This window comes from Convolutriloba macropyga, chromosome 15, assembly GCF_964194025.1.
Source record: "Convolutriloba macropyga chromosome 15, txConMacr16.3, whole genome shotgun sequence".
Lineage (NCBI taxonomy): Eukaryota > Metazoa > Xenacoelomorpha > Acoela > Convolutidae > Convolutriloba > Convolutriloba macropyga.
The window spans coordinates 31,940,237-32,012,325 of NC_134482.1; the positions used below are offsets into that span (position 1 = coordinate 31,940,237).

Consider the following 72,089-nt stretch of genomic DNA (forward strand, 5'->3'; position numbering starts at 1 on the left):
CAAGGTCTCAACAAAATTGTAACCAAGAATTACCACGTGCCCTAACAAAGTCTATTGCGGCTGAGCTTAACAACTCAGAAATCAAATTGAATAGCGCTTCAAGGCCATTTCAAGCCTTAAAGCTAGAATAGCGTGACAAGCGAAATTTAATGCTACATTCTATCGAAGCCAAACGAATTTGTTCATTTTGTTCAACATTTATATTTAGCAACTATTATTAGTACACAATCGTCATTCATGAAGTCAAACTATAACTCAAACTCGAACTACCTCAACCACCATCAAAACAATACTACGACTCAACAATATTGCATCAGATTCTTTGCGATTGGATTGCGAATCAACCTGTTATTTGTACAGAATATTCGACAAAACTTCTACATGGTTAACAAATTTCCCATGACATCAAATTTACACTGAAAAAGTGACGTTATGGAAAAGTGTTCACATTCTGTCGACATCATTATCTGCAACCAATCAACAGTTGAATTTGACATGTAAATCCACGTGACCAGCAGCATAAAAGGAGCTTGAAAAACTACCAAAAATCAGTTGAAACTTGTGAAATTTGTCTTATCAAACTGACATACAGTGCGTATTGAAGCACACTTTCTTGAGCGGTAAATTACTTGTTATCGTGTCTTGTTTCTGTAGATCATATTAGTGATTGTACAGTTTTAACTTTACTTTGACTTGTGAGAAGAGAATTAACTTTGATATTCTCAAAACTTTCTTTCTGAGGAACGAAGTTCCTAAGTAAGAGAAACTTTGTGCAAAGCATAAAGTCAGTTTCTCTTACTGGCTTTAACGAAGCCTACTCTAGTTCAACATTGGTGTTACTGAAACCAATAGAGAGACTTGCTAACATTAAAGTTAGAAAAATTATTATTCTTGTTCACCTATAGTTACAGTAATTGAGCCCCTTTCTGTAATCTTTGTAGCAGAAAGCTGAAACTTTGTAGAAGTATAGCCAATTTACAAGGCTACAATTTGTTGGAAATAGAATTCCTAAATTCGGATTATAACTTGAGTTATTAACAAAAACTCAACAAAATTTGATTGTTTCAATTTGAATTATTTTGCTATTCTGAGAGAAACAAGTTTGTTATACAGCATAGCTGAGCGATTAGTTATCAGGACTAATTGAGCAACAAGTAATGCAACGGTAATCTACAGTATAGCGGATAATACAGTTCACAAAAGTTAACTGCAAAAACACGATATCCGGACAGATTTGAAACCGCTGAAACGAACTGGGCGGTGTAAAGTTTTCCTTGACTTTGATAGGAGAGCAGCCGTTACATTTGGTCCGCCGACCCGGACAGTGGAAGGCAAACTGCTGTCCAATCTGATGAAGAGAGTGGCGAAGGCACCCCCCAAAGAGAATCAAACAAATCAACAGCGCAACGCCTGTGAGGCAGAGCGAAAGTTGCGAGTGCAATTCACAAACCACGTTGAAGAATTAACCTCGCTTAAAAGGAACAAGCAAAGCAAAAGGCAATCAGGCAATCCTAACACAATCAGCAGAGAGGAGCTTCAATCAACAGCACAAAGGTACGACAAGAAGTTCCAAGATTTAGTGGAAGAAGTCAACACTAAAAGAAGTCTTGGCTACAAAATAATTGAAGATTCAGATCGACCCAACAAATTAAAGGTCCTCTATCAACAGACTGTCCACCTCCTAGAGGAAGAAATACCCAAGCAACTGCAGCGTCGAAACAAGCTTGTGCCCTACCAAGCAAATTTCGTTGAAGAACATCTGAAAGAAGCAAGGAAGTGCAAAGCAAGTTTGGACTATCATTGGCTTGCATATATAAGCAAAGGCACGCAACCAGCAATGAATGCAGAGCAAAGCAACGCGATCCAAGCAGTAAACAACAGCGAGAGCAACAACTACCAAACGGACAACCCAGTTGCTCAAACAGTGCAAAATGGGGCAACAGCAAGTGGCCAAGAAACGGAGAATGTTTCGGAAACATCTTCAGCAAAGCAAAGGCGAAAGGAAAGGATGAAAAAATTCGATATCGAGTTCGAAACCAAGATGCGACTCGAACAAGCACGGTTCGCGCGAAGGAAGCTAGAGCTGGAAATGCAAATGAAGGAACTGGAAACCAAGCATCAACTGCTGGAGAAAGAGCGTGAGCTAGAGCGCAAAGTGAAGAGAACAGCATTAGAGAACGATGATGCTCGTTCCCAATCAACTGGTGCTCGAGACAAATCGCCTTTCAACTGGACCCCCAAGAAAAGAGATTTCTCTGACTGGGCCAGCAGAATCGACAACCTTCTAACACCAGATCGATCAACAACTCGCTTCGAAGTAACCCCTGAAGTGAACAGGCAAAGTCACTTCTCACGATATCGCAGTTCACGAGACCGATCCTCAAGTGTTGAAGACCGAGACTTTTCCCCCAGAGCTGGTCTATTACGATACAACACTGGCTATTCAGGTAGTAGTAGCCTACCAAAGCTGAAGTTGAACAACTTCGACGGGAACCCTCTCGAATGGCCGGAGTGGTCTAGTATGTTCATTGCTACAGTGGATCAACGACCAATACCAGACTCAGAGAAGATGAGCCATCTGAAGACTCTGCTGACAGGCAAGGCAAGGTCAGCAATCTCTGGAATGGGCTATTCTGGACAGTTCTATGGTGCTGCATGGAGCATTCTGGAGAGGAAATTTGGAAGGCCTCATGTGATCATTGATGCACAACTGGAGAGTCTTCGCAAAGCAAGTCAGGTGAAACCACACGACTCAACAGGTCTGATCAGTTTCTCAGTTATTGTTTCGAACTTTGTGAATGTGCTCAAAGAGTACAAGCAGATTGGTGATCTGCAATCAAGCTCGACCTTGTATATGGCAGTAGATAAACTACCCCAAGTTCTCAAAGAGAAGTGGTGGTTCTATGTTGATGATAAAGATGAAGATTGGCCTGATCTGATTATGTTTCAAAAATGGCTATCAAGGATAGCATTCGTGCACGAAGGGTTTTCAGCTTTCAAGGGAGAGCGAAGAGAAGAAGACCGAAGAAGCACAAATAGAGACAAACGGTTCTCGAAAACATCGAACTTTAGTGCAAGTTCGAACGTGAAAGAAACGAAGCAAACGCAAAGTAATCACTGTCCACTAGCTGATGGCACTCATAAAATATGGAACTGTCCACTATTCAGAAACATGAGTGTGAATGATCGGTACGCAGCAGTGAGGAAGCAACGCTTATGTTATGGATGTCTAGGCAAAGGACATGCAATCAAAGGTTGTAAAGTCAATGCGTGCGGCATCAATGGATGCATCAAGAAGCACAACCGATTGCTACACTCAGAAAACCAAATGGACGAGGGCAATCACGCAGTCAACGTAAGCGCAGCAACAATCAACCAGAGTAACGAAGTTACTAGCTTTCTTCAGATAGTTCCTGTCTCAATACAGAGCGGTGGCAACAGGCTGAACACATATGCTTTCCTCGATAGTGGATCAACGGTTTCATTCATCGATCAAAGTGTGCAAGAGAAGTTACGGGCCCAAGGCACCGATGTGACGCTCAACATAGCTGGCATACACGGAACAAAGGATCTGAAGACAGAAAAGGTTCCTCTAAAAATAAAGGGAGTACATTCAAAGGTGCATTCAATCGAACCGTTTGCACACTCGTCAATCTCCCTGGGAAACACAAGCTACAACTACAACAAGCTGAAGCAAAGCTTCAACCACTTGAGTGTTTTACCCAACAAAAGCTTCAACTTGATGGAAGTTGGCATCATCCTTGGTCAAGATGCTTATGAGCTACAACGACCATTGGACTACAAGATAGGAACACGAAGTGAACCTTTCGCCGTTCTAACAGAGCTAGGATGGGTAGTCAGTGGACCCATGACGGGCAAAAGAAGACAAAATGTTTGTCATTTCGCCTTCACTGAAGATGTGAAAGTGGCAGAGAATATTCAAACCTGGTGGGACATAGAAACCTATGCTTCCAAAATCAACGTCGTCAGTCAGTCAAAGAAGGAACTGCAGGCACAAAAGATGCTAGAGAGTACGACAAAGTTCACAGGCGAGCGTTACGAAGTGGGAATGCTGTGGAGTGAACCAGAGCCAAACCTACCGAACAACTACAGCTCAGCCTTGGGTCAGCTTTACTCACTGGAGCGAAGATTCCAAAGGGACCCAAACCTGAAGAGTTTGTATCAACAGTCAATAGATACAGATGTAGAAAAAGGATTCGTAAAGATTTTGGACGAGTCCGAAGTGAAAGGCACATTCGGGAAAGAATGGTATTTGCCACACCATCCAGTGCTAAACCCGAACAAGCCTGGCAAAGTATGACGTGTTTGCAATGCCGCATCAAAGTACAAAGATATATGCCTAAATGATAAGCTACTAGCAGGACCGGATCTGCTACACGGCTTGATTGGAACAATATTCAGATTCCGTGAAGGACCAATAGCCCTAACAGCCGACATCGAATCGATGTTTCTACAAGTGCAAGTTCCCGAACAGGATAGAAGTTGCTTGAGGTTTTTATGGCGTCCAAGAACTAACGAACCTGTTCAGATATACGAATATCAGCGTCACGCATTTGGAGCTAAGAGTTCTCCAACTTGTGCAAACTATGCTCTCAAGCGAGTGGGACTGGACAACGAAAAGGAGTATCCGATTGCAGCAAAGGCAATACAAAACAACTTCTACATGGACGATTTCATCAAATCGGTAGAAACCCCTGAAGAAGCAATTCAAGTCTTCAATCAGCTACAACCTCTTCTCTCACAACATGGATTTGAACTGAAGAAGTGGATAAGCAACAATGATGCAGTTACCAAAGCAATCCCAGCAGACTTGAAGTCAATCAGCAACACAAAGCAAGTCGAAGTGGAACCCAGTACGGAGGGATCTTCAGTGTTAGGACTACAATGGACCATTACTGACGACGGTCTTCAAGTATGCAGAGGTACAAACAAGGAAGTTGAAGCACCTATAACCCAGAGGAAGATTCTGTCACTGGTATCTTCAGTATTCGACCCGATCGGATTGTTTGCTCCGTTCAGTGTTCATATGAGACGACTTCTGAAAGGCATCTGGACTAAGAATGGACAACATTGGGACAACGAAGTGGAGCCTAGTGAAGAAGAAGAGTTCCTGAGATGGAAAGAACAACTTCCAATAGTGGCTGAAACAAGCATCGATAGAAGATACTTCAACAGAGAGAGGGATAAAACTGAGCTTCATGTGTTTGCTGACGCATCTGAAGACACGATGTGTGCAGTGGCCTATCTACGTTCACAACCAAAAGAATACTCAGCTGACTTAGCATTTGTCATTGGAAAATGCAGAGTGGCACCGATGAGGCATCTTTCAATACCACGATTGGAGTTGCAAGCGGCAGTCATGGCAGTGAGGTTGAAAGAACAGATAGTCAAGGAACATGAAATGAGGATAAATAGTTGCAGTTTTTGGTCAGACTCAACTACGGTATTGCAGTGGATACACAGTTCCCATCGCAAACAACAAGTGTTTGTGGCCAATCGAGTAGCTGAGATACTAGATACAACTGATGTTTCACAGTGGAAACATGTGAGCGGTATCAACAACCCAGCGGACATTGGCACCAGAGCAATCAACATTGAAGAACTCAAGAGAAGTGAGTGGCTCACTGGGCCGGCCTGGTTGAAGCGACCAGAAAGCGAATGGCCACAGCAGGTGAACCTCATATATGCCTCAGATGAAGAGAATATACCCTCGTCAGTCTTCATGATACAGGCTGAAGAGAAGAAAGCTGTTATCCAGTGGGAACGATTCAGTAACTTCAACAGACTAGTAAATACAGTGGTATACGTACAGCGAGCAATGAATAAACATAAACCAGCAACACTCCTAGTCAGCATTGAAGAAAGAGAAAAAGCAAAAGCAACAATCTTCAAGTTACTACAGCGAGAACAGTTTGGTGAAGAGATGAAATCTCTCAAAGCTGAAAAGGAAATTCCAAAAGTCAGCAAAATTCTACAATTCTCCCCCCTCCTGGATGAAGAAGGACTTATTCGAGCCAAAGGCAGAATAGGCAAAAGTCAGTTGGACTTCAATGCAAAGCATCCAATTTTGCTACATTGGAAACATCATGCGGTTGAATTATTCTTGCGAAACGAGCACAAGGACAATCAACACGAGGGCACTGAGCACGTAAGAAACATTGTTCAGCAGAAGATGTGGATCTTAGGCATACGAAACGCCTTAAGATCAATCAAGAACAAGTGCGTTACCTGCAGAAAGGGCAGAGCGCAAACGATAGCACCAGTAATGGCAGATCTACCCGAAGAGCGGTTAGATGCTTCAACAGCTTTTACAAATGTTGGAGTTGACTACTTTGGCCCTTTTATTGTGAAGATTGGGCGAAGAAATGAAAAGCGATGGTGTTGTCTCTTTACTTGTCTAACTATGAGAGCGGTGCATATAGAAGTGGTACCTAAGTTGGACACAGATAGTTGTCTCAATGCAATAATGAGATTTATTGCTCGAAGAGGCAAACCGAATACGATCATCAGCGACAACGGGACAAATTTTGTTGGAGCCGAAAGAGAGTTTGCAGAGTACGTTGCGGCATGGAACAAAGAAGGGATCGAAGGACATCTAATTCAACGAGGAATCAGATGGAAGTTCAACCCACCCGCAGCACCTCACTTTGGAGGAGTATGGGAGCGGTTGGTGAGAAGTTGCAAGAAAGCAATGTTTGCAGTGTTGGGGAACAGATCAGTCACCGAGGACGTTCTTTCAACAACGATGTGCATCGTTGAGCAGACTTTGAATGCGAGACCTTTGACTCCAGTTAGTTCAGATGTTAATGACTTAGAAGCATTGACCCCCAATCACTTCTTGCTTGGCAACAGGAACGTTTGCTTACCCTACCTACCATGCGCAGAGGAATTTGTTGATCATCGAAAGCTCTTTCGACAAACTCAAGCCTATGCAAATCTCATATGGGACAGATTTCGGAAAGAATATCTGCCAACTCTGAATAACCGGCAAAGATGGCGATCTACGTCGAACGAAATCCTTAAAGAAGGCGATCTCGTTTGGTTGATCGAAGACAGTGACAAGCGTGGATATTACAACCTAGGTCGAGTTGCGGAGACCATCGATGGGTCTGACGGTGTGATTCGATCAGCTATAGTTCGAACGAACGACGGAGTGTACAAGAGACCAGTAGTGAAGCTCGCACCATGACATAAATACAACTTATTTGACGAAAGCAGCAGAGCTCTTATGTGACCTATTGAGACATTCTGATTGCTAATCGGAAGGCTCCACTTCCTTCAATATAAAGTAAGCATTCGCGCAAAGTCGGAAAGACAAAAGTAATGTAACAAAAGAGATTGAACGATTAAAACCGCGATGTTGCACAGGATTGTAGAATTACTTTTATTGAGCATACGAAAATTGGATTCATTTCCCCTGATGGTCTTCACCCCAAAACAAAAGATATCAGAGAGTTGGCATCTGAATTTCAGTAAGCAATAAAACATATATTGTAAACAAGGAGGCTTGTTCAAGGTCAAAAGAAATTTCAAGGTCTCAACAAAATTGTAACCAAGAATTACCACGTGCCCTAACAAAGTCTATTGCGGCTGAGCTTAACAACTCAGAAATCAAATTGAATAGCGCTTCAAGGCCATTTCAAGCCTTAAAGCTAGAATAGCGTGACAAGCGAAATTTAATGCTACATTCTATCGAAGCCAAACGAATTTGTTCATTTTGTTCAACATTTATATTTAGCAACTATTATTAGTACACAATCGTCATTCATGAAGTCAAACTATAACTCAAACTGGAACTACCTCAACCACCATCAAAACAATACTACGACTCAACAATATTGCATCAGATTCTTTGCGATTGGATTGCGAATCAACCTGTTATTTGTACAGAATATTCGACAAAACTTCTACATGGTTAACAAATTTCCCATGACATCAAATTTACACTGAAAAAGTGACGTTATGGAAAAGTGTTCACATTCTGTCGACATCATTATCTGCAACCAATCAACAGTTGAATTTGACATGTAAATCCACGTGACCAGCAGCATAAAAGGAGCTTGAAAAACTACCAAAAATCAGTTGAAACTTGTGAAATTTGTCTTATCAAACTGACATACAGTGCGTATTGAAGCACACTTTCTTGAGCGGTAAATTAGTTGTTATCGTGTCTTGTTTCTGTAGATCATATTAGTGATTGTACAGTTTTAACTTTACTTTGACTTGTGAGAAGAGAATTAACTTTGATATTCTCAAAACTTTCTTTCTGAGGAACGAAGTTCCTAAGTAAGAGAAACTTTGTGCAAAGCATAAAGTCAGTTTCTCTTACTGGCTTTAACGAAGCCTACTCTAGTTCAACATTGGTGTTACTGAAACCAATAGAGAGACTTGCTAACATTAAAGTTAGAAAAATTATTATTCTTGTTCACCTATAGTTACAGTAATTGAGCCCCTTTCTGTAATCTTTGTAGCAGAAAGCTGAAACTTTGTAGAAGTATAGCCAATTTACAAGGCTACAATTTGTTGGAAATAGAATTCCTAAATTCGGATTATAACTTGAGTTATTAACAAAAACTCAACAAAATTTGATTGTTTCAATTTGAATTATTTTGCTATTCTGAGAGAAACAAGTTTGTTATACAGCATAGCTGAGCGATTAGTTATCAGGACTAATTGAGCAACAAGTAATGCAACGGTAATCTACAGTATAGCGGATAATACAGTTCACAAAAGTTAACTGCAAAAACACGATATCCGGACAGATTTGAAACCGCTGAAACGAACTGGGCGGTGTAAAGTTTTCCTTGACTTTGATAGGAGAGCAGCCGTTACAAAGTCACAAGAATTGTAATTTTCACAACGATAAGTTTGTTTCCGTTTGGATTCAAAAAGCTATACATAAGCGAAAAAAGCGTTGAAGCAGAGCTTCATTAGTAATCGAATATATCGAAATGAACTTGTATTCATTTCTGGTTAGTGGGGATTTTTTGAGTTTTTCTTTTGTTTACATCTAGCAACAACCATCCGAATCAAAGACACCCAAACCAAAGACCGACACAGCAAAGACAAAGACACAGCAAAGACCAAAACAGCAAAGACAGAGACACAGCAAAGACCAACACAGCAAAGGCAGCGAGACAGCAAAGAAAAAGCAACCAATTAATCACCAAAGCCACAGACAAACAACAAAGCACCAAAAAAATCTTCAACAATGACAGAAATTCTCGAGAGATTGAAAAAATCAAGAACAACCCAAAGCACCGTTGCAACCAGATTAAACAACGAAGCCAAAACAATTACAGACAGACCTCGACAAAATGTCAGCGAAGAGGAGCTCATACGACTTGAACAAATCTCGACATTGTTGACGATAAAACAGTTGTACCTGTCAGACAAGAATCAAAAAATTCAAAACCTGATCGATGACACCGACAGACTCGACGAACAAATCGAAGAATCGGAAGATTACGACGACAAGATAGGACAACATGTTGACCTAATCAACCGCTTTGTCATGTACAACAGAACCCCAGCCAGAAGTTCAACGCCACAATTAGCAACTGGACCGGCCATCACCAATGTGAAACTGCCCAAGCTGGAATTGCCAACTTTTTGTGGAGACTACAGGGATTGGACGTCCTTCTTCGCCCAGTTCAATGGAGCAGTGACAAGCAACAGCCAGATAACAGAGTCAAAATTTGCAGTATCTAAAAATATCAGTGAAAGGAGATGCCGCAGTTAAGAATTTGTCGAGCACGCAGAGTTGAAGGAAAAGAAATCTACGCAACATTTGAATGGACTTCAGCAAACCACCACTGAAATCCAGTCAACACCGACAGACTTGGTTCCACCATCCAGCAGTTCTCATTCAACACCAGAAAATTATCTCAAACTGTACAGTTTTCTGAACCCAAATAAACAGCATCTGCTCGTCAATGAACAACGTCTAAATGAAAAGCAACAAAAGCAATATGAATCAGCGGAAAACGAATCACAGAACGAATCTGTTTATCAGCTACAGACGAATTTATCTGCAAATCTTTCATCGCCTCCAACAAGCCTTCTATCAACAGTTAAGGAAAAGAAGCAACACACCACAGCAAAAACACAAATTGGTGTTTGTCATCAACTTTCCCATCAAATCTCCGCTCAGCGAGAATAGCCCTTTACAGCATCATGCAACAACTCTCTGCCGGAATTCAGGTATATAAAAGGATCAACAACACCAGAAGACTCAACTTCAAACCTACCAGTTGAATCATCCAGCAAGCGTATCAAGAAAACAGTCATCTACTCAGCCTCTCCCCATTCTTCGACGAAGACAACAACGTCATCCACGTTGGTGGTTGTATTGCAAATTCCCCGTATAGCGTGGACAAAAAGTTCCCCAAAATAATTCAAAAAACATCACTAGCCGAGTTACTCATCCGAGAAAGTCATTTGAGAAACCTTCACAGTGGACCCCAGATGACCCTTTTTGCCCTCCGACAAACAGTTTGGATTCCTGGAGGAATCGCCAGTGTTAAGAAAGTTATTCACAACTGCAAGCCCTGCATACGATTTGACGCCCGCAAACGCCAGCCATTAATGGGAGATCTGCCAGCAGAACGAACAGTTGAATCTTTTGCCTTCCAATTCACTGGGATGGACTATTGCGGACCGTTTTATACCAAAGATTCTTCACAGAAACTGCAAAAATTATACGCAGCTATATTCATTTGTTTCACCACAAAGGCGATACACTTAGAGCCAGTGGAAAGCCTAACCAAAGAAGATTGCATCGATAACCTCAAGAGATTCACCGGAAGACGCGGTACTCCCCAAGCAATCTACAGTGACAATTCGACAACATTCATCGGAGCCCGAGGAGAACTCAAATTCAGGCGACTTCTTCGAGATGAAGAGTTCGAGCATCTCATTAACGATTTCTCCTAGCTTTAACCCCCGGACATTTCATCATCGGAAGCCCTATCACAGCTATACCCGAGCCATCTTCACCAAAAAACAACACCTTGTCATGACATTGGAGGAACATAGACAAAATGATTGGTCAGTTCTAGAAGAAATGGAGCGTCGAATACTTATCTTTATTGCAGCAGCGGAACAAATGGAGGACAGAAAATTTACAACCAGCAGTGGACAATATTGTGATCATCAAAGAAGACAACACTCCACCAATGTGTTGGCCGCTTGCTCGTATAATACAGACATTCGACGGTAATGACAACACTGTTCGTGTTGTTCAAGTGAAAACACTAACTGGAGTTTACATCAGACCAGTCAGTCGCCTCATACCCCTTCATCGAGAAGAACCAGAAGATCGTGAAGCAGATGAAAAGATTAAACTTGGAAAAACCCGAAGTCAACAAAATCATCTTCTTTGTACCCTCAACTGTACTCGCAAGATAATAACAAAGGAAGCCACAGATGTCACAATTGAACAAGTTCAAGGAGGCCGGGAAATGTTCAAGGTCAAAAGAATTTTCAAGGTCTCGACAAAATTGTAACCAAGAATTACCACGTGCCCCAACAAAGTCACAAGAATTGTAACTTTCACAACGACAAGTTTGTTTCCGTTTCGATTCAAAAAGCTATACATAAGCCAAAAAAGCCTTGAAGCAGAGCTTCATTAGCGATCGAATATATCGAAAAGAACTTGTATTCAAGGCTCGCTAATGTGCGTTTGCACATGATGTTCCGACCCGCACTTATCTACATTTTTGACTTAACTGTCTTTTGACTTATATCTTTGGCAAAGAGATAAGCAAATATAGTTGTTTGAGTTCTAAAAAAACTGTTTCACAACCAAACTAAAAATTGAAATAAATAATGCCATGCCTCATTACAACGAGATCTGCATTGAAAAGAATACGAGAGAAAAAATCAACAAAAAAGCAAAAAACAAATATTACAGACAAAACCCTAACTACGCAATTTTCATTTTTCCTAATTACACAGCAGATGGGATTTTTCTTTAATGAGACTAGGTAAAGCGCAATTCATAAGTCACTTAAACTTTTTAGACCAAAAAATTTTAAGTCATAAAAATCATTAAATTTTAACGGAAAAATTCTTAATAAATTTACTAAAAAATCATAGTGAAACCAATCGGAAATGTCTTTGGTCAGACCAAGCCATAGGAAATGAATATAGATGCAGAAAAACTCGAAAAAATTACGAACAAAAATTAAAACGATTGCGAAAACACAAATTAGTGAAGCCATTAAAATCATTAGCTAATATCTAAATTTTATGCTTTTTGTTTCAATTTCTATTTATACTAATTCAGATAAAATTACTCTGAATGAATAAATAGGTTGAATTGAGCCACATTTGAAAATCATTGGGATCTCTTAGGCGATTGTAAAACAAATACGCCACTCACATAAGTTTTTATGAAAACACATATTGACCAACAAACAAAACATAAGTTGCGTCATAATATCAGTAAACATGTTCAGTTTTAAAGTACAGGGAATTGTATGCGACATCTCAATGATAAGACAAAATTACAAGTTGGCGATAACAAAAACAGAAAAAAATTGAAAAATCCTTAGAATTCTAAAATTGTGTAATTATATAAGCTTTAAGACTATTTGCTATAAACTGACTGCTTCGGGTAACAATATTCAATCAACCCTCAACTGCAAGCTTATGAGACAGGTCAGCCTTTTACGGCTACCTGAAGAATAAAAAAACAGGCTAACACAGCAAATTCAAAAATGTGCGAGAATTGTCGAAGCCATTAAAAAAGAACTATTCAGTAAAAACTTTTCATATTTCAAATAATTTTAAGCCTCAATTTTAACAGCGATTCTTGTTTTTAACAATTTGACTCCAATGAATCAATAAACAAGAAATACATTAACACAACGAAAATTTCTTGAGAAATCCCGTAGTATCAACGCCATTAAAGACAAAAATTTTCAACGGAAGCTAATAAATACGCTAAATAAAGCCTTGATAAGACAACGAGGATTTTTGTCATTCAGAACTTATCAAGAGGACATTGCAAGAAGTCATTGGCAAAGAAAACAACAACAAACAGGCAAAATCCGAAAAATAACTAGAAAAGTGCGAAGAGAAAATGTCTTAGCCAATTAAAACATTAGCTTTGCTCTGAAAACTTTATGTATGACCCATTGAACCTCTGCTCTAAGACAATGAAACAATCAATTTTAGGATAATGTGTTAAGATTCCAAAAATAACCAAAATTAGTAAAAAAAAAACGCAAAAAATATCTATAAATGTAAAAAAAAATTATGAAAACTCGTGCATCGAAGTCATAACACCAACAGTTAGAACAGAAACGTTAAACTAGATTTATGTTTGAAGTAACAAAGGGTCCGATCATCACTGAGACTGACATACAGTTCACGAAATAAGGGTTGAGATCTATTAATGTTCAAAACATTTCTAGAAAAATCAATTCTGAAGCCTTAAAAGCTATTAAATTCAAAAACATTCAACGAAAGTCAATAAATACGCTCCGTTTCCCTCGATTGGAGGACAAGGATATTTCGCATGCATAGGTAATCAATCAGACATCACAACAACAAGTACAGACAAAAGCCAAAAATTCGGTGGAAAAATGCGTGAAGAAAGTGTCGAAGCCCTTTAAACCATAAGCTTTTCTCTGTAAACTTTATCAATAATCCTTCGAACATCCCCTCTAAGTCAATGGGAGATAGGAAAATCAGGATAATGTGATAAAGTTTCTAGACGGACCAATCATAAGAAAATACCCATAAATTTTTTTAGAAAATTATGAAATCTTGTGGCATTGAAGTCATATAGCAAATAATAAAAAGATACAACCGCTAACCAGATTAATTTTGGTTGCAGTAGAATGTAGGGTGGTCCGAACATTAGTGCGACTGACTGACAATTCACGAAATTAAATTTATGATAGTCTAATAATAAATTTCTCGAAAAATCATTTTTAAAGTCTTAACAGCCATTAGGTGTCCGCTCAAAGCTCTAGATAGGTTTACTTAATGCTCATTTCGAAACCTAATGCACTTTCAGTCAAGGAGTCTATGCCATTGGACTCAAAAATTTAGTAAACCTTAAAAACTCAGAGTCGAAGCCAAACAAACAAAACACGAGCGATTCCTTGAAAACGCTTTATTTTCATTGCGCTTCATTTGACTGTAAATCAGGTTTGTCATTAACGGAAACTTGGTGTGAAAAGTGACTAGTCTCTAGGTGACTTAAGAAAACAAAAGTATTGAAAATTCCCCAAAAACAGCTCTCAAACAGAATTCTAATATTTTTGATAGTAAACTTCCCTATACGACCAGAACTAATCTTTTCATCGCCTTTCGTCTATTAGGAACTCAAAATCGATTCTTTTTGTGGCGTGAAATGTAATTTTGAATCAATATTTTTATTTAAACATACCCGGCAGAATGCCGGAAAAATAGCCGCCGTTGATTCCACAAAGCATGATTGGGATTGAAAGAAGAATATATTGAAAAAAAAATTTTGTTCTACAAAAAAATTTCTTAAGTCCGATTTATTTTGATGGAATTTCGCAGTTGAACATACTTCTGTTTCTTAGAGAGAGGCTACAGGGGCTACTATCAATACCAATAAGCATAAGAGATGGTAACTAAGACTTATAGGAACGACGTTCAAATAGCGGTCATCTAAAATGGGGCTTTATGGGTTTATCCTGTTTCTATTTCTGACTTCAATTTTTTATTCTGACTCTGTTCATTTTGAATTGATTTGCTGAGCAACTGATGTTCAAATTCAGTTTTAGCAGAATGAGAGAAGAGAGAAACTAGCCTAGAGAAGTCAAAAAGATTTCACGCAAAATGCTGAAAAAGCGGCAAAATGGTAAAGCGAAAAAAAATTCTACGAAGTAAAAAAAAAACATAGCAAGAAAAGTCCTGACGTACAATTCAAAGAATTTTCATTGACTAAACAGAAAACTAGACCTAGAACGGACTATGAATGGATTGGTAAAACCATTTAGAAAAAAAATCCGATCAAAAAAAAAACGAAAAAAAAACAGTAAAAATCAAAGTCAAATTGCCGCATGTGAACAAAAAAGCACTAGCGAGAAGGCGAATTTTTGTTCAAACACCGTTTTCTCACTACTTTAAATTTGGAGCGAAAAAAATTCACGCCGCAAAACCACTCGCTTTTTCGCTCCACTTCCTGTTTCGGCGTGACCAAAATCACTACTCCAATTTGACTTCAAAAATCATGAGAATGTGTGAACAGATCTTTAAAAAAAAGACAGCGCCCCAATACAATTCAAATTCTTTGAATTGTAATAGGAGCGCTATAATAGCCGGCTGAGAAGATGAGGGCGGCTATTAAAAATATGTCTTAATTTGAAAAATTGCACACAGTGAACAAAATCATGTCAAATATCACGTGTTCACACAAAACTTCAATCCTCGATAGCTCCTCGAAAAAAGCGAAAATAAAAAAAACCTTAGTTTCGAATTCTACGCTGGACGAACTTTTCAATGATACCACTCACATTTCTCTACGATGAATATATCGATCGGCCAAAATTGTCTGAACCCATTTGAGTATATAGTTCCTCCCCCACAAGTGGGGTCGGAACAATAAACCAGAGCTGATCATAAAACATTTTTACAGACTTTCTTCGACGAAATTTCTAGGTTGCATCAGAGGACTCCGATATTGATGCACTGTTAGAGCTGTAAAAGGCAATATTGACGTTCGCTTATTTTGAAATGTACAGTTCCCAATCATCTATGCTCGGTTAGAGCGGAAATGCAGATCTAGGTGCAATTTTGGTATTACCTTTGTGTCAAGAAGAGAATGAGAAACAAGAATCCCTACAACTGGAGTTAATCAAAAATAGCCTAAATTCGATGGCTCTGAGAGCTTATTAGAAAACCAAGATTAACCATATAAATTCTTACAAAATATTTGGCCTTTAAGTACAATATAAACATACAGCAACATTATTAAAGCAGATAGCTCTTCAAATGATCTTTACAACACATTAAAGATGAAACAACACATCATGAAATAACAGGTGAATGAAGTCGCATAAATTTTGCGTTAATCAATCGATCTCAAATGCAAATTAAACCCTAAACCATGATTTCGTAGTTTATGGAATACAAGCTTAGCTGTTGAAACTAAAGATTCATAAGTTATGGTACACACACACCTCAGATAATCAAAGTTAAATTACAGATCCATTTTGAGTCAAATTCACGAATTGCTTATTCATCTTCTCTTTTGCAATCAGTCAAAATCAAATAAAAAACATCAATTATTTCATTGCTACATGCCTACTTTTTTTTTATCTCGTCTCCTTATTTTAAACATTCACCTAACTCTAAGCTTGGGAACAACCAAGACCAATCACAGTTGACATTCTTTTCCAATGAAATATTTTCAAAATAGTTAATGGCCGCTTTGGGTTTCAGAGTAAAGCGCCATTAGAGATTAGTAAAGCAATTCGTGTTTAAGTTCTATACTTTATCACGGGGTAACATAACAATAAACAAAAGACATCATGTACACACGGTCAACCAAATTAAAGGCACCTTCTCATAACACCATGAATTATCAACACACGCACCAAGGTAGGGAGTTTCATAGATAGACCCAAAAACGAATCAGTCACACCAACGCACAATTTATTTTCTATCATCGTCAAAATTCTTTACATCATTTCAAAACGTTATCATTTCAAAACGTTATAAAATCGAAACGTTATAAATTCACCCTTAAACTACAATCGGTGTTGACTAATCTGATCGGAGCTGTTTTATTTCTCTCAGATACAATTCAGACATTTATTTATTAGCATCTTGGTAATGTAGTCGATGCACCGAATCGGCAGTAATTTACAGATGTGAAATTAAACAACTCATTATCCCTGTTCGTAAAACTCGTAGAACATTTTGATAATTTTAAACAATTAATTCACCAAAGAGTAAAAAACATCTCCGATCTATCATAATTTGCCTCCATGTTTGATATGAATTATACATGTACAGTCATGTTTATTTGCTCAAGTTCAACTTTGTCAACTCATTGGCTATTACAGTAAACAATCAGATCGGCTGTTGTCACAACTGCTAACAATATGGGGTGGATTTGAGGATGGCATAGTGGATGCGTGTGGTAGGTGGAGTACTAGAAACTGTTTCCCCGGTTGTCCGGTTTCTTCACCTTGTATATCCTTACGATCCAGTGTTCAGTCGTGTATGCCTCGTCTAGCACTGTCAGTTCAAAGTCTTTGTTCCCTATCTCCACATCCCTCACTCGGTCATAGCCTGGCGGCTTAGCTGCAACATCGGTTAATAGATAGATAAAATTAATAAACGTCAACTTACGGGAAAATTCACATGAAAATGGTTGACATTTTTTCAACTCTTATCAAATTTCTCTCCTAAAGTGGAAAATTTTCGGGAAAAAACTACCTGTATTCGAAGTTTATCGTAGAACATCACGTATTTAGGGGTACACGATTACCAATTATTGAAAAAGGCTATTGAAAACCAATTATAAGATTAAACTATTAAAGCATTCAAATCGAGAGCACTACTCATTTGCTCCAAAATGATAGAAGTTTTCAACTTTTACGGTGGTTGAATCAAGAGTAATGCACCCATCTTTCACTATTCCAATAATTTGTGCAGAGGCAAACGCTCGAATCAGGAAAAAAGAAACAAAACAGTTTAATTGAAGTTCTGTGAAAATACCAGAAAAAAACAGCCATATTATGTTACTCAAACTTGCATCAAGCAAAAAAGAAATACTTTCTTCCTCATAATTTGCTCATTGAGCTCTTCCTTTCAAGTCGAAAATTCAATAATCTGAGAAACATTGCCTCGGCAAACTGCTTTAAGGATAATTTGGATAAAAAAACTTTGATCAGTAAAACGTTGAGCATTTTCTAAAAATTAATTAAGTCCGCAAAAATTGATAGGAGTGACGAAAAAATAATCGACTATTTTGCAATTGCTGTCGGACTACTAGCGAAATCTCTAATCCATTGCAGCTTGCTTCAGTCGGGTCAAGGGTAGCCTGTTGGAGGGGGACTAAGAAGTTCATTAAGATGCATCAAATGACGTCATTAGAGGTTACAATATATCACTTAGAGGTTACTATATAAGATTTAAAGTGGCATATACCGCATTTTTCAATTAACTTTTAGTACTAAGCTGCCACCAATTGAGTTCAGCTGCTTCACGCAAAAATTCAAGAGCGTAGCGTAGTTCACACGAAAAGTGAAAAGAGTGAAACGAAAACTTAGCATTAAAAATATAGCCGCGTGAATAGCGGAACCTAGTCAAAGAGTCGTCAATATAAACGCTAGATGTACTAACATCAGCCGAAACGGCAATTTCAAAGTTAAAGAAAAATTAAAACCAAAAAATTGTCAAATGTACTTTGTCAAAGATGCCTACAAAATTATATCACCTTCCAATAACACTACTAATCATGATCGAAGGTAAGTGGGTGTGAAAATGTAGATGGGGCGGTATATTGTAGTGGGGGAAGGTAATAGTAGTTTCAGACTGTTGAACGTTGAAAAATTCCCAAAATTATGTTTTGACCCTGACAATTACAATCAGTTACTGTTACTAAATAATATACATTAGAAACTAAGCTAATGTACAAATCCAATGTTCGAAAAAAAAGAAGTCAAAGTTCAAGTCAGGAACAAAATGGCTTCCGCTATAAGACATAGCCAGTAGAATAGCGGAAACTACTCGTATATCCACCCTTCACATCATGCAATTGTCGAAAATTTTTGGTGAATCGCATTCTTAGAGACTAGTAAGACGTAAGGCCCTAGGATAACGCAATGCTCTCCGGGCATTACCTGTTTATCTCGTTTTTGAGGACTAAGAGTCAAGAGTGTCACACAAAAATCACTCAAGCGACAACTCTCATAACAAAGAGCACAGGACTGATATAATTGCTACAAACTTCGTTTAAGAGCAATTTAAAACATAAACCGACTAATATGTCGGATGAATAAATCTCGAATGACAAGCGGGGCCAATCTGATTTGCGGATTGAGCCTAGCAATCTCTTTGTTTGCAAAAACTGCGACCTCATTGGGGTTCGAACTCGTGACTCCTGGAAAACAGTCAAACATCTTAACCACAAAGCTACAACGGCTTTGATACTGCACCGCTCATAATCCCTTTCACAGCAACAAACTTTCTTTATTTCGGAATGTGAGCAATTGGGATTCCTCAAAAATGAATGAAGCGCGAAAAGGTCAGTTAGGAAGTCAACAATGTTCTAGAAAAAAAGCGCAAAAATGGTCATGCACAAATTTGCATAAGGACACACATGTTCAAAATAACTGATTCCAGCTTCGAGAGCAATGAAACATTTTAAATCACGCAAATCTCAAAAAAATCGAGGACTTAAAAGTCAAAGTAAACGTGAACACCGTTCAAGCGAAAATTTTATACGTAAAATATACACACATGACAATAAAAATTGCTTCAAACTTCATTTTAAAAAAAAACAGCTTTTTTCCAATCCAGTCAGGATTTGAACTTCAGACTTGTCTTTGAACAATTAATTTTTCGGATTAACATCAACTAACTGCTCGGACTTGCTGCTAAAGAAAACACATACGTAACTAACGAAGTCCGCTATGAAACTTACCCAAACACTGTGAAAGCGTTCGACTCCAGGACATTCCTTCATAACAATCTTCAGAAATTATTTCATTTTATCATTTTAACCAATGAAAAAAGGAAACAAATTCAGTTATGATTTGATTCGATTCGGCATTCCCGCCATTTCAGCTTCAAATACATAACAATAAAAATTATTGCCCTGTAGAGCTTAAAGCGCGAGGGTGACGAAATATGCTCTTAATAATAACGTGTAAATTAATCCGTCGAACCAAAAAAATGACTTCTAGATGCGTCCAAACTACCTCAAATCAGAAGTTGAAATTACTTTTGTGTGCTAAAAAATTACTTCAAATGAGAGCAAATTCAGAATACAACAGGCAATTTTCCATATAAATACCTCTTTACACTTCACCAATAGAGCGGCTTTAAATGTTAAATCGTCCATTGAGTTATCTAAGCATCAAAATACAAAAACTTCAGCTGTAAATAATATTTTTTCTGCTGTGCAAAAAGAAATCCACAAATTGAACCATAAATAACATTGAATTTTTTTCACTGCTGATGTTTACTCAGATACACAAGTGCATATCCGACTAAAGCATCACTACTGCAATAAGTCAGAGCGTATTGACATATAATTTCAGCATTTCAACACAAAGCAAACAGCTATTCAAAATTTGCAGATGTAAACAGTCTTAAGATTAAAGATATATTGTAAATTGTTCGCTCAGTATGGTTTTCACAAAGCCCCGGTGCCAAATTGAGTACACGCTCCATCGAGACTGGGGCAGCTAAGCATTAAAATTAGTGGGGGTGACATCATCGTGGTGGAGTGTCATTTTTTCGTGCGTGGGGAGGGGCTTTGCCTGACGTATATTGAATAAAAAACCAGCAACAGAATACAGAACTGATAGCATAACATCAAGTTTCCAGTAGCAATCTAACTACAGGTTAGAAAACAAATCTTAGTCCTCGGGGGTCTTACTAAACTGGCACGAGGTTGCTTTCGCCCAAAAGCTGACTACAAAGCGGTGCTAGCTAAAATTAGATTTCTCATTTTCGTTTTGAGTTTGTTTTTCAATGTGCGCTTCTATGCCTTAATTATAAACTAATTGCTAAAGGGTAGCTGTTTCTACCAGTTAGTACCCGACTTTTTAACCCTTAATTCGCGTGGTAGCTGAAATGCCTAGTTTAGATGTCCTAGTGCAAAATGATGAGAACCAACAAGAGTTAGTCAATAACAACAAATAATTTGAGTTTTGAAGATCAGAGGTCTTTTTGCCATTCAACGTAGGTTACTTAAGTATGAAAACCAGCCTGACTACCAAAATTAAGGTAGATAAGATAGCTTAAAAAAATACCAAAAACAGCCAAAATAGCAAACAGCGGGCAGATTGCCGGAAAAACTGCGAAAGAATAGACTTGCGTGCCGTATAATAGAGATAGAAACAGGTGCAGATATAAGTTGAAAAAGCTATGTAAAAAACATTCAACGATAAATTAATAAAGCTTGTTAAAAATCATTGCACAGAAGCCTTTTCATTAGGGACCTTTATTACACATATGAGTTCCTGCAGAAGCCTTTTCATTAGGGACCTTTATTACACATATGAGTTCCTTTGACTTTCAACTAATTCAAATTAAACTGAAGTTTTAAAGTGTAAAAATCATTTTATTGAGTGAGGCAAGTCACGTATGATCTAAACACGCAAATGATCTTTGCAACAGAGAGTGAGTGAGAAATGACGTCACGCGCGCAATTGCCGTTAGCGAGAGGAGGAAGTCATTCAGAAAAATTGACTTCTTCAGCTTTGCTGTGTGAACAAATGTAAAACGAAAACGAGCGTCAGACGACGAAAAAAACCAAGATCACCGCAATATAACTCCGCTCAACTTACAGCTTCACAGCTATAAACATAAACCGACAAATGTCGGAAGAATTGCTCTTGAACGACAGGCGAGGCAATTTAATTCATGGTCTTTTAGTCTAGATCTATTTTTCTTTATTGATGCAAAAAACTTTGACCCCACCGGGAATTGAACCACTGACCTCTCGCTCCACGGCCAAACTCACTAACCACTGCGCTACGAGTCACTTAATTTCGCTCTGCTGCAACCGATTTTATATTAGCAACTTCGAAGCACTAGAGATCACTCAAAAATGATGAACGCAAGCGTGAAAAAGTCACTTGAGAAGTCAAAGAATGTTCTAGAAGAAAAGCGCAAAATTGTCAAGCAAAAATTAAAAAATATGTCACGCGCGCAATTCAGTTGAATGAACTGCGAATGAACAAAAAGCAGCTTTAACGTGATTGTCTGTCTGAACGTTAAGGCTTGATTAAACTATCCTGCTGTTCTCGTTACCGTTATCCCAAACCTAATCAACGAGTGAGGTAAGGTTGAAAAAAGTTACGACTAACGTTAGGCCAATTGCTCTCAAACAACCGGCGAGCTATTGGCTTTGGTAGTATCCAGCTGTGGCTTAGGGACGCTAGCATCAGGGGGGTGTGAGCGGAGTGGGTTAGGGTGACCTAGGGGGTGAAACTTTTAATACTAAGAACCGCCCTCTCACACCCTGAAATTTTCTCCTCACAACAGTTTCGGGCAATCGCGTACATAGAGACTAGTAAAGCGGAAGGCTCAAGGAACTTAATGCCCTCCGAGCGCTACCTGTTTATCCCGTTTTTGAGAACGAGAAGTTAAATGGGTCAAGCAAAAAATCGCATAAAAAGACCATAGGACTAATATAATTGCTACAAACTTCGTTTGAGAGCAATTAAACAAAAAGTATTCAGTTGAAAAACCCGTTTGTGAACCCCTATTTCAGAGTGTTTACATTATTTGCAAGCACGAAATGCGCATGCTTAATAACGATTCGTTATGAGTTTTGCTACTTTTAACAATCTATAAAAACTTCAGGCGATCAAGAAATCAAGCGCACCGCAATAATGTTACCGCCTTACATATATGAAAAATACGTGAAATCGAATCCATTCGCCGCACTAGAACTGCCGTACCAGAACTGCAAGTTCTGCCTCGGCAATATAGTATCACTCAGCTGTCATTTTGCGGCTGTAAGCAAACAGCCCTTATTAGGAGCCTCTAAAAGTACTGATATCATCAAAGCTATGTGAACTATTAAAAAAGAAGAACATTGTTAATTTCCTCTGATACACATAAGAATTAAATGCAAATGGTAAAAGAGGCAATGTAAAGTTAAGAATATAACATTATGTAAAATTATAAAATCATTAAATTACTTAACTAAAAATTTGACCTTATATTGGTAAAAAATGGCCTGAAATGCGATCATAAAACGTTCTTACAATTTTATATGTACGTCACGAAGATTAAAAATAAAAATTAAAATCTAATGCTCTCAATGTCATCTTTCATATCAGTTACTTTTGGGTCCTTCAAAAATTCTTTCCAAAAATATTCTTTCAGTTCGTTTTTCAAGGAAGCTTTCGATGTTGTTTTCAGTCTAATAGAAAAAAAGGCAGATTTATAAATTGGAATGGCTTGTGCAATAAAAGAATCGTTAAAAACCTATTGTTCTTTCTTATATCAAAGGTTATTTTTTTTACTTGTCAAGTTGTTTTATTCTCATGGTAGAGAGAGAATCAATTTTATATGCTGGAAGATCGTTGCTGAGTAAGCGGAAAAAAATATTTTGAGCAATGATATTTCAAGAGAAAAAACTGGTAATATTTTGTTGCGAAGTTAGAGATCTATGGATCGATCGTATTTTTTCCTATTAAAAATGGTTTTTATTCCCCAATTCAACTGTTTTTCTAAAGTTGTGAGTAATGACTTTTGCAACCCTATCAAAAGTAAAGCGGAATAATGTAGATGACTTATTACTATTGCATTACGTAATAAGATTTTCATTTTCTCTGATAAACTTTTACTAATTGTATTCAGAATTTTTATTCCTCAAGCCATTCTCTGAAGAATCTTTCACTTCTCCATCAAATTTTAGTTTGCTATCAATAACTACGCCAAGATACTTCGCACTAGTTGATTCTGCTACTTTTTCATTGTCGAGAGAACAGTATTCAGAAAAGTATTTGTTAACCTCTTCCTGGTGCTGAATACAATATATTCTGTTTTTTTGTTTGTTCACCACTAATTGGGACTTTGCAAATCGATAATTTTTGAGATTTTATGTTAAAGTTTTGTTTTTGACGATATTTCATTAGTGTCGGATGTAAAAAGAAAAGTGTTGTCTGCATACTGGACGACCGTGCAATCCTTTTCTACAATCTTTGCTAAATCGTTGACCTAAATGTTAAATAATAGAGGTCCCAAAATAGCATCTTGTGGAACTCCTCATTTCAAATTTATCCAATCTGATTCAATTTCATTTAGGACAACTCTTTGCGTTCTTTCACTCAAATAATTCTCTATTAAATTGGTAGCATGTTCGTCAAAACCTATATTTTCAAGTCTCGGTAGCAGTATTTTGTGGTTTATAGAATCAAGCTGAAAGATCTAAAAACGCACCTGTAACTTTTTTTTCTTGCTGAGTTCTAAACTTAATTGTTCTGTCGATTTGAAGATTGCATCAATTGTTGAAATTTGTTTTCTATAACCAAATTTACTAATAGACAATAATTGCTCCCTTTCTAGGAAACTTGTGATTTGTGAACTGAACGCCTTTTCAAAAATTTTTGACAAAGCATAAGTGACAGAAATAGGTCTATAATTGAGTGGGACTTCGGGATTTCCTTTTTTGAAAAATGGAGTTACACTAAGCTTTTTTAGGATGTTCTGGAAATTTTCCTTCTGTAATGGACTGATTATTAACCTTCATATAAAAGGCAGCGCACATTCTAAAGAATTTTCAAAAATTTTCAGATTTTACTATAGATAGACTTAAGCTGAACATAACTTGTCAAGCTAAAAAAAAGTGTGACAAAGACGCTTAGAAAATAGACGTTGAGGTATTGGTCAAGATGGCCATTAAGAAAAACAAAATTTAATATAAAAATCAAACACTCCATCTCAAGCCTGATAGATTGATGTTTACTTCTTTTCTCTGCGCCCTCTTTGAACTTCTCCGCCCCTAGAAACCCAATGTTTTTTTCATATTCTTGATCTTACCGATCACAAGGTGATTTTAAAAGGTCTCTAAAATTGCTCATGTAGTAAACTCATAATGGTAAAAATGATTAAGGTGGACTTACATCCATCAGTATAGACCTGTCCGAACTTGTAGTAAGACATCTTGTACATCATACAGTTCAGCAGTGTCTGGCTACCCTCTCTGTCCACTCTGAACTCCCCAGTGGGTGTGTAATAGTCTGCCTCCTTGATATGGGCTCCCAACTCTGTGTTCCCTCCAATCCTTACCATCCACAGGAACTTGTTGATGTCGTCCGACGAATAGCCTGAAAAAAAACTATGCTTTTGATTAAATTTGTCAATAACATAGCCGGCAGATTGCCGGAATAGCTGCGAAAGAATAGACCTGCGTGCCATATAATAGAGATAGAAACAGATAAAGATCTAAATTGAAAAAAAAATCGACGCCGCTCAAAAAAACTAGTTGAAAAATATTCAGCAATAAATTAATAAAGCTTGTTAAAATTCATTCCGCAGAAGCCTCTTATTAGGGACCTATACTGTACATATGAGTTCGTTTGACCTTAAACAAATTCAAATTAAACTTAAGTTTTAAAGTGCAAAAGTCATTTTATTGAGTGAGGTAAGCCACGTATGATCAAAATCTAATCACGCAAATAACCTAAAAACTTTTGCTAACGCGAGTGAGAAATGACGTCACACGCGCAAATGCCGTCAGTGAGAGGAAGAAGTCATTCAGAAAATTTGACTTTTTCAGCTTTGCTGTGTGAACAAATGTAAAACGAAAAAAGAGCGTCAGACGACGAAACAAAAAAACATAGCAGGACAAGTCCTGACGTACAATTCAAAGAATTTTCATTGACTAAACAGAAAACTAGACCTAGAACGGACTATGAATGGATTGGAAAAACCATTTAGAAAAAAATCCGATCTAAAAAATCGAAAAAACAGTAAAAATCAAAGTGAAATTGCCGCATGTGAACAAAAAACCACTAGCGAGAAAGCGAATTTTTGTTCAAACAGCGTTTTCTCACTCTACTTTAAATTTGGAGCGAAAAAAATTCACGCCGCAAAACCACTCGCTTTTTCGCTCCACTTCCTGTTTCGGCGTGACCAAAATCACTACTCCAATTTGACTTCAAAAATCATGAAAATGTGTGAACAGATCTTAAAAAAAAACATAGCAGGACAAGTCCTGACGTACAATTCAAAGAATTTTCATTGACTAAACAGAAAACTAGACCAAGAACGGACTATGAACGGATTGGGAAAATCATTTAGAAAAAAATCCGATCCAAAAAATCGAAAAAACTGTAAAAATCAAAGTGAAATTGCCGCATGTGAACAAAACACCACTAGCGAGAAAGCGAATTTTTGTTCAAACCCCGTTTTCTCACTCTACTTTAAATTTAGAGCGAAAAAATTTCACGCCGCAAAACCACTCACTTTTTCGCTCCACTTCCTGTTTCGGCGTGACCAAAATCACTACTCCAATTTGACATCAAAAATCATGAAAATGTGTGAACAGATCTTAAAAAAAAAAAAAGACAGCGCGCCAATACAATTCAAATTCATTGAATTGTAAAAAAGACAGCGCCCCAATACAATTCAAATTCTTTGAATTGTAAAAAACCAAGAGCACCGCAATATAGCTTCGCTCAGCTTACAGCTTCGCAGCTATAATAAAATTTATCGAACTAATGAACAAATCTAGCAGAGTTATCACGCGTTAATTAGGTGATGCGTTATTATGTCTTTTTGGAAAATTGCCAAAAAATTCAGATGAAAATGAAAGTGGTATAGTTTTTTTCGGCTGTGCGTGACTGCGTTCGACACTAAGAACCCCATACTCGAAGTGACCAGAAGCCATTCCATTAATAGAAACGTTTGTTTTAGAGCATAAATTCGAAAAGAAAGCTACTCACCGACAAGACCCCCAAACACGACAAGGACATAGTCCACGTCTAGTTGTCTCATGATACCATAGGCATGTTCCTCAGTGGAACTCATGGCTTGACCCACTCGGGAGATATGTGTGTTGTTCCAGGTGTTGTTGTCCACTAAGATGGTTCTGTTGCCCATGGCTGTAATCTGGTAGCCATAATCCCACCACGACATCACTTTCGAATCCTGGATCAAATTCTTTCATATAAACAAAATTTTCTATTCGGGTGAATTAAAATTTTGCGCAGGTATCTGCAAGGTACATTTAATCAACATACGATTCATAAACAGAATGCAAAACTATCGCATTTAATTGTGGCAAAATTGCTACCTAATAATGAATACTTTTGGGAAATAATTCAAAAAACCAGAGCACAAAATGTGATCGGCAACATCAAGCAGCTAAAAACAATCAACGCTAACCTCCGCAGTATTCTTTGCCAGCCATCTGTACGCCTCCCTGAAGTCATCAAAGATTATTCTATTACCATCACCACCTTTGGCTCCCAATACAATCGAGGGACTGGAGTAAGCTTCACTTGTGACCCAAACACAATGCATGGCATACATCGCCAAGAACAAGGTCAAACATCCGATAACCCCAGCTGCGACTTCCGATTTGGCAGGATAGCTACTGTCGTTGTATGAGGAGTATTTCTTGCTGCTAGCTGACTTCGCAGAGCTTTGTTTGCTGTTGTGGTCTATGTAGTTCCTCATGTACAAAGAAAGAACAGAGCTGACTCCAATTCCTCCGACCACACACATGATTGGGGCCAGAACCAACATAAGACGCACCATCACACCCTTAACAGAGAAATTATTCGTTAACACTTTCATTACCAATAAATAGTATTACTAGTATACAATTGGTTCAATAGTTATAGTAGTAGTATTGGAAGTAATTCGTAAAAATTGGCAATCGTCATCACAAACGCATCGATGAAATCAATTACAATTTTTGCAAAATCTGTATAACGGGCCATCAAAGAAAATACCAAAATCAAAGGAGAACTATAAAGAAATTGAAAATCCATTTTTTCGCCCCTGTGAAAAAATAATTTGAGTACGTTGTGTGAACACAAAGAAAAACTCTGCATTGATAATTGTGCATGTTTAGTCTAAAAAGGTGAGGCATCGGCCAATACGGATCAAATAAACAACCCTCAAATTGAGTGAACATTTCAATTGAGAGGGTTATATTCCACCAAGTGATGACAAAGATGCTCCAGATTGGTGTATCGATAACAAAGTAATCAAGGACTCAAAAGTCAATACCTCTGACTGGTAGGGACATTATTATCGGTTCCCGTGTAGAGATTTTTTACTCCTATTGAAATTGTATTAGAAAACATAAATAGCACATTACTATGTAAAAATACTCCAAGTGACGGGGTATAAAAGTTATATACCCACTAAGCTAGCGGCAGCGGACATAATAGATCCTAATTTTAAAACAGGCCATTTCAGGGTACCCGATGGTAAGAAAGCAGTCCTAACTAATTATGGGGCTGACTTTGGTTGTAGCTAGCATAATGACGAGGCTAGACTCACCGTGTAAGGAGGAGAAAAGGGGAGGTGGACAAAACGGAGCAAGACCTTAAAAATTTTTTCGTTAAATACTGAGATGTTACAAGTTGGTTAAGAATCTGAATACCTAATTGCTGACTCTGCTAGCTGCTCTTAAATTACCTTCAATTAGAGTGACACACGCTCACTTGGCTTTATACCCATGAACTAAAGTAAAGAAAAGTCAATTTGAGAAAGAGCAAGTGATTTTGAGAGTGAGGTAAGTCACGTGTGAAAAATTCATCACGCAAATGAACAAAAAACTCGCTCCATGAAAAGTGAAAAATGAGGTCATGCATGTAATTCAGACAGTGAAAAAATGCATGCTGAAAAACCAATCCTTTTGTCGCTCCACTTCCTGTTTCGGCGTGACCGAAATCATCACTTCAAAAACTTTACTTCAAAAACCATTAAAATGTGTGAACAGATCTTAGCAAAAGACAGCGCAACAAAACAATTCAAATTCTTTGAAGAGTAAATACATAGCCGGCAGACTGCAAGAATAGCTGCAAAATAAACTTGCGTGCCGTATAATATAGATAGAAACAGACACAGATATAAGTTGAAAAAGATATCGACGCCCAAACAGCTATGTAGAAATTAAGTAGAAAACAATCAGCGATAAATTAAAAAAGCTTATTTAAATTATTCTGCAGAACCCTTTTTATAATGTACCTATATTAAACATGAGTTTCTTTGACCTCAAACTAATTCAAATCAAACTTACGTTTTAAAGAGCATAAGTCATTTTATTGATTGAGGTAAGTCACGTATGGTCAAAATCTAAACATACCCGGCAGATTGCCGGAAAATAGCTGCCGTTGATTCCCATAACCCAGATTGGGATTGAAAGAGAAAAAACTAGTGAAAAAAATGATTTTTGTACAGACAATTTTAAAGTGCAATTTATTTTGATGTCATTTTGGAGCTGAACATACTCCTGTTCTGTAGTGAGACCACACAGGGGCTAGTATCAATACCAATAAGCATTAGAGATGGTAACTAAGAACATAGTTCGAGTAACGGGCATATAAAATCGGGCTTTATGGGTTTATCTCATTTCTATTCCTTATTTCGTTTTTTTGTACTGACTCTGTTCATTTTGAATTGCTTTGCTGAGCAACTGCTGTCCATAAGCACTTTTAGCAGAATGAGAGAAGAGTGAAACTATCCTAAGAAGTCAAAAAGATTTCACGCAAAATGTCGAAAAGGCGGCAAAATGAGGTAGAGCGAAAAATTTTTATCCGACGAAGTTAAAAAAACACAGCAGGACAAGTCCTGACAAACAATTCAAAGAATTTTCATTTACAAAACAAACGACTACACCTAGCAAAGACTATGAGAGAATTGGCAAAATCAGATCGAAAATTTTTTTAAAAACAGAAAATCAAAGCTAAAATGCAGCACGTGAACAAAAAACCACTAGTGAAAATAAATTGGACGGATTGGAAAACCCATTAAAAAAAATCTGATCCCAAAAATCGGAAAAACAGTAAAATATCAAAGTGAAATTGCCGCATGTGAACAAAAAACCACTACCGAGAAAGGGAATTTTTCTTCAAACACCGTTTTCTCACTCTACTTTAAAATTTCACGAACACAAAACTTCAAAATTTCACGAGTTCAAAAATTTCACGACGCAAAACCACTCGCTTTTTCGCTCCACCTCCTGTTTCGGCGTGACCAAACCCACTACTCCAATTTGACCTCAAAAATCATGAAAATGTGTGAACACATCTTAAAAAAAAGACAGCGCCCCAAAACAATTCAAATTCTTTGAATTGTAAAAAAAGGAGCGTATAATAGCCAGCTGAGAAGCTCAGGCAACTATTAATCACGCAAATGACCTAAAACTTTTGCTAGAGAAATGACGTCACGCACACAAACCCCGTTAGTGAGAGGAAGAAGTCAAACAGAAAATTTGACTTTTTCAGCTTTACCGTGTGAACAAATGCAAAACAAAAAAGGAGCGTTGGAGGACGGAACAAAAGAAACCACGAATACCTCAATATAGCTACGCTCAGGTTACAGCTTCGCAGCTACAAAAAACGGGAGGAAGCTATCACTTTGCGGTTGTTAACAAAAATAATGCCTCCTCTGCAGTTGCGATTTAACGGCCTCGGTCTTTCCAAAATATTCTTTTTCTGAAGACGAGAAGCCAAATCCGTTAAACAAAAACCGATCAAACTATAAATCGCATAAAAACCAACATAACTCAAATAATTGCTCCAAAATTTTTGAGAGCAAATAATAATCTCAACTTACGGCGAAGTATATGCTGGTGATGCCATACATAATGACAAATATATTCTGTTCTGTGAGCTTGTTGAAGCAGTAGTACATGCCCACTGGGAACATGATCACTAAGAAATGGAGATCGAAGTAAAAGGAGGACCAGGCAGTCGGCTGATGCTCTGAGACAGAAGCGATAATCGGAATGTTGTTCTTTGCATACGAGGGATCCAACAAGGAGTAGAACCGACCAGTCCAGGGTGCAATCTAGGCAAAAATAACAGCTAAAAACTACAACAGAGTCTTAAAAAGCAATCCGTTCAATCTCGAAACATTAAATCTGATTTGTTGTTTACCTATAAATTTATCTGCATATATCAATACAAAACTAAAACTATTGAGGTCATTGTTTCGAACATTCAAGGAATAAAGTTACTGCTTCATCGCTATAATGTTTGAATATATGAAAAATTACGAGCCAAGGAATTCATCGTTGCATTTCAGCATTTCAAGACTTACGCCCAGTTAATTTAATAAAAAATACATTTTTAGAGTTACTTGTTTACCTTGCCAAGGAACTGAAGAATAGACGCGCCCGCAACAGCACCACCCACGCTTAGCATCAGAAAGTACTGGACAAGAAGGAAAAAGTTTTCAGGCTTTAGTCTGGCCCTCAGATATTCCACGAAAGCGTAAATCTGACACAGTCCAAAAACTCCAAACGCTGCCATGTGTTCACTAGTTTCCACTGGTTGAAAACCAACGAAGGGAATTTGCATTGAGAACAAAGTTCCAAGGCAGTAAACCGTGTTATAGGCTACGTAGATCTTGTGAGAAAATCGCCCAGTGATCATCAGAACCAAAACATGCAGAGGAATCAAGTTGATCAGGAAAACATATCCTCCCCAAGATGACACCATGTAAAAGTAAGCCAAGGAGCACATTACACTCCAGAACATAGATCCAGTTTTAACTGATTTTAGCCAAAGGGTGTAAGTCAGCATCATACAGAAGATGGCAATACCTTCGTTATCGTAGGAACCAGCTACAGAACGAGAGATATAACCAGGAACTGCTGAGATCATTGCTGCGGCTACCAGCCCAGCTGCTGTGTTCTGAAGCGACATCAACCAAACTAATCATATAACTTTTACTATTGAATTTAGTAGCAGTAATCCAGCATTGAGCTTGTCCCAATTTTCTCTTTATTTTCCTGTAGGGTTGTAAATACCAAAACAGCTAGTTGTTCAAAAACCAGAAACGTTTTATGAAATCAGATTGAGGTTCTAATATTAGCACTCTTCAATTTTCTAGAATATCTAACTCAGAGCCACTGGAAATTAACATAACCGACTAACGTCGGGCGAATTGCTCTCAAACGACTGGCGAGCGGTTGACTTCGTCAGTAGCTAGCCAAGGTTTAGTGAGGCTAGTTTTATCTTATTCGACTCTGCAACATTTAGTTTTCTAGCCTTGTTAGTAAATAAATCAAAACCTGATATTTTTAAAATTTGCAAAACATTGCAAAATTTAAAAGAAAGGATTCCAGATTTCGCAGTGAAAATGTTCAGAACTAATTTTGTATCTGGAGTTATGTCAAGTAACCCATCTGCAAGACTTGAAAAGCTTCGTTGGCCAGTAATGGCCTTTAAACTCAGAAAAGAACAAAAATATTCAAAAACTTTTGAAAACGATCGCAAATTTTAACAAAATCTAGCTAAAACTCATGATAATAAAATATTCAAAACAAATTCATTGTCTCAAGAGACTATCCAGTATCCCTATTTCAAGCGTTACTGCCTCATAGAGATCCATAAACTTGTAACATGATAATAATTTTCCGAAAACTTGAAAAATAAATTTTATCAAAAAAATTGCTAGAGCTGGAATCATTGAAATATTGATAACAATTCCAAAAACTCTGGAAACTATGCGGCAGTTTATCATCAAACCGTCGAGGAGGTCCATAGGACCCTGGTGCCGGGAAAAATGATTTAAAAAAATTCAAAAAGATTCAAAAAAACAATTAAAAAATTGAAAATAATATTAAAAATTGCTGATATTAAAAGCTTGAAAAACAATCAATTACATGTAGAAGCTATGCAGTAACTTATAATAAAACCCTAGAGGAGGTTATGACGCTCATGAGAAAAAATTTCAAAAAACATGAAAACTGCGAGTTGCGTGAAAAAACTGTTAAAATTTGTGGTAGTAAAAGTTGAAAACTAATCCATGGCCACAAACCATTTTCCAGTGACTTGTTATCAAACCCTAACGGAGATTTTCTGTTAGGCTGAAAAAGCTGAATAACGACAATGTCAAAAAAAATTGAAAAAAAATTGAGAGAGAGAGAGTTTAGGCTTCTGTGGGTCTTTCCACATGGGTTTGCACACTTCATATAACGACTGAGCTGAGCTTCTGCACTGGATTACAATGTCCACAGCTGCAGTTGAAAGCCCAGGAACATAGGTTGACTTCCGAATAACTTTTGAAGAAGTAGTTCCAGTATATTTTTGTTAAATATTTCTGATCAATTTGATCGAGATCGACGTTCCCTACTTTTCGTATTATATTTAGTAAATAACTGGTTCTTTTCCAGAAGTTTTCATCAGCCTTCCTTGTTCTTGTTTTATTAATTGTTATTAGCTCGTTTTGACGTGTGCTTAACAACCCTTCATTATTGTTTGTTTTAATGGGTATTTTTATATTGTAAGATCCTTTAAGCAGTGAGATGAGCATTAATAGATCATGCAATTCAAAGTAATATGACAATGGCAGCAACTTCAGTGTGGTCAGTCTTTGCTTGTAACTAATTTCCCAGTTACTGATTATCCACGACATTGCTTTTCTTTGAATGCGCTCGATGTCTTTGCTTTCGGTCTTATTCGCGAACCATGCTTGTGAGGCATAACTTATGACTGGTATAACGTAGCCGACATATGCATTGAGTTTTGTTGTTTGCGATGCAAGGTTTGATATGTTTCGTTTTAGGAAATAAAACGCTTTCCAGGCTTTGCTACAACGTTTCTTTATATTCGCTTTCCATGATAACTTAGTAGCCATAATTATACCTAGATCTTTTTGCTCGCTTTTATTTGAGAGAGTTTTAGAGTTAAGTATAAAGAGTGCCAGTTTTTTTCGTTTACTTTAATCGGCAGGATGTGACATTTGCTTTCATTGAGTTGAATATTGCTGTTATGGCACCATTTTTCGATTTTTTCCAGGTAACTTTGTATATTTGCTGGAACAAGCTTGCAAATCATCTGCGTATCCAAACATACAAGCTTGAAATCATCTGCGTATCCAAACGCAGAGCATTTTGAATTTTGTTGTGGAAGATCGTTTATATATATTATGAAAAGTAGGGGACCTAGGAGAGATCCTTGGGGGACACCACTGGTTACTGGTACAGTTTCAGATTCCGAGTCATTTACTTTCACGTATTGTTTTCTATTTGATAGGTAACTGGCTACAATCTTTAAGAAATTTCACCCTACACCCAGGTTCTCCACTTTGTTAATCAGAAGATTGTGAGGAACTGTATCGAACGCTTTTTTGAAGTCAAGGTAAAGTACAAAAATTTCGTTGTCTTTTTCGTCGAATTCATTATACAACAGGTATAGTTTTCATATAGTTCGTCGAAAATTAGTTTTTCTAATACTTTTGAGATGCTACATAAGAGACTAATAGGGCGGTATTGTTCAATCAGTGCCCGGTTCTCATCCTTAAATATTGGTACAACTTCACTGATTTTCCAGTAGGATGGAAGAAAGCCTTTGTTCAAGGCAGTTTTGAAAATCAGAAAAAGGGATTTAGACAAGGCTGGCAGATTTTTTAGTACCGTGTTTCCTATCCTGTCTGGGCCGCAGGCTTTGTTTGTTTGAAGTTTTGACAGGATTTCTTTGATCTTACTCTCGTCTATTTCAATTTTATTGTGCTGATGTTTATCGAAGGAGTTTTTCTTGATTTGATTGGTTTTAAGGAAAACTTTAGAAAAGAATTCACTGAAAAAAGCACACTTTTTCTTATCTTCATTAGTTTGTGCATCCTTGTACTTCATTGTTTCCGGGTATCTACTACTTTTATGACTTGACTTGAGATATTTTTGAAGATCCGAAAAACGTCTACCTTGAAAGACTTTACTTTCAAATTCTGCTTGGTCCTCATTCAAGGAATTTCTTAATCGTTTTTCCATTTTCTTCAGTTTTATTAATCTCGCCAAGGTGGATTTCTTTGATGTTTTTCGTTTTAAGGTTGATATTATTTTAAGGGTTCAGTTTAAGGGTTCTTCGGGGTTCAGTTCTTTACTTATAAAGATGGGCATTTTGTAGTTTTTCATTTTGCTGAGTGATAGCAGTATTAGGCGTTTAGCATAATCACTATCTATTTTGACTATGAGGGTTCGACTTTTACCTTCACTGAATTTTCCAACTCGTTTTAAGTCAGTGACATTGCATGTAATTTGCAGGTGCTTAGTGACCGCTTTGACTTGTTTTAGATCATGCTCGTATCGTTCACGACTGTTGTTTGATTTCACTTCAGGAATGCCTCGGAATCTTATGCCTTCATAGTTTTCATGGTTTTTCGGGGTTTTTTGTTGGGGAAGTTCTATTGGTTTTGGCTTTGGTTCTGTTGGGGGGGGGTGATGTTTTTGGCTTTTCCCCGAGCTCTTGCTGGATTGAATTTAGTTGGTTATTGACTGCTAGGTTATTAACTTTTATTTCAGCTCTTAATTCCTCAACTTCTTGGAAGAGTTTTTCTGTTTCATTGTTTTTTCGAATATTTGTGATTTGGTCCAGCAAAGCATCTTTTTGTTTTAGGTCAACACAACTTTGGCATATTAAGAGAATGTTGTTTAGAATACCACTTATACACATAATAATTTCATTTGATAGACCAGTACATTTAGGGGTAAGATGCATGCATTCTCCACATGCTACACATAGAAAAATGGCAGATTTATTTTCAATGCTCGTTGAGCAACTTTTGCATCGGTTGTGTTTTGTTTTTTCTTTTTGCTCTTGACTCATTTTGTCGTTTCTGTTGATTTACTTTAGTTTCAAAAATATTTCTATCGTTTTAAAAGATTGTTACGATCTTTATTAAATCGACGTTCGTGTCAAATGATAGTAGGAAACCGTGATCTCCGTGCGGGGATCTATGGTTTATTGAACTTGTTACTTTTGACCGTGATCTCCGTGCGGGGATCTATGGTTTTACTGGAATTACTTGATATACGAGGAGCTGCTGGAGGAAGTATAGAAAAGAGCCCGTGACCGCCGTACGGGGGTCTATGGTACTCTAATCTAATCGAAAAAACTGCACCGACAACCGGTATCACGGGAACACTCGAAAACTTGTGGGTGCTTTTCAGCTGCTAGCTTGTTCGTATACAAAACCTTGTTTTTTATTAACGATACTACTTGGCCTTTTCCTTTGTTGTTAAGATGGACGTTGTCGTTGTCTGAAATTTGAGCACTGGAGTAGATAGCGTCTGCTAAGCCCCGAAAACCCCAATCGTATTTTTCGGATTAAAAGTTTTGTAAAAAAAAATGGTATAATTCGTGCTGTTGAAATCTTGAAAAAACATTCCCTTACATTTAGAAACTATACAGAAACCTATTGTCAAATCTTAGAGGAGTTTCCTCGGCTCTTGAGGCTGAGAAACCTAAAGCCGAAAATGTTTTTTAAAAAACCTTGAAAAAAATGCAAGATTTATCAAAAAAAAAAAATTGTTAAAATTTGTCATTGTTAAAATTGTTAAAACTGAAAGCTATTCCATGGCATATAAAATGTTTTCAGTATCTTATCATCAAACTGTTAAGGACGTTTTCAGCTCCCTGCGTCTGGAAAGACGTGAATAAAGAAAAAATGTCAAAAAAAAATGAAAAAATTTGCATGTTTTGTCAAAAAAAAATGCTAAAATTCGTGATGTTAAAATCTTGAAACCAATCCACTACAGCGAGAAACTATGCAGTAACCTATCATAAAACCCTAGAGAAGTTTCATTGACACCTAGGGCTGAAAGAACACAAAAAATGACAAAAATTTTCAAAAAGCTTGAAAAAAATTGGGAGAATTAGTATAAAATTGCGTGCGGTTGTTCGTCAGTAACCACAAGGGGGGGGGGGGGGGCTACTTGTTCATCCCGTTATTGAGGACGAAAAGTCAAAAGCGTCAGTAGAAAAATCGGTCAAGCAAAAAATCGCATAAAAAAGACCTACAGGACTAATATAATTGCTACAAACTTCGTTAGAGAGCAATTAAACACCTCGCTATCTCTTTCTATTCGAAAAGTGTGCATAATTTTATAGATGATGGAATTCCATTTCAAATCTCTTGAGCAACTTACGTGAGCTTCCTTTCCAAAATGATATGCCACAATAACCGTAAAAGATGAGAAAACAGGAGCTAGGAAGACACACACTTCTCGGACATCTACTGTCAGATTGAGTCCGTTCAGCAAATAGTAAATTAAGGACGATGTTACCATCAAGCCTAAGCAGACCAATTTGCAGAAACAAAAGAATTGAGCACTTCAGTACCTTTCATCGGCATTGAACTCACCAGGATATATTGTTCCACCAATAATTCTGCCAAGCGGATACCAAGCAGTGTCATCGAACCAGTCAAGAAACTCGTAAAATCCTTCATTTGACAAGAACTTCGTTGTACGGTAATTGAAATACCTGAAACACCATGTTAACAGTACTTCAGAATAATTTTTGCACACCGGCTTAAAAAGGACTTACGGATCAAATTCGTGAATAACACTTTCAAACCGAATGACTGCGAACAGACGCACTGAGAAGGCTGAAACATAAAATATTGTACATTCTAATGAACCAAAAAGGCGGAAAACTACCAACTAACCAAGAATCGACGCAATCGACAGAATCAGCAGCTTCAGAAGAGACTCCTGTTTCGCAAAAGAGAATCGTGAGGAAGAAAGAGGGAGCTTTCCACCTAAGCTATCTAGGAACTCCATATTCTGAAATAATGAATTGCCCTTGTTGACGTTTTACGCGCCAGTCAAAAACAGATGATTCGAGGTGTTTGTGCTTAAATTTAGTAGGCAGGCTCACGCCTCTGTTGAACAGCTCTTCGGTGTTGTCCATTTCACTCATATCAACTCGAAGGTGTCGTAATGTTGAGAGGCCTAGCGTTAACCCAGCCCTGCTTTAAAAGTCCGGTGATGGGCTTGACAACACTTTATCTGGTAGCTGATTCCACTCATTTGGTGCATTCATTGAAAAGTAGTTCTTCCGTAATTCAATTCTTGGCTTCTTGGTAAAGATTTTGCATTGGTTCCCCCTTGTACCTCTACAATTCGTTCCAAATAAGCCAATTGTCATCTCCGCGTAGTAGTTCTACGTCAGTACCTTGTAGATCTGTATCATCTTGCCTCACTTCCTGTGATAGTTTAACGTTGGCAGCCTGTGTAACTTGAGTCTCTCTTGGTGGATCTTTCTTCAGCAGGGGACATCATTCTTCGTTTGCATATAAGTTGCGGGCGAAAGAGTGCCTTTACAATTAAGGGAAGGTCTGCATTGTCATGATCTGGAAGGTTTTGATCACCACAAAGATGGAGTTCGCTTTCTTTACCAGTGATGTTTTACGAGGGTCAAAAGTTAGCTTCCCGTCTATTCTTACAACGAGGTCTTTCTCGGATTCAACTCCTGTTAGTTCTTCAACAATGTCCAGGTTGTAGACTGCTCAGTTCGACTCCTCATTGTAGATAAGGTCAACCTAACGCATTTTGTGAGTCGAAACCTAGTAGATTACACTCAATATAAAGTCACCAAAGCCGCAGAGCTTTCTACAAGCTTAAAAATACTATACCTTGAAGCGCTCCATCACATATCAAGTACAAGCTCTACTTCGCCTATGTTGTTCCAATACTCCTCTATGGTTCTCAAATCTGTTGCTTTTCACTTGCTGACCTCAGGGCTTTCGAGAATATCCAAGAAAAGTGCTGGAGATGGGTTTACGGGAGTTCTAGGAACTACTTGGACACCCTTCTCACACATAAAATCTTACCGATGGACTTTCGAATCCAAGTTAAGCACTGCCGACTGTTCAATCTCTCGGCCCAAAAGAAGCTATTGAGCGACTTCTGTGAAAATGTTGAAGTTTTACCTCTTGGTGTGACGGAAGACGGAGAAACAAGTTCAAACTCAAACGAAAAGTAGCCCATGGATCTTTCTTCGAACGATCCATCAACATGATCAACTTTTACCATCGTCATCGGATAATCGATGATGACTACTTCAAGATCAACAAGATTGTTGAACATTTTGAATCCATCATCCCATGTTTCAATACCCGTTTTCGATGCTCATGGTTTGTTTGTTGCAATTGCCCCACTTTTATGAGTTTTGTAAATGTTAATTAGTAGAAATTAATTTCATTGATTGTTAGTTATTGGCCCTTAATCGGGAATTAGGTCTTTCTCTCTCTCTCTCTCTCTCTCTCTCTCTCTCTCTGTCTCTCTCTCTCTGTGTGTGTGTGTCTAAAGGATTGTTCAGATCTTCCTGGGGTACTCTCTGAAAGTCTCCTCCAGTGATTGGTCTGAAAAATTAGCATCATCAACCAGAAGATAAATAGGTGACTTCCAGCAGACCCGCATAGAGTATGTACATGAAAAAAGTATAGGTCCCAAACTGACCCTTTAGGAATTTTGGACTGGTTGACAGTTGGAGTAGGTCCTGTTTAACGCAACTTTTGCTCCCGTTGTGTGAGAAAACTTTTTAACCTGTTCGTTGATTTTTTAATATTCCATATTGTTATGGCACTCCAAGTGGGCGACATGTGGCCTAGTATCAAACTCTTTCTTGAAACCGAGATGTTTTTTCTATTTTGTGTCCATTGTCAAGTTCTGCGACCCAGTCGTTCACGGCTTTGATTAACTGCAACTTCGTCCGTCTTCCGGTTATAAATCCAAATTGCACTGGGCATAGGACAGTGCCGCTGGATGAATTCTTCAAGGGTCTTACAGGAAAAAATTGTTTAGCTCACTGTTGTAAAGTTTTCAGGTTGCACCCTTCCTATATGTAGGACTAATATTAGCTCTTCTCCAATCTTTGGGCAGATCTCTGGTATCCTAACACGAACTAATAAGTCTTTAGGAAACAGTGGCTTTGGATGTATACTAGCGACCAGTCCATTTTGTGGTATCAGTTTTTTCAATATCTCTGAGAACTTTAGTTTCTGTGATTGCAATGTCGTCGGTTATGCAGCATTTGCTCGTAACCTAATTGTCCCTGGATCCCGCGGGTTCCCTGGTAAAGTCTGAAGAAAGAAAAATCAGAAATGAAATCTACATTCTCTTCGCCTCTCTTGGTCATTTCCAGGCAAGGGATTTGCGTTTGTTCAACCACCGTGTGCTTGTTTTCTGGTATACAAAACTGGAAAACACTTTTGAATTCCGGTTTTCACATTAAAAAGTGTTGTTTTGAATCAGTTTACAACGTAGCCGAGTTGCTTTTCGTACCTTGTTCCCTAATTTCACAAAGTCGCAATAGTTTTTTTCCAGCTCTCTGTGGTGAATGTTCTCCAGGTCTCTTTTTGCCTTCAAAAATTCAGGGTTTCACCTTCCAGTGGGATCTTGGATCTCTCCATGCTTTACAATAGGCAGCTTCTCCTCCGTTCGACGGTTGCATCCTGGTTTCATGTTTCATGTTTCTAGAATATAATCCTGAACTAAGTGCCCCGGTAGATTCCAGTTTAAAATGCTGCTCCTTGGTTTGGCCTCAGTTTTTGAGATTTTCTCCGGCCATTTTATTTTTTTTGGTTGAACTTTCTATTTCTAGGATTAGCTCTTCAAGTTTTGGTGATTTCAATGTAACGGAGTTTGTAAGCCGTACCTCCATATTCCTTATGAATCTGGTTTTCCTTTGACTTTCAACCTGAGAGTTTGTTTTCCTCTAACTACGTGCGATTTGGGTCACTTTTCCAGTAATGCTTGCTTTTGCTGTTTATACAAGTTCGTGAAAAAACTTTCATTCTTTCAAGTTTCTGTCATGAGAAATTCCCACGTCATTCATTTAAAATCCTGCGTTTTTTAGTTTGTTGAGGGTCTTTAAGCTCAAATAAACGTCTTCACTAAATTCGAAAAGGTTCTGCAGTGGCTTTTTCTTACCGTCATTGCCGTCTTTTGTCTTCTATTTTATTCCAATCTAGCGCAGATCCTGACTTCCAGGGCACCAAGTTCGATGTAGTCTGGAATATTTTTGAAAATTTGTTGATTATCTTTTGAGTTCATTGTAATTTCATCGCTTTTTTTTCACTGCTCTTAGTGGGATTATCACCTTCTTTTTCGTAACTATTTTTATTTCTCGTTTCTGTTCTACTCCGACTTCTAAAACGATTTCGTTCAGTGGTTTCATTTTTACCAATGTTAATTGCCAAGCTTCACTTGGTTCAATTTCAATGTTGTCTTGGTTTTTCATTCTTTACCATTCACAAAACGGTAAAAAATTGTAAATCGAATATATTACTGAAAAATTTTTTTAATCAAGATCAGTTCAAAGTTTAGTCTTTTTGTCCTTTTTCTCGATTTCTTGCAAGTTTTTTCCATTTATGATGCTCTTGATCTCCAGGAACAACATTTCGCTACACGATTTTGCTACACGGTCTCATCATGTACTCCTAAACTTTAGGGACGATGTTCAGGCACTTCAGATGCTTTGTTCGTTGGTCACACTCCATCACTTTATCATTTGGGTTGCTGAAGGTTTGACGTCGTTTTCCATGCTTTACAATAGGCAGCTTCTCCTCCGTTCGACGGTTGCATCCGTTCGTGATGTCTTCTTACTTGTGCAGTTTTGTTTTCTCTAGCAATTTGACATCGTATTTCATGGTAATAATCTTTTTCCAACATTTTCCTGTATTTTACAATAGAGCCAACTTCAATAGAAAATGTCGTCTCTATTACTTTCTAGGCTCCCTTAATCAGTTTTGCACGATATCCTATGTTACTGGGATAAGTATAGGTTCTGTGAACAGCTAACCAAGAGGAGACAATTGGTCTTTACTCCTTGTTTTCGTCAGTTTATCTATGTTTTGGGTGAGGAAAGAATCTTGCACAGCTTTTAAGAATTTAGCTTCTTTGCTGTCCTCATTGTGACATATTACTACAAATTCCCTATCAATTTCTGCAAGATTTAGATCCCCTGCAATTACAAGCATCTCTTCTGAAATTCCATGGAATTAAAAAACTTGATTTACTTCCGCTTCTTTTTCAGTGGACGATTGGAGACTTTGGCTAATCGAGATATAAATCAGAGAAAAAACAGCCTGACAGTGATGAAAGTTTTAGTAGAACTCGGTATATCTTATTTTTCATATTTTGATATCAGTACTATTGTATACTATTATCTCCGGTCTACTTTCCGCTGGTTTCATGTTTCTTGCTTCTAGAATATAATCCTGAACTAAGTGCCCCGGTAGATTCCAGTTTAAAATGCTGCTCCTTGGTTTGGCCTCAGTTTTTGAGATTTTCTCCGGCCATTTTATTTTTTTTGGTTGAACTTTCTATTTCTAGGATTAGCTCTTCAAGTTTTGGTGATTTCAATGTAACGGAGTTTGTAAGCCGTACCTCCATATTCCTTATGAATCTGGTTTTCCTTTGACTTTCAACCTGAGAGTTTGTTTTCCTCTAACTACGTGCGATTTGGGTCACTTTTCCAGTAATGCTTGCTTTTGCTGTTTATACAAGTTCGTGAAAAAACTTTCATTCTTTCAAGTTTCTGTCATGAGAAATTCCCACGTCATTCATTTAAAATCCTGCGTTTTTTTAGTTTGTTGAGGGTCTTTAAGGTCAAATAAACGTCTTCACTAAATTCGAAAAGGTTCTGCAGTGGCTTTTTCTTACCGTCATTGCCGTCTTTTGTCTTCTATTTTATTCCAATCTAGCGCAGATCCTGACTTCCAGGGCACCAAGTTCGATGTAGTCTGGAATATTTTTGAAAATTTGTTGATTATCTTTTGAGTTCATTGTAATTTCATCGCTTTTTTTTTCACTGCTCTTAGTGGGATTATCACCTTCTTTTTCGTAACTATTTTTATTTCTCGTTTCTGTTCTACTCCGACTTCTAAAACGATTTCGTTCAGTGGTTTCAATTTTACCAATGTTAATTGCCAAGCTTCACTTGGTTCAATTTCACTGTTGTCTTGGTTTTTCATTCTTTACCATTCACAAAACGGTAAAAATTGTAAATCGAATATATTACTGAAAAAATTTTTTAATCAAGATCAGTTCAAAGTTTAGTCTTTTTGTCCTTTTTCTCGATTTCTTGCAAGTTTTTTCCATTTATGATGCTCTTGATCTCCAGAAACAACATTTCGCTACACGATTTCGCTACACGGTCTCATCATGTACTCCTAAACTTTAGGGACGATGTTCAGGCACTTCAGATGCTTTGTTCGTTGGTCACACTCCATCACTTTATCATTTGGGTTGCTGAAGGTTTGACGTCGTTTTTCACAATGTCCAGCTCAGTGGTTCAAGTCAAGAAGTTGAGTTTAATTGTCTTGTACCTGGAGTTTATTTCGTTGCTCTGTATCTGCGTAACACTGAAAACTAGGTTGTCAATAGGCGGCCTATCAGGTTCAGCTCTCGAGCTGTTGCCGAAACTCCTTTTTTTTGGAAACATTCTGATTGCTCGTGATAAAGGATTTTGAATAATCAAGAGACGGAAAAGTTATATTCGGCGGCTTTGGTTGGGTTTCCAGTAGCCTCTCTTGACACGTTGTTCAATATCATTGATTATTTTATCGGCATTGATTTTTCTGCACTCAACCTCTGGGAGAGTGACAGAGCTCAAGCTGGTTGTTTTCTTCCGTTTTTTTTTGGTTGGCCCAGAAACACATAAACGCTTTGAAGAACTTATTCCATTTCTGAGCGCTGCAGGGTTCAATTATAAACTCCTCATCTCTTTCCGAGAGAAAAATTGTAAATTTAACACAGGCATCTTTTGAAATATGCTTAAAAATGCGCTCTGGAAGATGTAAAAATCTTATGAACTTTATCTCAAAATATTATCTTAAAATTTAGCCCAAAATACTATCTGAGTGATCGGACTCTTCAGCAGGGCGTACATTTTTAGTTTTTGGACTTTTGAACATTTTGGATCAGTAACGTGAGCAAAGATTGTTCTGGCTATACAAGAGGTAATAGAAGCGAGTTGGAATATAGAGAAAAGCATATTTGCATATGGAAACAACTCTGTGGATGCAGAAACTTTAAAGGCTTCCAGAAACTTAACTATCTGGTCAAACTTTGTTAACTGACTGGACATCTCAAATTTCCGGGTTGGAATTTTAGTCCCAAAGTTTTTGGTACTAGAAAAAGACAAACAAAACTTGAAATTGACCTTCACCGAGCAAACGTTTTGCGAAGAAGGATCAAAGCCTTAAATAGTACATAGAAAAAACCTTTTCTGAGGTAATCAATTGTTCTTAAGCTGATCGTCTGCGGTTGAAAAGAATATTACCAAAAATAATCGGCTTCAAATTGTCAAAAAGAAATGGGGTACGTTATTCTGAATCCCTCTTGATGAAATACTCAACAATTCTAATGAATTGGTTCAACAAAATAGAGCCACACCTGGACAGAAAGTGTAAGCCAGTGTTAGTAGAAACGTTGTGTTCTTCATACATATCTTTTCAGACACTGAGAAATTTGCTCCATACAACGTAGAGCATCTTTAAATATTACAGAAAACCCAATAATGGTGGAGAGCACAGACTTTAGTGTAGAAAACACAAAAATTTAAAATAACAGATTCCGAAATCAGCTGAGTGAATTGTCAAAGGCGTCTTTTGATAATACAATTCCAATCATTTTTTTTACTTCGAAAATAGCTTGAAGGACGGATGCACTTGTTAAGCCATGTATCTATAAATGTATGACCTGTAATATATTGGTAGGACACATTTATTTGTAGAGTTATGCATGTTCATTATCACAAAATCCTAAAACGATATCATAATAACAAGAGTACCGACATAATTTGCGAACGTGAAGGATCTGTCTAATGTCACACCCAGATATTTGGCATCATGGCAATTTGCTAATATTTTAATTTCTGGGGAAAACAGTTTGAGTTTTCGTTCCTTTACGGCATGACGGCACTTTTTCACATTCACTTGGCAATTATTATTTCTAAGCCAACTCTGTATATTTATTTCAATAGTGTAAAATACAGATATCAATTGTCGAATTACTCAAACGTTTGAACCACTATTTGCATGAATGATTTTTGTATATCAAAATAAATAGAGGTGTCATCGAGAAGGTGCGACCAATAAAAAAAATTGATATTGTCTGCAAATATGAAAACCTCAATAACTCGGCTTCTATCTGTAGGATCATTTACAAAATCTACAAACGGCAATGGCGCAAGATTTGATTTCCGAGGCAGGCGGCACTTAGTTAATCGATATCCTAAAACAACCCCATCCACATTAAATAACTCTTTTCGGTTCTACATTAAAACCAATTTTGTAGCACCGCACGGTTTTCTATCCGTTCTACTGTTGGCAAGAGTTTTGAGTAAGATACTGCATTGAAAATCTTACAAAATTCCACAAAAAGCCGAATTTTTGTTGTCTGAGGTTCTGTTGTAGACTTTCGGTTGTCTCAGCTAAGACTAGCATCGTGCTTGATTTCGGTGGGAACGCAAATTGCGGTTTCTACAGCAGCCGTTCCATAATGAAGATCAATTCTTTGGACAATACTCTTTCAAACAACTCGATGATGATTTCAAGAGTTGATACTTGTCTATGTTTTTTGATTTTATTCGACGTTTCTTCTTTGAAAATATGGTAGTTCTTAGCAATTTTGCAACAATCAGGAAACAATCTAAACTCGAACTTGTTGTCATTTAAGTCTGTCAAAACATTAGAACTTATTGGAGCCATCATCTTAAGTAGTTTAGACGAGATGCCTTCTATAGAGGTCGCTGATGCGATTTCAATTCAAACAAAATGTTGAAGAGCTCTTCATTTGTGACAATTTAATGTGAGTAAAAAACGTAGAGTAGAGTTCGGGTTGTCAGGAGTATTAGCAGTTATATTAGAACTGATAAAAAACTTACCAAAACAACCAATGTAATGTTTGAGAAGTCAGATTTGAAATACTCAGCAACTTCTCTGTCGTGCTGATATTTTCTGAACACTTAAGAACTTTACAATTTATTCGCCGGGTTTTTTTCTGCAGGGTTTTTTTTTCCGACACGGCAGTTTCCGCACTTTTTAATCAAAGGAAAAAAAATTTGTGTTATTTATTAGCGGGAAAATTTGATGTTGTAATAATGTAGCCTTTTCCTTTGCAGCAAATGTACGAACAATCTTCTAATCTTCTAAAGCCGTCGCGCTTTATTCGTTTTTTTTTCGAATTCCTGAAGAAATTATATCGTTTTTAAGATAAGCTTCTTCATAATATCATCAAAACAAGACAGCTTATTTTTTTCACTCTGTAGGATGTTCGGACGTTATACTTCTCGATGGCAGCGCTAAAACAGTAGACGATTGTGCTAAGATCAGATATTGGATCATCATACAACTCGAGAACCACAAACTCTTCAAACAGGACAAGAGAGAGGCAGTCCCTTCTTTGGTCTCATTGTCCAAATAAGTTTTGCATCTTTTGATGTTTTTCGGAAAAATTTTATTCATATGAGCAAGTTTTGTGCTTATTGAAAATTGACACCAATTTGTTAAGGGAGTTACATTATAAACGGCAGATGAGAAACAGTGGTCAATTATTCGAATTGATGTTTTACTTTAACTTGTTATCTATTAAAAGAATTTTGAAAAACTGTGCCTATTTGGAATTTGTTCATAGATGGCATTTGTATAGTATTGCTTTAAATTTCAATTTTTATATAGCCTAACAAATATATTTTGTCCTTGATAATGAGAAACTTTTTTGATAGCCGATCAAACGTACAAATGAACTCTCTTTTTAGATTCAATGGTGAATTATATGGACATCCCACTAAAATAGACTTCAAGATTTTTCTGTAAATTTGCTTCGCAACATGCTTAAGTTTTGTTTTAAAATTGATAACCATAATTTTTAGTGAACATCTGTCCAGAGGTATTGGCTCTCATTTAAATTAGTCAAAGTTTGGCTGCTGTCCAAACCCGGGCCGAGGATTTTTCCCAAAAATAACGGGGAAAAGAGTGTAAAAGTGTAAAAATAATATTTTTACACCGTTAAAGCTACCCTTAATTAGGGTGGAATTCCATTTTAAAGTGTAATTTTGCTGGTGTTAATAAAACGAATGGAGTAAAGAGTGTAAAGAGTGGAGTAAAGAGTGTAAAGAGTGTAAAAAAAGTGTAATTTCCTCAAAATTACACTCTTACACGCTTTTCCCCGTTATTTAAGAGTGGAAATTGCTAATCAAAGAGATTCGCTTTCATTAAACGAGTCAAAGACATGCCTGTGACACATACAACAGGGTACAAAATGGGGTTAGATATGCCGAAGCCCCTCAAATTTTATTTCATGACTAGATATTCAGATGTCACAAATAAAATCTAGAAAAATCAGTGGAAACAAGCCAGAATTTTTTATAGGTTGAAAAGATGAGTAGAGCTCCTTCAGAGCCCATGATTACGCGATTGAGGCAGGCTTTCCGCCAGACTCGGAGATGCATTTTAAAGTTGATACAAAGTACTTGTACAATTTTTGATCTTTCACATCATGCAAATAAGTTTTTTGTTTAAGGTATTTTAAACGAAAACTTTTTTGTTTTATTTCTAATGTTTTTCAAGGCCCTCATTAAATTAGCACGAGGAAGGGTGGCATCCCCATTCATATACATATCACGTCTGCGATCTTTTAACTTCTTTTACAATACATTGCCCCATGTTTTTTTCATGGCAGGCGAATTGAACAATGAAAATTTCATTACCTTCCTTGGCAAGTAACCCATGGCAAACATTTATGTCCTCTCTTCTGAGCCATACACCACAATTCTGAGCTATTTCGGTAGTTCTTTGAAAAGAGTTTTTTTGATGAGACCCTTTGATATGAGCCATAGATGCTGAAATTGTCGCGTCTGTCGCGCTATCCAATTACATCCACCTCAAAGTTTCCCTGACAACGCGGTGTGTTGCAAGTTTGTTTGACTCTAGCTCTAGCCATTTGAGCTACAGATTAGACACAGCGGGCGAAAAATTGGGAGAAGAGTTTGGTAGTAACTATTTGAGACACTCAGCCACAACTAACATTGGCCTCCCCTAGAGTCCATGCCGCAACGCTCAGCCAAATGATAAGATGCTATGCTCTTATTCAGAGCAGTTTGTGAGCTTTATCCACTTCACCTTTTTGTCACTCTGAGAAACCATCACTGTCTCAAACTATATTTTAAGTTTATCACAACAATTAGTCATGGTTTCATTACATACGGAAACCACTTATTTCTGAGTAAAACAAGAGGCTTGATGAAGATTTTGCTGTTTTGTGTCGCCCTTCAACTTTTTTCGTTTGCATTTTTTTTAAACCAAATCAGCCTCAAAGCAGCAGAAAATTATCGAAACAACCAAAAGAAGCTTTTGGCTCGGGTTTTTGTTGGCAGTTTTGAGAAAGGTCGCTTTTGAGTTTGAAAAGTGCTCATAATCTTATGGTCTCTTGATTCTTCCCGAACTAACAGTTTTCATTCCGACAAAGAAATGTTGAAACCTGGAGCTCAGGGTCGCGTTGGTTTTTTAATTGATCTAGCAGAAGAGAATCAACTGATGTCTTTATGATTGCCCTGGAGTTTAGGAGGTGAGTTTTGTGGTCTCAATGGATTTAGATTATATCATTTGGACGAACTTGAATTCGATGTTACATCAATTAAAACCAGTTTTTGCCACCATTTTTTGTTCGACAACCATTGGATTTCAAATTGTTTAATGAGGGAACCACTTAAATATGATTTGGCGTAAATCTGCATAAAAAATGACAAAAATCGTGGACTGTCAACCCTTTTTGTCTCAAACGGTACTCTATATCAAGACCATCGAAAATTTTATCCTCCTAGATATGAGTTTGGCCAATATTTGAAAAATTTAAGTAAAGAAAAACCATCATCAAGTGCGGCTCTAAAGACAACTCCCAACTTTTTTCTCTGATCCCTAAAAAAAAGATTTTTCATTTTCAATTACCAAAAAATTTCCGTGTATGTTGCACCTAAATGGTACTGTCTTCTAATTGATATATTACAAATGAGCACTAGTTTTTATCTAATTTAAATATTACAATTCATCAAAGCGCACAAAATATTAATGAATGTTTCTAGAGAATCAGAATAGTCATTCGGGTTGAATTTACTCTAACAATTTGTAGAGCGGATTTGCTCTTGAGCGAGTAATATTGTTACATTTCAAAAAAACCTGAATTGTGTCAGAGTATTACACATTCTAAAATTCAGAGACATGTATTGGAGAGCGTAATATTTGATGTAAAATTTGCAAGGTAATTGCAAGGTAATTCGAACAGGAAAAGTCACGAGCAATTACAATATAAGATATAACCAATTTCGAAAAAAATTAAATTGTATAAAGCCGAGGAGCAGAGAAGAGCTATTTTGCTCACGAGAAAGGTTTTTTGTTCTCGTGCGGTTTTTCCACGAAGTTTTTCAAATAGCCTATTTTTGTCTGCAGGTGGTTTCACCAGGCTTTACTGTAGATTTAGAAGATAGTTTTCATCCTTCTTGACTAACAATTTCGTAGCTAATAAAAGTTCTGCGATATATTTTTTGCCGCTGTTAAATTTGAAATTCAACAGATGATCTTTAAAGCGTTTTCATAAGTAGTTGTGGAAATTTAACTGTTTTCTGTGGCATTCTCTAATGAAAATTTAAGGTAAAAGCGATTCGTTTTCCAATTTTTCTATAATTTTTCGTAGAAAATGTACGTTTGTGTTATTTTTCGCTTTTAGTTCAAACCTCAAGTCTTACGCAAAAATTATTAATTAATCAAAATTGTGAGCAACTTTCTTGTATTTTTTTAGCAAAAATGAAAAATGTCAAGAATTCTATTAAGCATGGAAACGTTTGGATTCACTTTTTTGGTTTTAATGTTGAAGGACTAATTCAGAATAAAATTCATTTGAGAGCTAGAGATTAACTGTTTAATCTCCGGTCCAATTTTCTTTATTATTTTTATTATGAAATTTAAAAACAATTTGCAAAAGTTGAAAAAAAACTTTTACAAAAAAGATACAATACACTTGAACTTAGCGAGAAAACTTTTTTCACGTTTTGAGGTTTTTTTGTAACTCCAAAAGAATCTTCCAAGAATTTAAAACATACTCTTTTTTTGATGTCCTGTCAAGTTTTCCAGTTTTGTATCAATTGCAGAATTTTCCAAACAATTTTTATTTTTTGGCCAGTTTCTTTTAAAATAATTTAACAAAGCGAAATCATAACTTTTACATATTTTTATGCAATTTATGGTTTAAAAGCTTAATGTTTTCATTTCTTAAGCAAATATATTCTGCATTTTGCATAAAAGTTGAATTGATTAGAAAAGATAGGTTTTTTTCAATTGAATGGCTACGGAAAATTTCTTGATTTTTTTTACCATTTGGAAACAGTTTTACCACAATACTAACACAGTTTTGAAATTTTGATTTATTTGGACGCATTTTCTCGACTTATCTCATTTTTTTAGCACTTCAATATAAAAATTGCTACAAGGCATTGGAACAAGTTATTTGAAGTTAAGTTATTTTTGTTGCTTTTTGCTTACCGGTTAGGGAGAAGTTTTATTGGTTACATTGGTAAGATTCGCATTTTCGCTCAAGTTTTTTTTTTAGTTTTCTAACTTTGTTGTCAGGTGCAGGGCTTGTGTGGTTAATTTTAGTTCATAATGTTTGACGAGACAAAAGCTCTTAGGTGTCGAGTTGTCAAAAAACAACGACTGTCGATCATACTTTACAATCTTCTTTCTTTTAATTTTCCTTATTTTCTTCTATTTGGAGGTTTTTTCACATTCACTTCTATGCAGGGAATAAAAAATGCCTGATCTAAATTATTAGCAGCGAGACTGAACAATTTTTTCAGATCTGGTCTAAGTCAAAAGTGTTTGTAAAATAGATGACAATCTGAACGATTTTCTTGTAAATTTTCAATCTATTTTTGGTTAATAGTAGCAATTTCAGAGAGTGAGAAAGATATTGAGATCAGAAGCGGCTGCTCTTGGATAAATTTTGGTCAACAACTCAGGGTAGAGTTTGTTTTGATACTCAGTGAATTTTTGATGGATTTTTAATCTGTTTGTCTTGATAATTTCTTTGTACTAGCTAGTCAGTGACGTTTAGTTTATTGAACGATTGCATTGAACTAATTTTATCAGGTGTAATTTTCCTGATATCTTTTCAGATTAGTTCGGTCATTGGTCAACTGCAGACTTACAGACGTTTCCGAAATTCGTTAAGCTTCGTATTTAAGGTCTGTTCACGAAATTTGTCCATTTTTTCGTGTCAATTATGAGTCAAACTGGAGCAAAGATTTTGATCAGGCCGGAGTGTTAAATGATGCGGAAGATCGAGTAGGTTTCAAACCTCAATTTTTCTTAGTAAGAGAAACCGCATTTGAATTTTTTTGATTTTTGGAGAAAATTATTCAACCTACACCCCCCCCCCCCCACACACACACACACACCCACCCGCACACACACACACACACACACACACACACACACACACACACACACACACACACACACACACACACACACACGCCACTATGTTTTTATAACCCCCCACCCATCCCCGTTGCAAATAATGTGTTTATTTCATAGATGACGTTAATTTGTAAAGAAACACGTGCCCCCGGGGGGAGAGGGTTGCTAAAAACTATTTGCTCGACAAGCTGGGGGGGGGGGGAGTCAAACAGATCCAATTTGTTTTTCATGCGTCTATGTGACTTGTTTTACCATTTTTCGAGCTTTTTGTCGGTTTTGTTCTGAAGGGTCTTCAAAGCCCATTCCTAGTCGTTTCCGGATTGTTTTCTTGTTTGGTCAATGATTACTCTAAATTGCAACTCTTTAAATTGCAACCTTTCTATCTGATTTTGCTATTAATTTCCTTGAGTATTTTCTAGAAAAAGTCAAATTTCTCATTTTTCTATTTTAAAAATAATTTACGCGTACCAAGTTTTCTGATTTTTGCTCGAGAAATTTAAAATTGGGTTTCACTGCATGTCAACAGCCACATTCTTTTTTTCGGTACCTTCATGGATGTAGTTGAGACAAAGTTTTCTTGTTTTGAAATTTCCTTTCGTTGTTTCCTATTCCTCACATATATTTCAAAGATTTTACAGACGAAGTTTGAGTCGGACATTATACTGAGCTGCTTCGCTGGGTTCAATCGCCGGGTTCAATTGCTGGGTTCAATCGCCGGATCTCATGTGCCCCCCTGCAAATTTAAATAGCAAATCATTCTGTAAAAATGTGCCACATGGAGGTTGTACCGCTTTGGGGTTGCAAAAATGAAAAACGTGCATCCAGTACAAATGGAAGAAATCCCTTTGGTTGGTTTGGGAGTCGATAAATTACAAATCTAAAACTGTTTTTCAAAAAGAAGGAAAACTGTCAATTATAAATCACTCCCTACTCCAGGCACTGTGTTATCCTGGAGTGAACTTTCATCCATTTCTTAAAAATAAAGATGAAATTGATTTGTAGATTTGAACTTGAGGATACAAAGTGGAAAATTGAGTGAAATAGGAGATAAAAACCTTCAACTCGATACATTAAATCATATTTTCCCTACATCAAACATATTTTCAACACTAATTAATTACATACACCGTTTATACGTGTATAACCTTTTCACATGATAGTTGATGCTAAATAGCGCTTTCCTGAAAATCAACAAATAAACAAACAAAGCAATCAAACGCTTTCGATTTGTCAATAAAAATTAATTTTTCAAACAATCTATTTATTTGCTCACTAAGATTTTTAGTACGCTGATTCGGTAATACAATAGACGCGTTAAATAGAATAAACATTTTGGAGTAAATAGAAGAATTATATTTTTTTTCTATCCCGCTGCGTAAATGAATTAAGCCTGTCAGCCAATCAGAATGCAGAACAAATTTGATTGGCTAACATCGTTGATTTGCTAACAGATCCGTTGTTCTAAGATTTGCTGCCATTCGAAGAGCTTTTAGCAAGTTTAACCACTACTCAAAAACTCACTAACTACCTTTGATAACGGTCGTTAACATATTTCAAAAAAACTTCTGCAAATAATTGAAAAATTTCAGTCTTTGAATTTATTTTCGCCTTTGTGGTCAATTTCAACTTCAGACAAATAAACTTAAACCAAATTTTATCAAAATTGGATAACTTTTATACTTCGGTCAATTGTTCGAACATTTGTAATTTTTCTTTCGCATCAGTAAATTAGCGAAGAAAGTTTTAATCAATAGTTCATTTACTTTAATATCTTCAAGAATATCGAATTGCAGAATTATTGTTTGCTAACAAAAACTTGTTAAAAATCTGCAAGTTTATCAAAAGCAACTTGCGATTTTAAACTCATTAGCTCAAATCCTGGCAATTTGAGTTTATGCAATTAATCGAAAGTTTAAGCAAATGACTCTTAGCCCAAAAACAACTGCTGGTTTCTCCGTCACTGACATTTTAAACCCTCTGGAAGATTACAGCAAAAGGTCATCCGCGGCCGTAATGGACTCTGCAGCCCTTAACTTTGCCTCCCAAATGGGCTACAGAGCCCAACATACCTCCCCCCACAACCACCAGGGTTCAAACACAGCCGCGTCAGCTATGAACAACGTGAACGCATCCGCAATAACAAGCAATCCCTACATGGCCGCCCAAATGGCCGCGGCTGGAAACTTCGGAGCCCATTCGATGATGGCGGCGGCTGCCGGAACTTCAGCGGCAGCGGCTTATTGCAACCCGAATGCGATTTCGGATATTAGCCAGAGTTTTGCTGGTCACGCGGCGGCTGCGGGTTTGGCTCAGTATGATCATTTCGGAAGACATAGTTCGATGGGCGCGGCTAATGTGTCGGGTTGGGGCTATGCACCTTCAGCGGACCCTAGACTATCATGTAAGTTTCACTCAGTGCTAAATTATAAAAATTTTAAAAAATACTCAATTTTATTCCAAATGGTTTACAAACCCTTATAACGTTGTGTAATAAGGAGAGAATGTTTTTAAAAAGGAAAAAAAAGTTGTGATTAAAATTAGGGATGTAATAGTTTTTCTAATTTAATGATACGTAAATAAAAAATGGTCTTGAAAATTGTCTTTGTTTGAGTGTTCGAATATCAACTGTGAAAAATAACTATTTGCTTAATCTAAAATAAAATTTTAGTTTGGCATCAAAGTTTTATTGCTCTTCGGAAGTTCAATGATTTTCGATTAGTGTTTTTAAATGTTACTTGTGAAAATACACATTTCTCAATTAAAACCAAAACCTGAAAACTTTCTCAACCCACGTCATAAAACCAGTAAATAAATTAGCAACTATAATTTCTTAAGAAAACTAACCTAACAAAACCAACAACTCTTTTAATAACACTCCACAAACGTGAATTACCTTTCCCACAATATTCTTATACGTTGGGCTTATTGTATTCACTTGGTGTAATTGTAGATTTAATTGAATCCAAGTTTGAAAACAGTTGCAATTTGCATCTTTAAAAACCACTTCAGGAGTTTAAAGTGGTGTTGGGAGTTTTTGTTAGCCCTTATTATGATTAAGTTTGGGCTGTATTGTTTTGGTATAATTACAATTATGACCTCTTCAACTTTTGCTCATTTTGGGTGTGAATGTTTATGTAAACAAGACAAACCATAACAAACCTTTTTCTGAACCCCCTCAAATCTTCAAACATCTATTTTTTGGAAATTTGTCCGAAAATCTGCAAAATGTTTGATAATTAAACTGTAAACTGAAAAACTGGAAATACTTATTTTTTTAAATAACAAAAAAATAATATTTTTAAAGTAACATAAACTTATTGGTTAATTAATCTTTAATTTTTTTAAATAAAAAACCACAACCATTTTAAAATGCGGCCATTCGTTTTAACAATTTTTTTTAAATAAGTTTTTGGTGATTTCTATTTCGTAAATAAATATTTTTTAAATATGACGAAATGTCAAAGTCCAGATCTGTTTGGCACTCTAATTGATCACGTGTTTATAATTTGTTTGTTTGTTTTTTTCAGTTTCCCGATTGATGCACTCTAGCAATGGGATGGGAATGGGAATGACAGGATCAATGGCGGGAATGTCTATGACGTCATTCGGGGCACTTGGAGATCCATCCAAGATGCTTTCCTCTCAGAGGAGGAAGAGACGGGTTCTGTTCACACAGGCACAGGTGTATGAGTTGGAGAGGAGGTTCAAACAGCAGAAATATCTCAGTGCCCCCGAAAGAGAAGCATTGGCACAGGGAATTAACCTCACACCCACTCAGGTAGATATTACTGATTAAAAACTACTATGATAAAACTTTTTTAATGCCTTGAAAAAGTGATCTAGATTATTTTTTTCCATTAATGCGCCCAAAAACCTGACACATAAAGCTTGACCATTTTCCCAATAAAAATCGGTAATATTTTTTCTGTAAGAAAAGTATTTAGTTATTGCGCCAAATTTATATTCTGAAACTATAATTTTCCTGTTTACTGAACTGTTTGTAAATCAAAGTAATGCAGCAGTCAAATCACAATTTTGAATATGTGCAAACTTTTTGCAACACCTCTGTTTTTTGTTTTAAATTTCTTTAGCTTTTTGTATTAAATATTATCATTGTTGTAGGTCAAAATCTGGTTTCAAAACCACCGATACAAGTGCAAACGAGCCAGCAAAGAGCGACAGTCGGCAGCAGCTCAACAAGATGGTGACAAATCTGGTAACGACCGACAAGTGAAACTAGAGAGCAAAGACCCCGACACCGACTCCCTAGTCGACCCAAACGACTCTGACGGTGCAGTGGGTTCGCCTCTAAACGAAGACGATTTCGCCCAAGATCCGGTGAAAAGCCAACTCCTGGCTAATTACGCAACTGCCGCCCACGCTCAACAGGCCGGGCAAGTCCAAGCGACTGGGTACCCCGGGCAACAACAAACGCTTCAAGTTAACCCTGGAGCTGCTGCTCTTAACGATATGTCTCGTTGTCCTGTAATTCAACCCACTTTGGGCGCAGCTACAAACCCTGCCGTTTACTCCTCAGATGCAAATAATTTGGCGCTTTTCCAGAATTCTTTGGGAACGAGATGGTAGAAAAGAGTAAACAAAAACAATAATTCTCAACATTTGCAGTTCAAAACTTTGTGAAAACTTTCAAAGCAAAGCGGAAATCATCTGTGTGAACTATTTATACAGCGTGTCAAAACTTAAAACTCTGAATTTACTTAATTTGTTCTAACTCTGACGTCATAAACTTATTCTAGAACATTCCATCACAGTTAAATTTGACCTCAACACAGAAGTTGACCTTCTGAACAGTACTTGATGAAAACTAAAACCCGTGCATTAAATTGTTTAAACGTTGAACCATTGACTCTTATATCATTATTTGTACACTACAAAATGCGCAGATGTAGTTGTTTTTAAATTTGACCAAAAATTGTTTATTTTCATGACTGGTTGTTTTGATTAAATCCACCTTAGATTTCTAGTTATTATATATAATATATTTCTTTTTGTGATTTCATCTCATTTATTTTCTGATTGATCGAGAGAGATCATTTCGAATTAATTGCTTGATTGGCGACGATTAAATGCTCTGTGCAGATTTGTCGTTGTTTTCTGATGAAATGATTTACTTTCGCTACTCCTGTTAAATAACATTGCCCTAATTTAGATATTATTCTTCTAACTTCTTTTCACATCTTCAGTTAAACGAGTGACAGGTTATCAGCTGGTTAAAAAAGCGATGAAAAACTGTAACAAAAAAATTTTGATGAGAAATCAACCATTGTCTGTGCTATTACGTAGCACCATTACACGCAGTCGAACACACGACAACGATTGTAAAAAACACAGGTGTTCAGAAATCATAGATACTAGGCGCAAATTGTTAGAAATTAAAAGTTAACCGATAATGTTGCCCAAAAACAAAACTGGGTATATTCTGTCCTCATTTGTCTTCATAATTGGGCGTTGGGAATAAGTCGTCAGAAATTGCTTTTAAAGCACCTGTCGAAAATAAGTTACTAAGGAAAATAGTTTCAAATTATACCTCATTGTGATATCAGCTGAGTTTTAAGTTTTTTGACTGTTTACTTCAGCATAAACTCTGGTCTCATTTTAAAGCGATTAAACTTTTGTCTATCACGAAGAACAGCGAAGTCGTGAACATAGTCGTAGTTTTTAAAGCAATCTAATGACACTTGGGAATGTCTTCAAGTTATTTAGCTTTGCAACAAAGTTGAAATTGGCAATATTTAGATAGCTACTACTACCATTAAAAATTTCACCCCAAATTATTTTTTTGAACATCCAAATTTTGTTCGTTAAATGCTTACAAAATCGCGTCTCAGACTCATAACATGATTTCGAGCATTTCGTATACATTACTTTTCCTAGTGTTAAAAAAATTGCATGGAATTCAGATATTTCACATGGATTTTGTATTATGTAATTTGCATTCTTTAGCCCGCGTAATTGTTCTTTTTGTAGGTTTATTTTTCTTGAGCACTATTTTTTAGTCTACTTAACGCCTTTTCCAATAATTTTCCCGAAGGCTAACAGAAATAATTGTCCGAATGTAATTAACAATTAATTGGCGTCGCTCGGTCTTCGATTAAGCTGGCTTAATTGGACTGTTGTAATAGTCCTTAGCAACTATTAACGTCCTCCAATTCAAGATCAAAACAAACAAATTTACCCGCCATTTATCTCAAGGGTAGGGTTCTTACAACTCGCTTAATGGGAATTACCCATTCAGATTTTGCTCAGCAGGACCGATTATTTAGCACCAGACAATTTTGGCACGTTTGGCGTGAAAAGAACAAAGATCAAATAAAATACCATTGCTCATTTGCAAAAACTGTTGATGTTAATTGGTTAAAAACATACCAGTTAATAATTTATGGCCGTTGAGTGGTTAAAATGACTGTTCAATTCTGTAATGTGACTCATCGTCTAAATGCTTCTCTTTCAGTTGATTAAATTTGGTTTTTATTGTTTTGTTACTAAAAACTAAAAATTTCTTACTTTTTCAAACATTTTTAATTCATTTCAAAAAAATAGACAGTTGTAAATTTTAATCTAGGAAGATCATAAATTAGCTTAAAAGAATATTTATTTGTTTATTTTAATTGATAAATCTAGGTATGATATTTATGCATAATAATAATAATAAGAAAATATTTTGTCAGATCTTATCAGAAATTTTTCATAGAGTTCGAAAAATGGTATTTTGTGATTTTTGTGACGAATCGAGAATGCGTGAATCAATTTATTGTTTGGTTTCAGATGAGAGAAAAAGTGCGAAATGTGCGGGAAATGTGAAGCACGCAATTGTGTGAATAACTCTAAAATAAGAGGTGTTAAGAAGTTATTCACAATTTGTTTGCTAATCACACTTTGATGACTTAAGTGTGTGCAAACAAAACTAACAGCTCTGCATTTTTGCCTAACAATGCTATGCAGTAACACGTATGCAATGTCAGGTAATTAATTGCATAATTAAACACATTTAGTTTCAGCAAACTTGATGATAACTTTTCGAGGGTACTCGACCCTGTTTTGTTACTAGCACACTTTCTCATCAAAACTAACGATGACAATCAAGTTAAATCTAACTGGGTTTTATACAGTTGAATTGGGCTTTTCTATTTAGGTTAATTTCATGGCATTTGATGCAAATTAGTTCTGTAGCTAGATTTGTTGAACTATATGATTGCTACATAATTGGAAAGCTGACAACCCACCGCGGTTAGATGAGATCAAAAACCGACCAATTTTCCAACAACTGTTTTCCTCCCGTTTTTTAGAAACCTCTGTAAAAACCTTTTCAATTAGCACATAGCAATACATTGTCACTCAACTTTCCAGATAGGAACAATTCCAAATTGCCAACTCAAACTGTGCGAACAAAAAGTAAAGATCTCTCAATTGGGACGCACTTTGTATGACATCAATTGAATACTATTCTGCAAAATGAAATTAATAAGTTTTTGGGAGCCTTTAACGAAACCTGTTCTACCATTATTGCTTACAATCCCTTACTTGGCACACTTTTTTCAAAGTTTCAGAATTTTTTTGAGCCTAAAAGCAGTTGAGAAGAATGAAAATGTTTCTTGAACGGTCTCTAAAACTGTCTCAAGAACTGCCATTGTTGTTTTTGGATTTTCAGCTCGTAGCTGAGGGGACTTGGTCCCAATCGGCTTCATTATATCAATGTCCTGTTCTTTTTTCAAGTGTTACAATCGCGAGCGTTGTGCCACGTGCAGATGTTGGTTTCGAAAAAACTTCCTTGACAACTTTCCACATGATCTCCAGAATCAGATTTTTCAGCTTTATGCCTGAATCGCATTCAATTCAATGCGACAATAATTTTTTATTTTACTGTTTCATGTTTTAAATCCTCCTCAATTTTGTTCTTTTTCAGAGATGTTAAGACCATGTTGGGGGCCATGAAGCAAGATCTCAAAAACCAACCGTTCAGAAACCATTTTTTTTCTCTGAATAAAAAGACATATTGAATTTAGGTTCTATTTGAGAAATACGCTTGAAAGTGTTAATTTTTATCAAGTTCTGTAAAAAAAAAGTTAGTTAGATTTGCTTTTGAATGAAGATACAGCTGACTACTATCAACTAATTAGAATACCTCTGTGACATCAAATTTCCAAAACGTTCGCAAATACAGAAATCTTGAAACCAGTATGGCAAGGCAAAGTTTCTTGATCAAGCCATAGAGCACTGGAAGAGAATACATCCAAAGATGACGATCTCCCAAGTCGTCTTGCCTTTCAGCAATTTCCCTTAGCAGTTTTTGGATAGTTTTCTTAAAAAATATCTCAAAACCATTAAACAGTTTCAAATATTTATTCTCCATTGTTTGCCATCTTCCCTAAGAGTCAATCCGGATAACTACTCAAGGCTGTTACGGCTTACCAAAGTTAATTAAAAATAATAAAACAGAAATTGTTAAATTTTCCTCACTTTTTCCGAGAAATTTAACAAAATATATATTTGAAAACAACTAGTTTTTACTGTAACTTTGCTATTGTGTCGAATTAATCATAATACATTGCGTGTTCTTGTTCAATGATTAAATTTAGCTCTTTTCGAGGCAAAAAACTACAATTATTGAAGTTGGAGTTAATTTTTTAAATTTTCTCATTCATAAATTTTTTCTGCTAGATCTGGTAATGTTTGCCAACTTTTTCTTCCCAAAATTTTTACACAAAGCAGTTTTACGCTTGCTTTGGTTGTAATTGGTTTTAAAATTCATCAGATCTAGCACTAAAGCCTGTAAAGTACCATAATCAAAACAGAGTACCTCTAAGTATGAAAAATGAAATTTTTGTGGGATGCAAGCGTGCTGGTTATCTATGACTGTGGGTAAACATATCCGGCAACATTCAGCCGTTATTATGATTTTGTGTGGATGTGTCGATTGACAGTAGCAAAATTATCAATGATCGTCGGAAGCCGTCCATAAAAACTGGTGCATTTTTTAAACGAAAAAAATCCAATCAGATATTTTTCTTGTATTAAGCAAATGTATCTGCGTTTCAACCATTGTAAATGCGATGTTAGCCTTCTAACGACAACGTGTAGATTATGATAATTATATCGGAGCGATCGACTAAATGGCAATCGACCATGTTTGAACTCCGAAAGGAGAGATCGAGAGAAAAAGCAGAGAGAGCTAAAGTCATGTAGCTTATATTAATATTTTATTTGTGCTGGCCCATTCAGCGATAAAATTATACGTTCGAGTAAAAAACAAAAGTCTAGTTTCGCTAGCTGAGAGTAGTTTTGTAGTAAACCACCACAGTGCTAAGTTGAGCTATTAAACAATAAATAATTTTTAAGTTGTTATGTGCGCACTTGTGAAGAACGTTTTGGACTTTTTACGCCAGGAGGGGACTTGAAAATTGGGCTGTTGAATTGACTCGATTGGTAATCAAGTTAGCCGGTGTAGTTCTTCTATTCAACACAACTGGCTTATCAATTAATTCAAGTAGCCAAAAATGGCTAATGGTTAATATCTCGGCTCTAACCAGATTGAACATTGAATATACTTACTGGTCTTGGCACGCTCACCAATCTGAACAAAAGGTGTCAAGCATAATGAGCAAAAAACGGCTCTAATTAATTGAATTGTTTCTGGCGCTTTTATGAGCACAGCCAAACGCCATCTATTCAACAAAAGGCCTCGTGTGTTATAACCAAAGTTAATCAATAAAACTCTTCAATAAAGCTCGCACTTGTAATCAATTTAGTATGACGCTTTTGGCAACTTAAAGTCTTCGCTTAGATTGTTCTAGCCAGGTACAAAACATGAGCAATAAATAGACTTGGCTTTTTATTGTCATAATTACGATTATGTTCATTAAACGAAACCACCACCACCACCACCACCACAGCCGGTCCTGCTAATAGTCACCACCACCACCACCACACACATATACATACACATTCTCTATCATGCTTTCTAATATCGCTCGATCACAAATACACAACTTTCGTGTCATGAGAGATTGTAATTTTAAGTATTCAAATGACTAACCCTTTTTGGATCTTTTCTGTTTTTGCCCCCCCAGTCCTATATAACCAGTCTGTTTGCACCCCCCAAATATGTCCTTTTTTGTCCTTAGAGCTCCTTCAATTTAGGTACAATAACGTGCCGGCACCGGTACAAGATTGGATGGATTTTTGTTACCGGTTGTCAAAAAAATTAGTGTCTTAAAGCCAATCCTATGGAATATAAGTGCAAAAATAGTAAAATGACGCATTATTCTTTGTCTGCTTACATTATACTCTAAGTTCAATTACCGTATACGTCTTAATTTCAAAACTTCGCTGCCCAATTAAATTGTAAATGCCGTTTGTGCATAATTGTATATGTAATTGTATAAAATCCAAACAATATGCTATAACATGTGTAAGTGGGGGGTGCAAATGGACGTGGGGGGGCAAAAACAGAAAAGATCCCCCTTTTTATATGTTTCTAAAACCACCACCATTTATGGAAACCACATCATGATTTTGGAACATCTTTATTCAAATTAGTTTGCGATTCTTAAGATTTTTTTTTAAAAAAAAACTTTTTAACTATATCCAACTTATTTTATAGCTTAGCATCAGAGTAGTAATTTATTTTTTAAGATCAAATAATGATTTTAAGTGGAAACTGCGACAAAAACTTGACTTTCGTTCATGCATTTTCAGCACCAGAAATTTTGGCCAAAACATCTTTCAATTATCAATTTAAGTTGCACAACTTAAACTTTTACCCAAGTTATTGTGATATTTTTGTTTATTATTAAAGAAAACAACGCACGATGGTGCATTATTCTTCAAATTGTTTTGTATAGAGCAGCAACTTTTCAAAAAGATGATTTAATAAATGTGTAACTGAATTTGCATTTTATAATATCTGACTGTGTATAGATATTTACTCATTTTAGCAAATATTTGGTTAAAATTTTTTTAATTAGGTTTTTTGGACGTGTCTTAGTAGTCCTTATAGTTTTCTAGGAACAAAATCGAACATAAGAAACAATTTTTTTTCTCCGAAAATAATCTTTTATTTAAAAGCCTATTTTTTTTAGAAAAACCCTTCAAACTGCTTACATAATTTTGTCAAAAATGCTATGGTGTATGATATTATATCAATTGCCTTTTTTAGATGCAATATTTGACGTCAAATACGAAAACGGGAACTCGTGCCACGAGCAGAAGTATGTCATTCATCTTCGTTAACTTGTTTTGAAAATTTTTTCGAACAGATAATAAATCCAGACAGTGACGTTCATAATCATTCTCTTTACAATTTTACAATCAACCATTTTTGATTACTATTTTAGCTCTATTAACAAACAATTTCGTGTAAATACAAAAAACTTAGATTGTACTAAAAAAAACTAGTGAATGAACTATCAAAACGAAGAAGAAGATACGCTAGTTGTGATAGTTGAATTAAATTTTGGCCTTTGTGTTATCATATACTTGAAATACGTAAGGTTTTGCTCAAAATTCAGTCCACTAATGATAAAGGCAAAAAACCAAAAAAATTGCTTGTTTTTGATGTTACTGACATTTTTACAACTCTTTCACATTGCGTCAATTGTTCACTTGCTCCAGTTGGCATGATTGAAGCAGGGAAAAGGTAAATTGGACAAAAATAAATTTGTGCTAAATTGAGATTTCTGGCAATTTTTTGCAGTTTTTTTGTATATGTGAACAACCTAACAGTAATAGTTATCAATGAGTGCTATTTATACTTGGTTGACACAAAAATTGTCAGCACTGACAATGGAACACGGCTGAAATAAGATATTGAAATTGCTTTTTTTGGAGCAACAAGAATAGTTTAGACTTCAATTTCGATAAAAGCGACCATTTTTTTTTACGAAACAATAAAAAAAAACAATCACTGAAATTATCTCACACGAATAACACTTCAAAAATATTGGCATATATGATTCAAAAAATTTATTGTTGGATTATCAAAAAAGTAATCAGAGGCTAGTACATCTAAAGAAATCAGTTCCAAATGAAACAAAGCTGTCATTGAAAAGCAGTCCAGTCAAAAGTTACATAATATCAGTCTTGTTTTTTTGGATCGAATTTTTTGTATGCCCTTATGACTATCGTCAGGCAAATAGCAAAGCATCAGAGAAGAAGTCAAAATTGGATATACTTCTGTCAGTAGATTTACCCTGAATCTCATATCAACTTGTTTTCATGGATCTAGTGATTTTCTACAAAATATTGACACTTTTCACTTTCACTCAAGGCAGAGCATTTTTTAAAGTGAGAAATGGACATCGCAAAACACGCTCCAACGAAAAAATAATTTGACTTCGCCAGCGTTGCCGTTGTGTTATTTTCGACAGAGTTTCAAGCTATATACATTTTTATGTAATTAGCGCTTGATTTTCCCAATTTAGTCCATATTCAGGTCCTCCCGAATTCAAAAGAGAAGTCAGAAAATTTACTTGATTTAGCTAAGTAGATTTTTAAATATGAGCCATACACATATGAATGGACAGTTTTGGAGAGAAATCAAGTTCAAGCCCCCTTTAAGGATTTACTAAGCTTGGTGAAACCGAGATTAGTGAACTTCATTAATATTATTTTTATTATTATTTTATCAGGAAAAAAAAGAAGACACCACAACCGGAATTTGGTTTGTGACTGCATCCTGTTAAATTTTTGTTTTGTTAGAAAAATGTCACAATGGAAGTTCGCAAGTTTGTCATTTTCAGACTCCACGGACATTCGTGGTATGTATTATTTGAATTTGACAAATACATTTTATTTTCAATGTGGTCGGAGTCTGTAATTACATTTTCGAGTCGGTATCAAATTTAAGTTGTTTGATTTCTTCTTTTTTTTTATAAATAATATTGAATGGAGCGCCATTATTACAACCTATCTGTAGATACATACATTGTTAGTTTAACATTTTAACTCCAGAACCTTTTTTTCCTATCTTCGCAGTTTGCCTTTGCGGTCCCTAAAACCGCTTTGTTACGTTGAAGTGTTTTTGTGATAATTAAAAGGGAAATACAAGATTATAGTTTTGCGTATTCGACACAAGACGGTATGCGGCTTACTATCAAACTACTGATGTTAAAAAGCAGTTATAAAGCTGTTATTGTAGTTTTGCCTTTACTTACATAGATATATTCACAATGATGAAGTTAATAAAAAAGAGAGAAAATTGTTTTTCCTGCTTTTCTATAAATCAAGTGTTGAGCTCAAGAGTCGCGCTCTGAGGGAAAAGAGCTTTTAAAAACCAATTAGGAGCTAACAAAAAAGTGGTTTTTGAAAATTTAACAAGATCGTCAATTCGCTACTTGTTTGCCTGTTAATTGAAGCTATTAACAGCAGAAAAAGGTAAAAACAAGCAAAGCACTCAAAATAGAGCCAACATCTTCAACAAGAAACAATTTGCTCACTCCGCTTTTTATCTCCAAATCATGGAATAAGTTAAATTGCGGCGCTCAACACGTGAAAACACACTCAAGCACGCTTATTTCAACAATCATGCTTCCGCTTCGCTCTAATCACAACTTTGATAAGCAAAAATGATAATAATATCATCGCATTTTCAAAACAATATTTCTCCTTTCTTACTCTCAAAAGAAGCTTCAAGAATAACAACAAAACATTCAATTAATTTCATCTGAACGGGTCTTTTTTATCATTTTTGCTGATTTTTCCTACTTTTTGTATTTTTCCTCGGGCTAGGCACCCCCACACCCTATAAGTCCTTTTGCGCGCTAAAAAGTTTGTAAATTTGAGGAAAACAAATTTGAAAGTGTTAGCTACGCTCTGACTACATTTAGTTCCACCTCGGTGAAGATAATTCAAACAAAAGAAATATAGATAATTGGCACTATTTAATGAATAGTACTACATTTTCTGATATTTTCTAGGTACTGTATTGGCCTAATAGTCTTTGTTTTCTATTGTGTCTCTACATAAATAGTCTGTGTAGTATTTTGATAGCGATACGATAGTTGCAAAAAAGTTGTTTGAAGTTTCCTTGTAGCGGCGGAGCATCTTTTTTGATTGAACAGCTCTTGAGTCGGACAAACATGAATACCTTTGCATATTTAATAGTTATGATTATTAATAAATAGTTACAATTATTTAACAGCAAGGAATTATAAAAGACCTGCTGTTAGTTATTGTCTAACTATGAAGAAGACAGTCGTGTTTTTGCCAGGTTATGAAAAAGATCTAGAGATTGGAAGAATAGGATAAAAGAACAGCTGATCAAACTTGAGAGATTTCTAATGGACAACACGTCTCCATTCTTGTACAGCGTTCATTCTCCGGCTGGAGTCGTCCCAGACCGCCTGAAATGAACTCTGATCTGACCGTCCCAGACTACAATGACCTCTAATTAGACGGTCACAGCAAAATTAGTTCAGGTCACGTTATCATGATTACGTTATTAAATTCCCTATAATCCGACACCAATAATCTATTTTTTTTCTCCGCTCATATTAATGTAAAGACGATGTCTTGTTATAGGCTTATTCACAAATTTCAAGTCTGAAGTTTGGTTATTGTTAAATATTTGGTTAGGCCGATTCAAAGAGTTTTAATTTTTCTCATTCGATATTTGTCCATTAGTTGATTAGTCAAAGTCTAGCTTATAATTATGCTATACCATTTCTTCGTACCATTTTTTTACCTCTTCATCCAAAATTAAGAATATATAGAAATGCATTCTGATATCAGGCATTTTTATTACAACACAAAATTAGGGATACGAGGGGTCCGGGTGAGGGTGTTTTGGGGTGAAAAGCGTGCGGGGTGAAATTATGTATTTAGAGAGAGGTGAAAAGATATTGAGAAGAAACGAGAATGGTTGTTGAGTTTAAAAAAAGTAGTAGCCTACGATTATACGTTCTAATCAAATTTGATTAGAGTGACAAAACCAGTAAAAAAATTGATGAGTTTTTTACGTTTTTAAACCCTGAGTTTGGTAAGTTTACCCGTGCAGACTTTCATCTACAGACCAATTGTGTGTGTTTGGGGGCTAAGGTATAGGTAAGTATTAGCAGCAGTAGTAGGGTAGTAGTATAAGTAACGAGCATGTTGGAGTACCCTCAAAGGAGGCTAAGTGCGAACTGTAGTGGGGGTGAGAGAGGGGTGAAAGTGGAGGGGTGAGCAGCCAAATTGTCACTATCAGACGCACTTGTTACCCGTGTCAAATTATCTAAAACACCTGTTATGGAAAAGGAGGCCTCAATCGATCCCACATCTATTCACACTTTCACACACCACCACCCACCCCCCATACCCCCCCCCCCTTAATAGCAGCAGCTATTCCTTCTTCTCGTTCTCTCACCTATCATCGATCGATCTGGGCCAAAAATATATACTATGAATAAAAGTATATATAGTTGATATGAATGTATCAACATGAATGTATATATTGTATGTTTAGACGATGATGATGTTTATAATATGAAACTAATTTTGTGAACGAATAAATGACTGAGTGAAGAAGACACATACAAATATCTATCAATTTTGTTATCCTTTAACCCGCATCATGTTGAAAAAACCTTTTATCAATTTACACCCTTCTAAATTACTCAACACTATTGAATTTATTTTTATGATGCACTTACAATTAAGCAACCTTATGCCGGTTTATCCATTTGATTGGAAAATATTGATTTTCATCAATGTATTCACACAAGAGTGTTTTTGATGAGCCGCAGTAGCTCTTAAAGCGACTTTAATGCAAGATGTATTAAGAGTACTTTGTAACCATTCTCAAAGATGAAGCAAAAAAGACGAAGCAAAATTTGTCTTTTTTAAAAAAAAATTAGCGGAGAATACAACAACTGAACATGAGTGTTATATTAATTTCAGTTTGATATTGACTTTAGTTTGCTAACTTTTACTCAATTGATTTTCAGTTCCAAAAAGATCCTATGAAACTTTTCAAAGCAATTTTTGAATTGTTTCGTATATTTTCCCTTATTGAAATTCTGTTAAAGTTTGCAAGGAGAAATCTTTAGAATTCATTAAGCTCAATTCTTGAAGCTGATTTTTACTAAGGATTTTGGATTTTTCAAGATCACACACACACATACGAAGTTAGCAGAGTGAATGCATAGGCAATTTAATTTCCGTTGTATTCAAAGCCGAGAAAGAAAAGATGAAAGAAAAGATTGACATAGCATGACTAGAAACTCCATCCGCTCTTAGTACACTCGAGATCCAAGGACCTTTAGGAAATTTGGAAAATGAGAAAGGAGATAACAGGAGAAGCGCAAGACCGATCTTTTAAAACCACTTCATCTTTAAAACCAAGAGGTGTAATTGTAGATAAAGAATTTCTAATTCCACCTATCGTACAAAACCAAGAAATTTTAAAAACCATAGCAGAACTATTAAATTCTGGTTATTCTAAGAAGTATTAAATCGAATTGAAGCAAAACTATAATGCCTAACTGAGCTAAGACTTTACCGATTTTTGTCAGCGAGTAATGATGATCTTGATAAGCTATGGCAACTGTGACGTTGTCTCACCCGAATAGATTTTGAAGCTATAAACGCAGCTTGAATTTTTAGCCCAAAATATGATTCAATTTCTGATTAAAGGAAAAACTTGATTTAACCTTGAACGATTTTCGGATTCTTTAAAATATGATAAAACTAAAAAATTTATATTTTTGTACAGAGCTTATTTTTGATTCAACTCAATTTTATACGTGAAGTCTTTTCTCACAGTTTGAAAACGGAAAATTCTAAAACAACCCTAGTCGGATCCGAATGGTTATCTTGCAAGATCTTGCAAGATTTTTGCAAAATCTTGCAAGACGATACATCGTCTTGCAAGATTTTCTTCCAAATTCTTGCAAGATCTTGCAAGATAACAATTCGTCTTGCAAGAATCTCGCAAGATAACCATCGTCTTGCAAGATCTTGCAAGATAACCATTTTTTGCAAGATTCTTGCAAGATCTTGCAAGATAAACATCTGGTGTCGTCTAGGGAAAACTTCCTTGTGTTTTAGTGTAACTTTCAGAAGGATAATAATTGTACTTGTAGCTAGGTTGTATAAACTGATTTGATTAGAATAGTTTTTGTACGCTTTCTTTAATTCAGTCACGGCAATTGGTCTTAAAGGGAACAGTAATCGCATAGATGGCTCAACTGCAAAAACACTATGTAGGAATTTTTTCTTGTGAATTTGTTGCTACTTAGAGGCTAAGCGATCGAACCACCTTAACTGCGTTTTAGAATATTCAGTAATAGTGTTGCCAACTACCCAGTGACTTGCTTTCTGTTTAAATGCCACATTAAGCATTGAACGTTCTCCAATTTTTCCCAAACAAAAGGTTTTTATGTAGAAAGATAAATTGCTTTAAGTATTTTAAGAATAAATTGCTTTAAGTATTTTACTTTCTTAATGAATTTTTTTTATTACTATGAATGAAAACAACCATTGACTAGAACCCGTTTTCCCAAAATTTTTGTGAAACTTAGTTATTCTTCCTCTTTCTCAGATATATCAAATGTTTTAGATGGTTTTCATATGCAATTGGATTACCGTTACAATTTTGGTACCGCTATACTCCTTAGAGTCAAATTGATTCTACTGAATTTAATGCTACCAGAATTATTTAAGACGATACAAGAATAGTCTGAATTTCAATACTTTAAAAAGACAACACTTAAATTTTAACAATAGCATTGATAGCAATTCTTTCCACTTTTTTTCTGTTAGATTGGATCAAAACTCGTTTTTTTTACATAAAATTCTGCATAAGAACCGTCGTTATTTGCGTAATCACGAGAGTTAAAATGCACAACGTATTTTTTTAATTCATTATATTTTATGATCTCATTTTTCACCGGAAAATGACTTCTTTCACTTTTGAAGTTGTTTTTTCCCAAAAATAAACCTTTAAGCAATAATTGAAAGGCCGTAAAATTAGTAATCGGAACAATGAATCAAAGTAAAGGTGGACAAATGGCATCATAGGTTTGTTTCATTGAAGAACTTCTCTCAGCTTTTACGTTTCAACTATCTTCAATATTGTCGTTCTTGAGTTCTATAAATTCTGCAAAATGTAAGAAAGCTTTGAGTCAAGACCATTAAAAAATTGAGGTCAGAGCTCTTTATTGAGTCAAACTATCCAAAAATTGCTAATCAACTGTCTATTTAACTGTCTATTTCTCGCAGTCAGGATTTCTTTTCTCGATAAGTTGGGATACTCGGTTTATACTCTCTTAGCGATTGATAACCATTTCTTAAGAAAATTTTTCATGCTTTTTTCACCTATCCATTTAGAAAAAATCACTGATTTCACTAATTTAAGATATTTTTTGCGCTCAATTTGATCGTATGTCATAAAACTCACGTGAACAGTTCTGAACAATATCTCTGCTAGATTTAGTTCACACAGATCAATCAAGTGCTCAAGTAGCCGACAAAGGGTCCGTTAGCCTACTAGAGTGGATTTGGACACCTTTTCAAGTGTATCACACAGTTATAACCAGCACAGTTATCTCCCCATGTGATGTAAGACCCGCTCCCTTCAAGAGGTGTGAAAAGTTGATGCCTTAATTACTACTTGACTAAATTACTCAGTTGGAATTTTATAGAAGGGATTTTACACCACTATTTATTGTTTACTGCACACAGCAAACAAAGGGAAAAAGTATTGTTTATCGAAGCGCATAAAGCTCTTTTCATTGTCTTGATTTTCTATGAGCATTATTGTGAGATTGAAATTTGTCATACGAGGAATTTGGGAATGGGGTAGAAAAGGGGGAGGGGGTTAGTTAGGGAAAATGGGAAAGGCGGGAAAAGTAAAAATTCAGTACATGTGTGAGGTGTGTATACGCGTACGTTGTTTGTAGATTGGGTTGGGTATTTTGTGTTAGTGGGTTAATTTTGCTAAATTAGGTAAACGAAGCAGCTGCTACGGTGCAGGAAAATGAGGGGGGTCGTTATAACGATTTCAAGTATTTTCCATGTCCGATTGTTTACTCTGTTCTGGTCGGGGAAAACCTGAATATTAAAGAGAGAAGTTTTAATATTGACTTATTTGCTCCCAAGTGAATGTGGGCAAATTGAATTTGGGTTGGAGTGTTACAACAAGTGGGGGTTTACATTGCGATTTGGGGTGTTCAGAAAAAATTTAGACCCTTTTCTCTTGGTTTGATTACAGGGGACGGGGCGCATAGGGCGGATTGACCCGGGCGGATTGAGGGAGATTTCATGAGGAAATATTGACTGAAATTTGGGCTGAGTTAACTAAAGTTTTACTAACTTAACAAGTTAACACTGATTGACTATTTAGCTCATCTGCCACTTGAGAGATAAGTTAACCCGATTTTCATCTGCTAATTTTTTCAGGCTTGAGAAATTAGCTTAATGCGTGAACACCTTTAATTGATTGCCGCGTCTGAGGAAAGATTATCGGTAACTAATCGCAAAAAGGTGAAAAATTCTATAATTCGTGGGAAACATTTTTTAAAATAGCATCTGAAAGGCTTTTTTGTTTCTTTGCAATCATTAAAAACTGAAGGTGAGTTGTATTTTTACACAACGAGATCTGAAAAACCTTGTTCTTCAAAATAAGTTAAATTAAACAATATTTTCATTAATAATTTCTTTTAAAAATCCGATTTAAGATCTAAGAAACTTCAGATGAATAATTTTTCTCTTATGAGCGCATTAAATGTTCAAAGCAGTGTTTGAGAGCATTAACTACAAGGTCTGAAAAGAGCCGATCACAACAATCAATTCATGACAATCATTTTATTCAATTTTGTAGTTATGAATTTATGTTTTTGGTTTGGTTCGTTAGATTTCACATCTGTCATTCTTTCATGGGGGTATGAGCGGTTGGGCGACGGAGTTGACGGGGCGGGGAGGTCGTGTGTGTGTGTGTGGGGGGGGGGGGGGGAGGGGGGGAGGGGTGAGTGTTGGGAATGCATGTGAATAAATTAAGGAAAAGTGGTTAAAATGTTTAGGTTGTGGAGTGGTAGTTATAAAGAATGAATTAACTTGGAAAAGGAGGCATTTTTACTCTAATGAGAGAGAGGAAAGCATCTCATTAGGAGTTTTCACGATTCCCTTTTCAAACTCTCAGCGCCTGTTCAAACTCAAGAGCCCTCCGACTTTTCCCGTTTTTAGCAAATTTCCTGAAAATTGGGCTTAAAGTGAGAACATTTGCTAGTGTCTCGAGCGAGGGATAGGAGCCAAATGAGAGAGGGGAAAGTGTTCGTTTTAACAGCTACCCCAAAAGCCCCTCTCTTTTAAACTCCATTAGTAACTCAATTGTCACTTCATGTTGACAATAACGCAAGTCATCACCACCCAAGCATCTGTAAATCAACATTCAACAGCAATTTACACAACAATATTAAAAAAAATATATACAAATTGATTTAGTTTTGACATCAGGTCAGCTTAAATTACAGAAAAGAACAAAATTTTTAATTCATAATTTTTTTGAAAAAAGTGTGAAATTAGTTGCAAATTTAGTCAGCATTGTATATTTTGAAAATTGAAGGGAACAATTTTTTTCAACCTTAACTTTCAGAATCGGTGCCAGCAATTAATCACTGCTCTTTGATCATATCAACAGCATAAATAAAAAAACGGCAAGAAACAAACTTTCCGACTCTTCCCAAAACCAAAGATGATTTTTTTGAGAATATTTTTGAAGTTCAATAGTTTTAAAAATACTTTTTACTCATTTAGCAATTTGGTAAAATTTAGCTATTTGTACAAAAGCTTAACAGATACTGCGTCCTAATATTTAAAACAGGAGTTTTTGTCAGTTTTATCAACCATCGAGAGCAATGGCGTCACATTAATGGCAGCTAATGACGTAACTATTGTCTATTTGGGTAATTTTGGGTCATTGACCTTTGGGCAATCTCTTCAAG

At 36.3% G+C, this 72,089-nt stretch overlaps 2 protein-coding genes across 2 annotated transcripts; one reads left to right on the forward strand and one right to left on the reverse strand.

Annotated features, from left to right (window-relative positions):
• Window positions 1-16,431: 16,431 nt before the first annotated feature.
• LOC142354520 (dolichyl-diphosphooligosaccharide--protein glycosyltransferase subunit STT3A-like) lies at window positions 16,432-37,479 on the reverse strand. The gene is made up of 10 exons (XM_075406843.1): window positions 37,342-37,479; window positions 37,221-37,281; window positions 37,036-37,157; window positions 36,821-36,966; window positions 31,035-31,583; window positions 30,502-30,735; window positions 27,094-27,474; window positions 26,652-26,856; window positions 24,828-25,031; window positions 16,432-17,316 (listed from the first exon to the last, which is right to left on the reverse strand). The coding sequence occupies exons 1-10, from the start codon at window positions 37,454-37,456 to the stop codon at window positions 17,165-17,167; spliced, it is 2,169 nt and encodes a 722-aa protein (XP_075262958.1). The 5' UTR covers window positions 37,457-37,479; the 3' UTR covers window positions 16,432-17,164.
• Window positions 37,480-52,620: 15,141 nt separating this feature from the next.
• On the forward strand, window positions 52,621-56,338 carry LOC142354490 (homeobox protein Nkx-2.4-like). Its single transcript, XM_075406806.1, has 3 exons — window positions 52,621-53,554; window positions 54,681-54,931; window positions 55,276-56,338. Exons 1-3 carry the CDS (start codon window positions 53,074-53,076, stop codon window positions 55,738-55,740), a joined length of 1,197 nt encoding a protein of 398 aa, XP_075262921.1. The 5' UTR covers window positions 52,621-53,073; the 3' UTR covers window positions 55,741-56,338.
• The last annotated feature ends 15,751 nt before the right edge of the window (window positions 56,339-72,089 follow it).

Excerpts from the sequence above, each read along its gene's own strand:
- LOC142354520 (XM_075406843.1), bottom strand. The coding sequence starts at position 37,456 with ATGGAGTTCCTAGATAGCTTAGGTGGAAAGCTCCCTCTTTCTTCCTCA. Across the intron at positions 36,967-37,035 it reads TGGTGGAACAATATATCCTG|GCTTGATGGTAACATCGTCC; the intron begins GTGAGTTCAATG and ends TGGTCTGCTTAG. Across the intron at positions 25,032-26,651 it reads CGTGTTTGGGGGTCTTGTCG|GCTATTCGTCGGACGACATC; the intron begins GTGAGTAGCTTT and ends GTTTTTTTTCAG.
- LOC142354490 (XM_075406806.1), top strand. The coding sequence starts at position 53,074 with ATGACTCTTAGCCCAAAAACAACTGCTGGTTTCTCCGTCACTGACATT. Across the intron at positions 53,555-54,680 it reads AGCGGACCCTAGACTATCAT|TTTCCCGATTGATGCACTCT; the intron begins GTAAGTTTCACT and ends TGTTTTTTTCAG. Across the intron at positions 54,932-55,275 it reads TTAACCTCACACCCACTCAG|GTCAAAATCTGGTTTCAAAA; the intron begins GTAGATATTACT and ends TCATTGTTGTAG.